At 28.7% G+C, this 72,089-nt stretch overlaps 2 protein-coding genes and 1 long non-coding RNA gene across 3 annotated transcripts; 2 read left to right on the top strand and 1 right to left on the bottom strand.

Moving 5' to 3' along the window:
* The first annotated feature begins 16,718 nt into the window (after positions 1-16,718).
* On the top strand, positions 16,719-33,936 carry LOC135928132 (GTPase Era, mitochondrial-like). The gene is made up of 12 exons (XM_065464494.1): positions 16,719-16,869; positions 16,911-17,038; positions 17,266-17,343; positions 17,404-17,450; positions 17,501-17,562; positions 18,453-18,565; positions 22,167-22,341; positions 23,720-23,947; positions 29,028-29,164; positions 31,545-31,694; positions 31,849-31,929; positions 33,695-33,936. Exons 1-12 carry the CDS (start codon positions 16,719-16,721, stop codon positions 33,818-33,820), a joined length of 1,476 nt encoding a protein of 491 aa, XP_065320566.1. The 3' UTR covers positions 33,821-33,936.
* Positions 33,937-40,158: 6,222 nt separating this feature from the next.
* LOC135929143 (RNA-binding protein 25-like) lies at positions 40,159-55,818 on the top strand. Its single transcript, XM_065465662.1, has 19 exons — positions 40,159-40,317; positions 40,370-40,510; positions 40,582-40,738; positions 42,943-43,034; positions 47,074-47,287; positions 48,247-48,302; positions 48,486-48,557; positions 49,886-50,001; positions 50,328-50,423; positions 50,676-50,856; positions 50,988-51,151; positions 52,154-52,304; positions 52,468-52,696; positions 52,876-52,932; positions 53,181-53,318; positions 53,438-53,515; positions 54,544-54,755; positions 54,917-55,063; positions 55,571-55,818. Exons 1-19 carry the CDS (start codon positions 40,225-40,227, stop codon positions 55,667-55,669), a joined length of 2,493 nt encoding a protein of 830 aa, XP_065321734.1. The 5' UTR covers positions 40,159-40,224; the 3' UTR covers positions 55,670-55,818.
* A 2,054-nt stretch (positions 55,819-57,872) lies between these two features.
* On the bottom strand, positions 57,873-59,450 carry LOC135928484 (uncharacterized). Its single transcript, XR_010572348.1, has 3 exons — positions 59,392-59,450; positions 58,789-58,958; positions 57,873-58,144 (listed from the first exon to the last, which is right to left on the bottom strand). It is a non-coding gene; the product is annotated as an uncharacterized LOC135928484 (long non-coding RNA).
* Between the last annotated feature and the right edge of the window lie 12,639 nt (positions 59,451-72,089).

The raw sequence follows: 72,089 nt of genomic DNA, 5'->3' as shown, positions 1-72,089 counted from the left end.
AGGCATAGCTTCACATGCCATTTGTATTCCAGGCATAGCTTCACATGCCATTTGTATTCCCGAAATCCTCCTCCATAGCTATTATCAAAGTAGACTTAAAAAAAAAGCTTTCAATAGCAAATTTTGTGAACATTTCATAAATTGTTTTTATCCCAAATTTCCTGTTTCTTCAAAATTCCTAGAGTCACATACCTTCAGCCCACATGTCACAGATTCTGACAAAAGGATCCAGCAGGGGGAAAACGTCCTCGTTTATTTTACCCATGGTATTCATCATCACATCCATTATCTTAAATCTAAATTTGATTCGTGTATAATTATTTGGCATCTTGATGATGGAACAATCTGTTGTGACGCTCTTCCTAAAATTTGGTTTTCAATTTCTTGAAGCCAATTTTAAATGACTCATAAGTCCAAATCCGAAATCTGTTTTCCATGATAACAATATACAAAACCAATCCTCTGGCAAAATTTAAATTTTTTTTAATGAGTACATAAATAATAAAAATTAAAAAAAAAGGCATTGCTGGGATTCGAACCCAATGGCATGAGCTTCGTACTCGACGCTCTTGCCGATTCGGCTACATACGCTTTTCAAAGTTGACGATTTTTTAAGTGTATATTATAAATTGTGACACTGTGACTATGCCACGACTTTTATATATGTATTATTATAGATAGATAGATATATGTTTATAATGTATAATTATTTTAATGGATGCTTTGATGAATGAATGATAGGCTATTACGTTGTGAAAAATTTAAAAATATGAGAAATACCTATTTAATAGTTTGAATTTTTAATAAAAACAAACTTTGAAATCGTATGTCAATATGTCACACTTAATTATTTTATCTTCTATTTAATTAATTTTGCCAGATTAAGTAAAAAAAAAAATCTTTACTGGGATTCGAACCTCACGACCTTCATGCCGATTAGATTACAGACGCTTTTAAGAAATCGTGAATTTTTAAATTATATATTATAAATTGTGACACCTTGTCAGTGACATCCTTAATATGGCTTTTATATATATTACTAGCTAATAAACCCGTCAGGAATGACAGGGTTGAGGGGTAATTAGTTAGTTTGCGTATATGGTATACTAAATATACTTATCATTGTTTGTGATACACAAACTCATAAGATATTCTTAATTTCTGCATCATCTATCATCGAATAAGGGAGAAAAGTATGATTGATGACCCGTCATCTTTCTTGATGGGCTTGATGAAATATATAATAACTGAGAGTACCAGAGCTCAAATTTTTCAAAATAATTTATTATCAATTGAAGGGGAAATATCTGATTTTTACAACCCATCATTCATTAACTCCTGGCATTTATATGAAATTCATGAATAGTACATATTAAAGTACCATGCCTTTTAGAAATGAGTTAAAATTGTTCATCCTAAGTTAAATTTAAACAGAGAACCACCCCTCCAAATAATAAATGATTACTTAGGTACAAAATATAATTTATCAAATTACAATAGAAAAAATAAAAAGATATTTTCTAAGTTGACAAATAATGAGAAGTTACAATCACAGTTAAATTATATATAAGTAAAACAAAAAGGTTATATACATTTAATCAAAAATGTTATAAGTTATATGAATTGTATAGAAAATATACACAAAACTATGGAATGCATGTAAAAGGAGGCCAGATCTTCAGAGAAGATAACAGCTGAAAGTTGCAAGCAAAACATGGAATAGCCTATACGATAGCCAATATGGTAATAAAATGAAATTTTAAAAATATCAGCTATGCTAATGGCAATTGAGTTGTATTAAATGACAACCAAAACCTGCTTCCATAATAACAATTCCATTGATTTACAAAGTTGCAAAATTACAGACCTACGATATTTCGTAAAAGTGATAATTCATAAAGCATGGCTTTTAATTCAATTCATCCATCATCAAATTAAGGAAAAAATTCAAATTTTTTTGTCACACTTCTTGATGATCTATCAGATAGTAATCATATAAATGCTGATATTTACTTACGCATAAAAATTACCTAATTTAAAAGATATAAAATTGTATGCCATTCAAATGTATCCAGTCTTCGATAAAATCTTTATTGTAAGAAAATATATTTGCTAATTTAAACATTGATATTGTTGAAAATCTAAATATTTATCGTCTGATGAAATGGCCAGGCTATATTTTTTTGTCTTCTGGTGAGGTATCTTGGGTATTATATATAATCATCATTCGTACAAATCACATGCCATGATAATAATTCCATTCATTCGCCAAATTGCAAAATTATAGACCTATGATTATAGATAGATAGAAGATATTATAATAGAATCATGTGGTCGAGTCCGGCTTCCTATATATCATCCCCCCCCCCCAAGGGTGGAACTACCAAGTTGAATTAAATAAAAGATCTTTACTGGAATTCGTACCTAAAGCCATCAGATTTGTAAGCGACGTTTTTGCCGATTAGGCTATAGATTCTTTCCAAAATTCACGATTTAAAATATATATCATAAATAAACTTGTCTTGTACAAATGAAAAAAAAAAATCACAAATTTGATACTAAGAATTCTAGTATATATGTAATGGTAGCTTAAATAAGTGAATGTTTGATATGGTATGATATTATCATTGGACCGAATAAGCCATGGTTTAAAAGAATACTATTGGCGATTACGTTGTGACGCTGTGACACGTCTTTTATATATATTAGAGATAGATATTATCATATCCCCAAGGATGAAACCACCAAGTTAGATTAAGAAAAAAATGCTGGGATTCGAACCCAAAGCCATCAGATTTGTAAGCGACGTTCTTGCCGATTCGGCCATAGACGCTTTTCAAAATTCACGATTTTTTAAATACTGTGATACGACTTTTATATATAGTATAAATATAGATTATAGATAGCTAAACATTATCATCTCCCCAAGGATGAAATCACCGAGTTAGATTATTGCTGGAATTCGAACCCAAAGCCATCGAAGTTTGAATTTTAAAGTATAGTTACAAACTTTGAATCGTATCTTCTATTTGATTAATTTTGCCAGATTAAGAAGAAAAAAAAAATTCATTTTGCCAGATTAAGAAAAAAAAAATCTTTGCTTGGATTCGAACCCTAGTCTATCAGATTTGTAAGCGATGCTTTTGCCGATTGGGCCACAGGCACTTTTCAAAATTGACGATTTTTTAAATATATATATTATAAATTGTGAAAGTGTGAGGGTCACAGTGTGACAAGGCTTTTACATAAATTATAGATTATAGATATATATTTATGATTAATATAATATTGGGTAAGGTTAACTACCTAACACCCATGGCATCTATTGCAGTGTTGTGGTGATGATTTAATGGTACATATTGACGATTATTTTATATGGATGGGTGTTTTTAATTTAATCGTCAATATGTTTGAGTAAATCGTAACAACACTGTATAATGTGATATCCTGGGGTTTACTATATATTTATATAGCCTGCCATTTATTTATATGTATTATATGGATGAATAAATATCGTGTTTACAATTATTATTCTTAATGTTTAAAAAAAAATACACTGACTTAATATGGTATTTCCAGAATGATGGTTTTGTGAAAACCAATGAAAATTCATCTACTCTTTGCAATTTAATATTTATAATTTGCATGTTCATTTATAATAAATTGTCGTCCTGTGCGAATGTTTACAAAAGTAGTCGATGTTTCAATAGCATTGTCCGTTGTTGAAGGTCTGATTATGTCTGTACAAGAATTAGAAAAATAATTCTTCTTTTTCTATATAATTTTCTGAAGCCATTCTTCTGTCCTGGCTACTTTAAATACCAGTGGCGTCACTAGCCTTTACAATCTAGGGGGGGGGGGCAAAAATTTTTTTTAAAGTTACTTTCAAAATGACCTTCTTTTTAGGAATTAAAAAATTTCAAAACTTACAGCATGACTTTTCAAATTTTTCAGGGATCTCGAGCCACTACACTCCCCTCTCCCAAACCCCATTAGTACCACTTTAAATACCGTGTTTGTGAACAAATTTCACACAATTGGTTTAAAGTTATTTTAATTTACATGCTAAAAATTGTTATATATTTTTGTATTTATGGGTTTTTACTCCGTTCATATATATATGTAGTATTGGGATCATATGGAATCTATGAGAATTCAGAATCTCTATTTCAAGTTCATTTACTCTGATCTTCTTATTTTATTTTTTATTTTGACACCCTTCTAATTACGTTAAGAAAATATTAGTTAAGTTCAAATCGTCGTAGTTACTAGTTAATAAGTATTTTTCCGCCCAAAAAAAATTTAATAATATAACAGGTATATTAAAATTAAGATGATATTTAATTAGAATATTAATTATATTATATTATAACTTACAATTCACGTTTTATTAAGCTATATATCCGAAGATTATGATGAAGACGAGGAGCTAAGATTTCAAATGGATGATGTGCAATGATAGCTCCTTGAATGCAAAATGGACCAAATACGAATCTGTTAAAATTGGATGAGAAACTTTAAACGGAAAAAAAATACTATATGAATGTGAAAATTCTCATTTTTTTCTTTAAAATTTTATATGATTTTTATTAGTAGTTATTAATACATTATTTATATTATTATTAAAACTACTTGTTAAACCTATATTATTTAGAAATAGATAATTTTTTTTTTTTTATAAAATTAAAATATTAAACCAAATAAAATAACATAATTTAATATTCATCGAACCATCTTTTTCCCAATCAAACTAGGAAAAGTTCCACTAGGAAAAGGGAAACGTGTTAGGCCCATTTACGGTAAACGCGTTATGTTCAAGCTATACGTCATTTAAAGGCCCAGGAAAGAAAGAAAGAAAGAAAGAAAGAAAGAAAGAAAGAAAGAAAGAAAGAAAGAAAGAAAGAAAGAAAGAAAGAAAGAAAGAAAGAAAGAAAGAAAGAAAGAAAGAAAGAAAGAAAGAAAGAAAGAAAGAAAGAAAGAAAGAAAGAAAGAAAGAAAGAAAGAAAGAAAGAAAGAAAGAAAGAAAGAAAGAAAGATAGAAAGATAGAAAGAAAGAACTGTGAAATTTAAAAGATTTGGCTTTGAACTCGAAATCACAGCTGATTATTTGTAGAGTTAAATAATTTTTTAAAAATATACGTGACAACAATGTTTAGAAGAATTATATCATCGCGTTATCAACATCGCAACGATCCATTTATGCTGCGTTAAATAACGCGTTTATTTTAATTTTGAGAAATTAAAAAATATTTTTTTTTATTCTCGTCAATTTTCTTAAATTTTTAGTTTGTTTTTTATTTTTTCTTTCTTATTTTTATTTCTAACTTTTTGCCATCTCTCTGTAAATCATTTTTTTTTAAAATTTTTATCCCAAATTTTTTATTTTTCTTCTAAAACAATTTTTAGCTTTTTATCATTTTTTTTTTCTTCCTTATATTCTTTAATTCTTTTCAAGATTTTTAATTCTCTTTTGGCGATTAAAATTTTTTGTTTATTGATATTTTTTGCATGTCCAAATTATTTCGCTAGAATTACTGAATTGCCAAGGGTCCGACCCGTTTCTAGCCATTCAAAGAGCTTCCAAGTTCCCAAGTTTCAATGTGCATTTGTAAAACTTTGTTTGTGCCTCAATCTGATTTACCTTCAACTACTAAGAAATGCAAGAAAAATAGGAAATGTTACTCACGAACGATGAGTTTCAAATTGCCATAGGTTAGGGCTGTCTTATCCCGTCTGTTGACATTTGTGCTGCATACTATACAATAAGCAAGTTGATCTATTTTCTAGCCATTGTTTCTCTTGCCTTAGAGTCAACGGCGGTTTTTTGTGACATGACAAGTTAAATTGGTTGAACGGCAAATCTTTAATTTCGGCCGGTTTACCCGATAGTTTAGAGCCGGTCTTTTAAATGAGGATGCTAAGCGCCCCGATGACATTCTTCAGCATCTTGGCTCGGCGGCAAAAGACTTGTCTGCGCTGTGTCATGTGTTTCCTAATTGGCTAATAGAAACTCTGTGACCTCTTGGAACTTCAAGAAAAATTTAAAAAAATGTAATAAATATACGTCCCTCTTAAATTCTTTTATTTTTCATCCCTCTAAATCTCTAGTATTTAATAAGCATTCTCAAAAAATGGTTAAAAAATAACGCATTAATGGGAAAATATTATTGACAACATCCTCTAACATAATAAATATTTTTATGTTTTTTAATGAGTTTTTACTCCATATACAGATCAATTTCATCTCAGATGTCATTGATGAGTATTGATTGGTCCAAATTTTGAATTACGATCTAAGTCCTCAGATAGAAATATGACCCCCTAAAACATCAAAAAAAATGAAATAGTCATAATGGTATATATATATAGCATACCTAGTTTTAATGAAATTCAAGTGGGTCACAAAGAAAAAAAAAATCAATATACGTCGATTTGAGATGGAATTTATTGATCATATACCTTTAGAGTTACTTCTATCGTAAATTTTTCTTATAAAATTAAAATTTGAAGATTGAAAAAAAATTTCTTTTTTGTGAGCCCTCCTTAACTCAAGTTAGAAAGGTTTAGCGATTTCTAAGATTTTATAATAAGCTAAATATAAGCCAAAATAGTATTTCAACAGGATTTAAATTTTTTTACCTATCCATTAGCTAGAAATGAAAATATTCGATTGCCAGGGTTAGGGTTAGGGTTAGGGATGCAAGAAATTTATAATACAAATATATAAAAATAGTTAAAATGATATGTATACATTCGTTGGCATGCTATTCCATAACTCATGATGCCAATATTCTTGCACATGTAAAATGGATAAAATACAGATCTTTTTGAAATTGGAAAAGAATCTTTGCATTGACTGTTATTTTCTGATTAACTTTAGAATTTGACATCATTTTATTAGGTTTATTATTATTATTATTATCAAACCGCCTTATACGCCTGCTAAATATTATATTAAAAAGCTATAATATCAACCTTAGTAAAATTAGCATATATCATATTTAATGAATTATCTTAAATAATTATAATTTTTTCTGGGATCTTTGAAATACATTCAATTCGAGTCATTTTCAATTATTTACGATGATTGGCATGGAAGGTTATCTTACCCTAACCTTCTTCTCCACGAGAAAAAAATATGTGATCAATTTAAGGACCCTAAAGGTTATATTTTATTTACCAATAAATAATCTAATGTGAAGTGCTCAGATATTTCTATCTATTTGATCACATCTAAACTTCTCTTCTCTTAAGAAAGAAAGAAGGAAAGAAAGAAAAAAAGAAAGAAAGAAAGAATGAAAGAATTCTGAGAACTTTACTATTAAAGATGCAATAGGCATTGTTTGATCCTCCTTTCTATCTGATGATAATTTGATATTTTTTTTCTCTATCTAAAAGTAAAATTTCAAGATCATCCATATTGCTATCACTATTATTATTATCGCTACAACAAATAGGTATTGTCGTAGCCTCCAATATTTGTAAATAAAGGAGTTTTGCTTATGCCATAAATTCTTAAGATGGTCCTTAGCTATTTGTTTTTGCTAAATACTCAATAAAACTTGATATCGAGGATCTAAATATATAGAAACGTATACAACACTGTTTTGAAAATATTGTTTCTATCGAATTTTCATCTTTTCTAATATGTATAAAAAGGATTGCAAATTTTTCTAAATCTAAAATCAAATAAACATAATTGTTCAGATTGTAATCTAAATATTGTTATTTTTAAAGGAAACTAATACACTAGTAAAGGTCCTTTATTTGGCACCAATCATCTTCCGACAAAATGACTTCACATGCTCCTATAATTAAATCATTACAGAAATCTTTAAAACTTAATAAATGGTTCTAGCATCATACAAAATTGAGGACCAACGTGTTGCGCATTATCACTTAAATTAAAATATTATTACTTGTATTATACTACAAAATAATTTACTTTCAAAAATAATCAAACCTATTTCTATAACATAGCGTATCAATAAATTTACATAATAAAATATTATTACACTGGAAAAGAATGATGATATCAATCTCTAAATAAAATGGAGGTCCAGGAAGAAAATCGAAAGAAAAACGCGAATAGAGTTGCCAAAGGATCGAATCAAAAGATCGCCGATCCTGGATTCGACCCCAAATTTGTCATCATATTTTTTAATTTTCGATCCCGAACCTTTTAAAAATTTAATTTTTTTACCTAAAATACAATAAATAAAATAAAAATTTTGAAAAATTAAATTAAAAGGCAGGCATGCAAGGCATGCACCAATTAATTTAGCTATTAGCCGTTCTCTTACCAGGGCCCGAATTACCAAACATCCTGGAGCCTACAAATTTATCGTTAGATGATGGCTTGAGACCAGATGGCTTAACTTCAGTGCCTTGGTCTTTAGGGAAATCCTTAATTTGGGACTTCACATGCGTATCTTCCTTCCCAAAAAATTTAAATTCTAATCCGGTTGATATAGCCGAGAAAAAAAAACAATGAAATATTCCGAATTCACAAATTATATTTTTACACCGATTGTTATCTCTTCCCTTGGACATATGCCAAGTGGAACTTTAAAGTTTTTAAAAAATATAGGGGTTAAGATAAGAGCCCTTACATCAGAACCTAAAGAATTTTATTTTTTAAAACAAAACCTTCAAATCACAATTTTAAAATATAATTAGGCATGTTTTTTGGGAACTTGTAGTCCCACCTCGGTTTTTATATAATATTGTTTTATTTTATTTTATTTTATATTTGATGTGAGAAAACTATATATTGAATAAAAATACTTGATTCGAAAAAAATTAAAATATTAATTTTTTTTAAAAAAATATATATCTACAATCATATTTTATCAACTTCCATTCCACCATATTCTCAACAATTTTCCTAAATTTTGTCTAGAACGTGATTTAGAGACTACAACTACAAGTTTTATTTATTAAATTATATTATATATAATATAAATAAATTCTAGGTTTTATAAATTTCTTCCATTATTGATTATTTAGAAAATAATACATCTACTATTGATGTGATATCAGATATAAGTCAGAATGATAATCTTTTACCATTTTATAATTTAAAGTAAAATGGATGGAAGTATACAATGATCAGTGCAAACTTTACGCAAGAACAAAATATCTTTTTTCAAAGATTAGTCGTTCAAACCTCAAAAAGGCATTATAGAAGTAATTAATTCTTATAAAAGATACATTTTTGTCGAATACGGTGTATTTGAATTAATTATAAATTCAAAGAAATTTGAAATATAAATTTTGTAAAGATAAAAATGTTTAAACTGTAAAGTTAATATAAAGGTCAAATTTAAGAAAAATTAAAGGACAATTACATAAAATATTATTATGAACGAACAACTTATTTAATAATAAATTAATTATTTCTTGCATTGTATGATGATAGTAACGTATTGGCAAAAAAACTCAAAATTTAAGCCAAATTGGCCTTATATTGATCTATCAAAAAATTGGTAAAAGATAGGTTATGTGCCCTTTAGGAAAATATACAGGATTAATCCAGACAGATAAACCACAAGCAGATGCTTCGAATGAATGTATGGACGAAATAGATACCTTTTAAATTCTTCATAAATTCTCGTTCAATTAATTTTTTTTATATTCAAATGATGATTCAATAAATATTTTTAATACATGTTAATTTAAATTATTGAATATAACACACCTTTGTGATAAAGCGACCCTGTGGAGCGTTTGTATAGTAAAGCTAAACTTGTGTTTAATGAAAGACGTGGATGTTTAAATGATAATAACATAGAAAATTTTTTTAAATTAATTTTAATTATAAATTAAAAAGTATATTAAAATATATTACGTATTATCGTGTTATGTATTTACATAATAATTAACTTCGATAATCAGGATAAGATCCAACTTGTTGAGCGACAATACGTATATCAGAGAATATACAATATAATTTAAGAACCATATTGTTGTAGTTAACCCTTTTTTTTTCGAAAGCTCTAGTTACGAAGTGATCAGTTTCCCATACTGTCCTGTACTGATCAGGCACCGGAAATTCTTTATAATCTCCTTCTTCATCTGTTGGCACTAGGATGTTGATTTGAGTGGACTTCGCGGATATCAGTTGGGTGCCCATCGATTTTTTGCCGAAATAAACTTGAGCCCCATCACAGTTTTCCAAACACATAAGGGGACATTTTTGTAATACTTGAATTTCAGAACCCTGACAATTGGTGACTTTTAGTTGCGATATGACACTATCAAACACCACTCCAAGCAAATAGAATTAAGTATTCCTTGAACTTGAATCGAACTATTTACGCATTTATAACGGTAAACGCATTGCTATTCTCTTCCACTACGATTATTAATGTTGGGGATACTCCGATGATACTCTACCACCCATTTATTGCCTTGGAGTTGGGTGTTGGCCTTTTTATTCTTAATTTGACTCTCCAAACTTCTACCCTCAACATTGGCCGGGGCAGCTGCCGGAGTTATATGGGAAGGGACAGTCCCGCGAGCTTTCATACCTTTTGTTTTTGTAATTTTTATCGGTGTCGGTGACCTTTTTTAAATTTGATGTTCCTGGTACTTCATCTTCTCCCTTGAGCATCAGATTTTCCCAGGCTTAAATCTGCTGATCTATTGGAGACATGCAGTCATTACTTTTATTCTCCTGTTCCAACGCTTGAGCGAATTCAGTGGTATTGTTGTTTGGTACCTCATTTCTTCCAGCTTGTCTGTTCATCTCTCTTACTAATTTATCATTTCTATTCATCACGGTTTCTTTTTTCTTTTTGTCTATTAGATATCCCATCTTTATTTTTAAAAAAGTTGATATAGCACACTGGAATGACATTGGCGAATTAAATGATGGACAGAATCGCACTTAACATATCTCTTCTTCCGTACTTGCCAAAGAACTTGACGTCTCAAATTTCATTTTCCATATCCTTAGGAATGATAGTGACTTGCACGAAATGATTCTTGAAATTTATTAAGTTGAGACTGAGTCTCCATTATAACATTTAAATAAGATAAAAATATATTTTTTTTCCAAATATCGTAAACAAATAAAAGTATCAATTTTTATTTTATCATTGGTATAAACATTTTAGTTCAGTCATTTCATAATCTTTATTTTATTTTTAAAAAATTATTATTCACTATAACAACAAAATATGGACCTTTTTGAAATTAGATTTTTTTTAAAAATTCATAATTTCATTAATTTCCATTTTACTTTGAACAAAACTTCAAATTATAGTTAAATATCCCACATGTTACCATTATCGAAAATATGTTTTTACCTATGATCAAATTCACCACCAAATGTTACTCCTAAATTCAAACAAGATTTTTTTTTATAAATTTTCTTTTCGCATTGTGGATGAATAAGAATTTTCTTTCCATGTGCTACCATTATCAAAAATTTATCGACTTTGTGTCCATAAAATGGATGCTCAGCAATAATTATCATTTCTTAAGTGCAATAAGAGTTTTAAGATGACCACTCTATATATATGATCGTTACATTTCACGATCGCTATATCAAATAATATATTATATTTGTTACTTCAATATATTCACCTTTGATTAACAAATCATTAACAATTATATAAAATTCTGAAGAAAACAAGTTATTTTTTGAGTTTTAAATTAATTTTATTTCTACTTTTAAAAAATCAAATAATAATAATAATATGTATAACAATCAACTGGTATATATAATAAAACATTTCAATAGATATTCAAATTAATACTCAATTTACATTAAAATAAATTATTTCAGATCACAAATTTAAATTAACATGACAATAAATTATGTTAATTGAACACAATTAACATTCCCCTCTTCGACATTGTCCATAATTAGCATTAAGTTTATTGTCCATAATAAAAATTTTACTTTAAGAAAATACTATATGTTTTAAGTTATGAATTTCATATCGAACAAAAAAATTATGTTCATCGTCAAACGGAATTAAATAATTATATGTCTTTAAATTTTATATCGTCAAAGCAAATCAAAAAAAATCCTATGCTTTAATTTTGAGTCGTCAAAGGAAATTAGATAATTCAATCTCATTGAATTTAAGTCGTCAAAGGAAATTGGATAATTCTTTAAATTTAAGTTTTTAAAGAAAACTATTTTAATAAAAGAAAATCAGATAATATTATGTCTTTATATTTAAATTATCAAAATAGATCAGAAAATACTGTAACATGAAAAATTGTGTAATTCTAATTCGTAATCAATTTATATACTATAATTTGTAGCATAATAAGCGTATCAAAATATAAATTGGCGTAAAATTGTAATTTTAACATTTTGTGATCACGCAATCTATGAACATAAAGTTCTTATCTTGAATAATATGCGGTCTCCCATTCATTAACATATAATTACGTAGCATCACAGCCACACATATCACGAGCATATGTGCGATGAAGTGTCCGGCAAATTAATCGCCTTACATTCAAACAAAAATTTTTTTTATTAATAATCATATATATAACAACAACTGGTATATATAATAAAACATTTCAATAGATATTCAAATTAATACTCAATTAACATTAAAAAAATTATTTCAACTGATCACAAATTTAAATTAACATGACAATAAATTATGTTAATTGAACAAACAAATTCAATAATTATGAAAAGATAAAACAACTTAAAAATAAAAATATCTCATTATAAATTATTTATTTAATATTGGTCAAAAAAATTAAATAAGAAGAAGACAATGTAAACAATTTATAAATTTAATAAAATAATACCCGCTAGCTGGCGTTATATATAAAATTGAAAAATTTATTGTCGTTAGTTCGCAATATTTTTTTTTTTTAGTTTTATAAGATTAGTAGAAATGTCAATCATTTTTAATAGTTCCATCAGATGAAAATTTTGAAGAACAATATTTTTTTTTATCCTTTTTTGGGGAAAATGATTTTTTATTGTGATTGATTTTTCGTGATTAAATTCAAAAAAAATTATTAATAATTTTATGCTAAAGAAAAATAAATGAAATTTTTACAATTATTTTATCAAGTTTTTTTTTTAATAAAATTTTTCTTGGAAGTTTCGCCAAAAATAGTGTTAAAAATTACTACTGTCCTGATAATTTTTTGTTTAAGAAAGTTAAAGTCTTATATTGCTCGTAGACTAAATTCCCTCATCTTCTGGTTCTTTTTGATTTATTGATTTTCTATAAGTTCTTCTTTTTTTTATATTTTGGATTTTGGTAAGTTTTCTGCTTGATTCGTAAGTTATTTTATTTTATTTTTTTTAACTTTAAAATACTATATAAAATAATATCCGCTAAGTGGTGTTATTAAAAATATATATAAAAAATTGTTTTTTTTTTTTTGAACTTTACGAAAATAGTCAAAAATGATAAATTAAAATGTTTAAAAGATTTCAAATTATCATATTACCATACCCATCAAACTTATATAAGTAATAAAAAATTTTTTAGATGACAATAATTAATAATAGAATATAATTAATTTTTTTTGCATATTTTCTGCGAATAAAAGTATTTTGAGATGTGAGATTTGGGCTATTATTGCTGCCTGACTTGAGAAAAACTGGCCGATTAAGATTATCACCTGTGCATAAGCTTGGCAGAAATGCTTGAATTTTGCCAATTCTCGATGCACGCATAAGATTATTTTAGCTAAAATAGGCTGCTTTGAAATATGGACCCTAATCCGGCTTTTTAACAGTACTATACTTGACACTTTATTTACATTTATAAAATTAAAAGTAAATAAAAAAAATTTAAAATTTTCATATTTTTAAAAAAGTATTAATTGTTATTTTTTTTTCTATTCACCATTAACAAAAATTAATTTATTTTTTTTTAATATTTTTTTTTCCATATATATATATATTTTTTTTTTTAATACCTTATTAAATATTTATAAAATTAAAATCGATCAATAAATTATTAAAATCAAATAAATTGTATAAATTATATAAATTTTTACTTTTTGATAAATATATATTTGAAGCTAAATATTTCTAGAATTTAGGCCCTAAGAAATTTTATAGTAAATATTAGATATTATTCAAGTACGAAATTAGTAATGAAAATAAATTATTCAATATACCGTCCAAAATAAATTTAAGGATCGAATGGTTAAGTCAGCAATAATACATAAAAGACTTTGGGTGAGACCAAAGTTTAAATTTTTATTTATTTGACTTCGCGCGCTGCCAATGTCACGTGGGCAAGATTAGATCTCCCAAATCAAACGGTTTTAAATTTAAGTATTATAAGTATTATTTTTATTAAATAAGTAAATAAATATGGTTTTAAAAAATCTCTTTTACCCATAAATGGAGGACCATTAAATAAAAATGTAACCGTATTTAAAAAATGCATATATAATGTATGAGTAGTGTGGAATGGCTAACTTAACAATTTTTTTTTTGGGGGGGGGCAATAAAAATTGCTTCAGGCATGGATATTTTACTTATCGAGGGTAGATATGTTTGAACATGTATCAATGAAATCTCGAGGCTGCTGGGGGGAAAAAAAATCTTAATTCAAAATGGCTAGATCGAGCAGTTTAACAACGTCACATGATAGAGGTATATCATTATTTTTAAAATGTAGGTATATTTAATATATGTAGATCAAAGAATCTTCCCCAACAAACACATTAGGGTGGCGATGAAAAATTGATAATTCACGAGCTCACAATTATGATGGAAATCTTAATTTAATGCATCAAGAGATGATGAGGAACATAATCATTCTGGTTAGTAATTAAATTAAAAATAAAATTTATTTTATTTATTTTGTATATTATTTAGTTAGTGGATATTAATCAGTTGAATTTTATATTCGTTTAATTAATTATTTAATATCGACGCAAAAAAAGTTAATTTACAATTTAAAATTTAACAAAAATGATACCTTGCTAGATAATGTTAAAATTTAAATATTATTGTATTATTTTGTATTTTTTTAAATTATATTTTTAAACTTTAAAAAAGATTATTTTTACGAAAATAGTTAAAAATGATAAACATTTTTTTGTTTGGGCAAAATAAATAAATGTAAATATACTACAAAAGCAAATTATCATCTAGACCTGATATTTTATACATTCTTATTCTAATGATTGGTCAACATCGATGAAATTGTATAATGTCATCAGGGAAGCGCCTAAATACAATAAATCTGTATTGGGTATGCTAGATCTTGATAGCACCTATCCATACTCTGTTATTCATTTTCAAATAAAGGATTCTAATTAATTTGCAATAATGCCACCCAAATGAGAACATAAAATTTTATTTCAATAGATTATACTTACAAAAATATGAATTAAATCGAATAATCTTATTATTAGGGTTCATATTAATTGTATATGAAAATATATGCTAGACTTAAAACCAAACCAAGCAGGGTGCTCCAAAACCCATTAGCAATAACAAAATCATACATTAATAAAAACATATCTAGAAAACCTTTCTTATTTACCTCATAACGTATTCCTCCCAAATCAACCAATCCTCAGATTGACTGATGTAATAAAACTTTTATATATATATATCCAAAAATATTTTATTTATTTTTTATATTCCACAAATCTTTTAATTTTTCACCATCATAAAGCAATATACTCTAATTACTTTTTATAAATTAATTATCGAAATAAATGGATACAAAATTACAAAATGGATTACATTTAAGAATTCTAAAATATTTTCGAATGTTAAAAATCCTTTTTACAAAACATGATTTAGAATTTCAGATAAAATTTTATCAAAAATCTTACTCGAGCATTCTCAAAGAAGATCAAAATATTTTTTTAATTTTTCATCTCACATTATATATTTACAACATAATTTGTTTTTATTATTTAAACGTGACGATTAATCATAAATAAATTATTGTCCATATTTAATTTCAATATGTATTAAATTAAAATAAAATCTTATTTTGTTTAGCCCCTTTTATTTTTTTAATAATGACACTCGTTTCACTGTAATTATAAAATAAATGCATTTGGGAAAAATTACGTCATTTTTTATGCAAGATATTTTTTTGCATTATATTTCAATTTTTATATATCTTTCTAAATCGCCATTTGATATTAAGTATGTAAAGATTCTATTAAAACAATAAAAATTTTCAAAAAAAAAATTGCTTCAAATTATTAAAACAAAAATTTACCGTTTTTTGCCCATTTTAACATAACCATAACATTTTTTTTAGAGTTAAAACGTGCCCCTGCCGCAAATTTAAGGACTACAACTAGAAATATTTAAATCGAATAAAATATTAAATTTAAATCATTTTCAAAGGTATAATAAAATATGATAATATAGAAAAGGATAAAAAGTTTAAACTTAAAAAAAGGCGATTATAAAAAAATTAATATTTGTCGAAGATTTAATAAATTAATATATTAGGATTGTTTATAAAATTTTCTACATAAAATATCCCTAATTAAGCCAAGGATATAATTATAAAGCTTGAATTAAAAAATTTTTTTTAATTTCAGTGCGGAATTTTTGAAAAAAAATAATGTAGTATATGTATAATATAGTAGTGTAATATTTATGTAAGGCAAAAAAGAAAAACAATTTATTTTAACAACTGGTGAAAATATTACCTTTAAATTTTGAATAAAATGTATTGATATTTTAAACCCCGCCTAACCACTTTTATTGAATTCGGTTTAAACATATGCTTTTAAAAAAACTGCTTAAATGCTCGTTTTCTCGTGTTAACATTTTAGATGGTAAATTAAACACCTTTATACAATGCTTTTCAACAAGCCCGTCACCCGAACCTCTATATGAATCAATTTTACAACGCAATATTGGCAGAACAAAAGGTATAAATATTTTTCACATACGACATGCCATCTCTTTTCAGATGAACAGAATCAACTAAAACTATTATCCCCACAAAATTTAGAGAATGCTAAAACAATAAAAGTCACTATTATAGGCTTGCCTAATTCTGGAAAATCTACTTTAATTAACAGTCTTATGCAATGGAGGGTATTTGATATATAATTATAAACTTTTTTTTTACCACAATTATGGTTAATTAGTATTTTATTATAATAAAATGCACTATGCATTTTTAACCATTTATTATTATGCAAATTTTATTTGATATTAAAGCTTTACATAAGTATTAATATTTTAGTTTAATTTTTATTTTATTCTTGATGTAATGTTAATAATTTGATTTAAAATTTAATGTTACACTTTTTAAATAAAAGATTTCTTCAGTATCATCAAAAGTTCACACAACCAGAAAAAACATAATATCTACATTCACAGAAGAAAACAAACAAATAGTAATGCTTTAGAAAATTTATATTAATTTTGAAAATGTATATTTAATGCACATTATGCAGATTTATTTTGACACACCTGGACTTGTTGATAAGAAACATTGTCAAAAGTAATAAATAGATACACAATTTTTAATTTAAAAAAAATATATTCTTGTAGGCATAACCTGGAAATAGATATGGCATCATTCCCACATTTTGCAGCCAAACAGGGAGATATCAGTAACTTGAACAAATGATTATGACATTTAATTCAAATTTTATTTATAGGAAAAATACATTAGATTTATAAAATAGAAATTATTATATATTTTTGCCAATTTACGATGCAGATAATTTGCTCAGCTATTAAAAATTGCCAGTTATTTTTTTTATCCAGCAATAAATAAATCTAAATATGCGAATGTTTGGGCAGTATTTATAAAATATGGACCAAAATTGAAGGAGAATCTGAACTTACTTTAATAGCATATATAAATGAATATTTGCAACATTTGCAATTTATCGAAGCATTTGTAGCTGCATCGAACCCATATTGGAATTTAAACCATATATAAAATATTACAAAAAATGAGATCACTGTTAGTTCATAATATGACATAGTTTATAAAGTTACCCTCACTCATTTATATACCAAATTTCCTAATTCATATATATTTATCATAATTATTTAAAACTATAATTTAAAATACATTATATTTAAATTTTTAAATGACTTGTTTATATATTTTTTATAATAAAATATATTAGAACTTTAATTAATAGAATATATTTTAGATAATTTTTTTTTGCTAGCAATCTTTGATATCTGCAGTTTTAAATTGCACAACTTAATACAAAATTAAAAAAATACTTATCAAAAGTCATTAAAAAAATACTTAAAAAGTAATCAATAACTTATCAAAAATGTTGAAACACTTACCAAAATAGTTAAATCACTTACCAAATAGTTGAAACACTTACCAAATTATTTATACAACTCCCAATAAGTTGTTTATATTTATTTTTACACAAACATAAATTTAAAGGAATGCATTTTAAATTTAAAAATTTTTACAATTTTGTTGATAATTTTGATTCATATGGGTTCTTATAATATTACAATTTTGTAGTTTGTGTAGTAGTGGATGCCAATAACTTTTGGACGAGACATTCGTTAGATCGCATAACTCTAGATATCCTCCAGGAACATCGATCAAAACCATCGATTTTAGTCCTAAATAAGGTACATCGTTTCAAATGAACACATGTTTTTTAAGAATTATGTATTATATAAATCATTATCGAACCAAATTATCAACAAGTTGAAGCTTGATTAGAAGAGAATTTTCGTAGTATTTTTTTTAGGGATGTATACCTATACCACTTTTTAGAGGGCGATCCGACATTACGGATATTAAATGAATCGGCCGAATACCGAACCGATATTGTATTCTGTAAACATGCTAATTCTTTTAAATTTTTAATGTATACATCTAGCGAGCGTGTTGCGAAATCGCTCCATCTGAGCCGATCGGTATTTTATCCAGAAAAATATTACTCGAGCCTGAAGATTTTTGGCTCATAGATGGCTCAAAGGTTCTGACATTTATCAGCGGATTTTCGTGGCTAAAATACTGAGTTGACCATCTTTAAAAATGTGTTTAAATGAAGCGATTTTTGCGTCACTTACATGCAATCTACGCATCTCTCATATACTTTTTAATAGTATAACATTTACAATTTAATTATTCCATAACCAATGACATATAATAATACCTAGACTGACGTTGCATTCATAATAATGCATTTGAAAGCTTCGTTGATGCAAATCAGCTGGATCCGCCATTTTGGTAAACCCATATGATAATTATTCTCATGGTTAAAAACTACTATTAAATTGATAACTTGCTTCCTTGTCATCTCGATGATCAAGCAATTCTTTAATAAAGTTGGCTTCAGACATGGGAATAAATTGATCCCTCGTTTAATGTTTTTAATAATGATACGGGTAACCAAAAATGGCGTCCCCAGCTGTTTTTCATTGATGTACACTTTTAATGAATGTATCGTCAGTCTAGGTATCATTATAATAGTTTGTGTTCGTGATATCTAAAAGCGTGTAAAATATTTTTTATTGATAAATCACCTATTTATTTAATAATTTGAGCTGAATTTTTTTTTATATTAAGACGCCATTTTTATAGGATCGGATCTTTATATCCGGTAACCGATGTTTAAAAAAGATGAAATATCGGCTCGAACCGATATCCGTTAAAAAATATCGGCGCGTCCTTAGTGTGCTCAAATTATTTTTAAAAAAATTTAGGTCCCGAACCCGTCCTGAATTGGGCAGAAAATCTTCTTCTTTTCGGATTAATGGCGATTTTCAGGTTTACCCAGTATTCCCTCCCATTTTTATTTTTCCATTTTTTGACGGCCCTGAGAATCGATATTTGTAAGATTTTTTTTTCTCATATCCGCCGCTATCACCCTTATCCACGTCATCTTGGACTTTCCTCTAGGTCTTGATCCTCTTACTTCCATCGAGGCGCATCTCTTTACCCAGTCATCTTTTGTCTCCTTACTTTACGCATGCCCAAACCATCTAATAAAAAAAGGGGAGTGTAAGTTGGATAATCGTCCCTCGCCTTGTTCATTTATTGTGCTTATAAACCAATTGGATTGGATTGATTTATCTATCATTATTGGCACACTCATGGATAATCGGTTTTTGATATCCGATTTTTATTCTTATCGGTTTTGAAAACCGGGAAAATATTGGTATTGTTGCCAGTCTCAATTACACACCCAATTTCTCCAACCCCCTCCACCTTCCCTCGAATTTAAACATATTTATCATCCAATATATTGCTACATCTTTAAGTTATTTTCTAAATACTTTTTCGGGCTCGATGCTGAGCTTTTGTATCATCACCATCATTTTGTCACCTCTCCCTCCTCCATATGTCTCCAGATTTTTAAATATAGCCTTGCAATGATGTTGCAATCCTGTCAATTTTTGCGGCAATGCTCTCTCACAGCATTCCTGCTACGGATTTGGAATATGCTGCCCGTTCTCCGTATACTATTTTTCTTCACTTCCTTTTTTGTTTGTTGTTGTTTGTTATAATAGTGCGCACAAATTGAGCGTTTCAAACGCCGCGCTTGCGCGCCAAGAATGCATTACAGCTGGCCTCGCTCAAATTGGTAAAATTACCGTTTGGCGTTAGCAACCGTTAAAGAAAAACGCAAACTTGTTTTCCTTTGTTCAATACCTTTTTTTTATTCCTCGCTTTGTAATATTATATAAAATGTCATATAAATAAACTTACTTTTTAATCCTAAAAATGGAATATTTAGAAATTAAAAGAAATAAGAAGGCAGACGAAAATATATTTTTAGAACTTATTTAAAATGTTATATAAATAAATAAACTTACTTATAATTTTAAATTTAGAAATTAAAAGAAATAATAAGGCAGACGATAATATATTTTTAGAACTTAATTAAAATGTAATATAAATAAACTTACTTTTTAATCCTAAAAATGGAATATTTAGAACATTAAAAGAAATAAGAAGGCAGACGATAATATATTTTTTAGAACTTATTTAAAATGTTATATAAATATAAACTTACTTATAAAAAAAAGGAATATTTAGAAATTAAAAGTAATAAGAAGGCAGACGAAAACATATTTTTATTACTTATTTAAAATGTTATATAAATAAATAAACTTACTTATAATCCTAAAAAAAGGGAATATTTAGAAATTAAAAGAAATAAGAACGCAGACGATAATTATAATTTTCGAAGACATATCATTTTTTTTTAGAACTTATTCAAAATTTCGAATCGACGGATATTAAAGACAACCTCAATTTAAACAAGGGACACGTTACGTTTTTTTTATTAAAAAATTATGGCATAACGTAAACGCTCAATTTGTGTACACTATAAGATCCCATAGTTGATAAAATTTTTATATTTAATTTCCTTCCTCATAGAAGAAATATATATATTTTTTTTGAACTCCCATTGATACGTCGAAGCTAACGCTCAGACAAACTATCAGCGCTAGCGGTAGCGCAACCATCACCTGTTTTAAAAAGAGATTTAGTTTATCCCAGATTTATCATAGGGCTTCCGGTTATTATTCCCGTTCTAAACTGGTGGATAGCTCAACTCAAGAGATGATCGTCTGAAGCTAATTTTTTTAATTGGATGAAGCATTTAAAAAAAATTTTAAATAGGTAACTGAAACCGGAAATAAGGAGTGTGATTAAGGGCTGGGTTAGGGTCGTCGTATATTAAATATGATTAACGCTGTCAAATATGACAGATCAGGTGATTCTAGACCAATAAAAAAATTTAATCAGCTGTTATAGGAAATTTTCCTGGAGTTTGACCAGAATCCTAAACTCCGTTAATAAACAAATAAATAAAAACAGTCTAAAAGGTTAGTTAAAACGTTAAAATAAATCTTTCTAAAATTAATCACACAATTTGTCCTTTTTTAGGAACCGTTTCCTAGGAAATTTTGGAAAGGGAATCTAGAAATTCCGGTAGAGATTTGAAGGGGATTATTTCCGGTTTCAAAATTCTCGTTTAAATTTGCTAAGTGACGACATCCCTAGTGTTTATATGATAGAACAAAATTTTTTATAAAATCTTTTTAAAAATAAAAAAAATTGGTTAGATGGAGATTGTCGAAAACTAAGGGAGGCTTTTAAACTCTCAGACCATGGCGACTGGCTAAAAAGCGTGGCGGATGACTAAAAATTTAAACCATTCTTATTAACCTTATCATAATTCTTAGTTATTGCTATTATTATTCTTTTCAGGTTGATCTGGTAAAACCCAAGTCTCTCGTTCTAGATGTCGTTAAATCGCTGACGGATAACCATTTCAGGGGCCGCAAAATGCCCGGAGTTATGGTGAAAACGGATAACGAATCCCAGCAGAAGCTCGTAGACCCTAACGTTAAAACATCCGCCGAAACCATAAAAAATAAAGATGGTAATTAATTTTTTTTTAAATTAGAGGATGCCGCTAATACCATATTTCTTGATCGATATTAAGATCACCGAAAATTCCTAATTTTAATTGACGTTTCGATCCGGAGTGAATGACGACTTCACCTGTCGTTATTTAGAGGGAAGATGATGACAATCACTGTTTTGATCCTTTTTTTTTAAAAAATGTTTCTGAACGACATTAAAAAAATGTTCATTTGTCCCACTGCTTCCTTGTATATATTTTTTTACCCCCCCCCCCCCTTTTTATCTCTTCTATACGATAATATAGAAATCCATCAATCAATATATATATATTTATTTTTTTTATCTCTGACGCATGTCGATTACTTTTAATTTTGGGTTTATCTTTTGTCAATCAATTTTCTAATAAAAAAAATAAAGTTACCGGAAAATAATATTCTCAGAAATATATATATAAATGACATATAATAATTGCATTCGAAGCGTCGTTGAATGCAAATCAGCTGGATCCGCCATTTTGGTAAACCTATATGGTAAAATTCTTTTAATAAAGTTTGCGTCAGTCTTAGCAATAAATTGGCCTCTCGTTTGAAATTTTTAATAATGATATGGGTAATCGAAATGGCGTCCCCAGCTGTTTTTCATCGATGTAAACTTTTAACGAATGCATTCGTCAGTCTAGGTATTATTATATGCCATTGATATAGCAATCCATTAATCGTAATATAAGAAAAAAAATATATGAAGTAAAAGAAACATTAGAATACTTTGATACTTTAAACATGTCCCCCCTATTTTTTGGTAAGTAACTTATCATTTTAAAGCCTAAAGGACAGGACCGCCATATTTGGTAATCCGATCCTAGTGTTGTTAAAAAAGCCGGATTTAAGCTGGCCGATTAAGATTCTGGCTAAAATAATATCATTTTAGCATCAAGGTTTGGCGAACAGGATGTCCAAGCATTTCTGCCAGCTAATGAGCGAAATCTTTAGGGCTTACATAATGTTATTTAGGGTTATAATCTTAAAAAAATATTTTTTTTAAAGTATTGAATTCTCAGCTGGTTCGGATTATTACTAATTATTTATAAACGTTAGTTATAACCGGTGTTGTTAAACGGTTCGACTCGAGTCGATTTTTTTGAAAACGGCTAACTCGATATTTTTTACCCGGTTATTAGAGATTTTGCTCACGGATGGCACAAGAGTTTGGGGCGGCTTGAGCAAATTATTTTTTTCTGGCTCAAATATTGAGTGAACCTCTTTGGAAAAAAAACCGCCTCAATGCTAGACGTTTAACGACACTGTATTGCGTTCTTTAGAGCTTTTTCTTTCCTTGAACTTATTCGATATTACTCATTTCTCTCGACTTCAAAAAAAAAAATACGAATGATAAAGATAACGAAGACATGAAAATAATGGCTAACCTGAACGAATTGGAACGGGTTCGTTACTCAAACCGAGTCGCTAGCTTAAAAAGAGAGGGGCGAGATGGGCTAGCCAATCACGGCGAAGAAAATGTCCACGTGGATAGCAAAAAATTGCCCCACAAGCCCAGCAATTCGCTGGTGTACACAAACTTCTCCGACGTCAAAATATCCCGAGCATCCCACGCGCAGCAGACTGGTAATATTATATTGTTTGTTTTGTATTTATCAGAGACCTAGAGACGGCCCGGTCCGGATTTTTTTTCCAAAAATTTTTTTACGGCCCGGCCCGGCCCGGCTCGACCCAGATTTAAAAATACAAAAAATTCACCTATTCGGTATTTTATCATGATTCTCAGCGAGCATTATCGTTTAATAAGCAAGCATATTAGTTAATGTTGCTAAACGGCTCGGTTAATATTGACTGAGCCTCGAAATTTCGATACTATATGTCTAGACCCCTTTGTTCCTCCTATGAACAAAATCTTAAAATCTCGCGTGATATTCTTTTGGGGTTAAAATAGTGAGTTAGCCATTTTGAAAAATTGGCTCAAAACGAGTCGATTAACAACACTACATATTACATAATTTTTTTTTTTTAAAATTCTAAACAGATATTTAGTGTATTACACAAATTGATACTATAAAAAAATTTGTGTAAATAATATTTTGAATTAAAAAAAAAATTAAACTGATATTTTAATTAATAAAAAAATATGACATATAATTATATAATGATGTATTTTATTACCTATCACCCTTTGCGTATTTATTCCATGGCAGGAAAACTATAATTATATTATGTAATGGATACTATGAGTGTTAGCTAGTGTTAACTTTCACCCAACATTATATTAATCATAACTCTTATATTATCATTATAACCATATCTAATTGACGAATATAATAATTCATGTTGTATAAATTTTTAACAAAAAATTTGACGGTTGACCCGGGTATTTAAAAAAAAATTTTTTAATACCCGGCCCGGCCCGGGTATTAAAAAATTTATCTACGGCCCGGCCCTGGTACCCGGACCCGGGCTTAGGGCCTGGCATACAGGTCTATGTTATTTATTATTTACAAACTTATAAAAGTTTTAACCGTCATCCAATACGATTTAACTTTGGAATGATTCAATGTATTTTTGCTAATGTTTCCGTTAGTATCCGGATATGCCCCAATGCACACGACTATCCGTCGATACCGGTTTGCTTTCGGTATTCGCTCTAAAAGCGATATTCCTGGATGTCGCAGCCATTTTTGACATACATTATAGATTTTGGCATATAATTTAACAGATTTGCGCGTTACAAATTGATAACTATTACGCACCTTAAAACCAGTGTCGTTTAAACGGCTCGATCTGAGCCGATTTTTTTAAAAGACGGCTAACTCAATATTTTATCCAGGAAGTATGTTACTCAAGCCCGTTAATTTTGCTCGTAGATGGAAGCAAGGTTTGGACATCTGTGAACGGAATCTAGAGACTTTGTCAACATCTCTCTGGCTAGAATAACGAGTTAGTCGTTTCTAAGAATCGGCTAAAATCGAGCCGTTCAACAACACTACTTAGAACCTGTTCCCGAAATAGACTCTCTATTTCAATTGAGACATCTTTTAAAAATTCGCATGATTATTAGATAATTTCGAAACGTTTAATTAATTTTTATACCTTAAAGTTCGTTTTATAATTAGTTTTGGTGTATATATATATATATATCGGAGTTGTTAAAAGATACTTTTTAAATGGATCTAGACACAGATACATCGTCTAAAGCAATATCTAGATACCGATATTTTAATCAAAAATCTATCTAGAAACAGATACCACATTTTTATATCTAGATACCAACTCTGATATATATACCAAATTTAGCGTAAAATTTATGTATTATTTTAGTTATAAGTCATATTCAATCAGAGCAAACATTTATTTATTTATTATCGATGAGAATAGAAATACTTCTAAACCAACAAAAGTTTACTTATTTATTTAAGTTTTATGAAAAATACTTTATATTATTTAGGGAAGGTTGAATCGTAAATTGCGTAGTATTCATATTACCTACACCTCAAAATGCTAAATTAAAATCAAATCTTTTTCCAACTGATTTATCCAATAAAGCTGCTACGATTCGCGCATGCGCTGCCCGTTTTTAGGCAAAAGTCTGAAAAAGGATCTTCCCTAACACTTTTTATTTATAAAATTCCTTTAACAACGACGCATAAAAAGATAAATTATTCCAGCCAAACAAAAGTTTACCTGTCTATCAAGTTTTATAAAATAATTGAATTATTTTAAGGAACGAATTCGTGAGATGCGTAATCAAAATAAAATCCAAAAATATCAAACCTCGATTAGCTTCGTTGCCTACACCTCAGAATGCTAAATTAAATCTAATATTTTCCCAACTGATTTATCGAATAAAGCTGCTATGAATCGCGCATGCGCTGACCGTTCTATGCAAAAGTTTAAACGATTGTTCCCTAAAATTAATAATGATGACATGAATTTAATGACTGAGCTTACTCGCGGTCCTATGAATATAATATGCCCAATTTTGTTTTTTCTTTGAATTTTATAGATGAAAGACCCTCGGATTCTAAATTCAATCATTGTTGTCACAAAGGAAAAGTTAAACTTATAAAAGTACCTTACCCACCTTATTTACAAAATCTTTTATCAAACCCTTAGAATTCCTTGCTTAATGATTTTATGAAAAATATACGTTCTTATAATTTAGCTATAGCATTTGCTTTTACGAGTGTTCAAATATCGGAGCTTTCATGGTGGCCCTTATTGCTTCAAAGTTCATTGGCAAATATATCACTGTACTTCTCACTTATATCCACCCTCTAATACTCAACCTACTTATGCAGAGTTATATGTATTAGATACTATGCAGGCTATAGCTGAGGAGCGTATTAAACATCCAGCAAATACTGAATGTAACATAGATATATGAAACATTTAGATCAATTAATACGTCAAATTAATCCCTCCGCTATTAGCTTTAAGACCTTAGGTGAGGTTCAACAATCTGCATTAGAATTTTCAACCAATTTCAATTCAAAAATAACTGCCATTAGTATGATCTTTAAGCGAGATAGATCTAACGATCGGCGCCGTTATAATTTACCATCTATGGATGACGTAGCTATGATTTTCAACGATGAAGATGGCGAACCTCCTTTTAGATGAGATATTTAAGGGATATCCTATATCTGAAGAGAATGATCTCATTATTCTTAACTTAATGAGTCCAAATTTAGACCCCATGGTATATCCCATATTGTCCCCCCATGGTGAACATGGTTGGTTGCCTAATATGATCGCTGAAGATTTTGAATATTAGTCTAGATCTAAAATTTCTATATAACAGCGCCGATCGTTAGGTCTATCTCCCTTAAAGATCACATTAGTTATTTTTGAATTGGAAGTGGTTGAAAATTCTAATGCAGATTGTTGAACCTCGCCTAAGGTCTTAAAGCTAATAGCGTAGGGATTAATTTGACGTATTAATTGATCTAAATGTTTCATAATATCATGTTACATTTAGTATGTGCTGGATGTTTAATACTCTCAGTCTCAGCTATAGCCTGTGTAGTATCTAATACATATAACTCTGTAATAAGTAGCTTGAGTATTAGAGGATGGATATAAGTGAGAAGTACAGTGATATACTTGACCATGAACTTTGAAGCAATAAGGGCCACTACCTGAAAGCTCCGATGTTTGAGCACTCGTAGAAGCAAATGCTATAGCTGAATTATAAGAACGTATATTTTTCATAAAATCATTATGCAAGGAATTCTGAGGGTTTTATAAAAGATTTTGTAAATATGTTGGGTAAGGTATTTGTAAGACAACAATGATTGAATTTAGAATTTGAGGGTCTTTCATCTATGTTTTTAAATTAAAACAGAATTGGGCATATTTTATTCATAGGACCGCGAGTATGCTCAGTTATTAAATTTATGTCATCATTGGAACATTCGTTTAAAACTTATGACCAAAAAGGGTAGCGCATGCGCGAATCATAGCAGCTTTATTCGATAAATCGGCTGGGAAAAGATTTGATTTAATTTAGCATTCTGAGGTGTAGGTATAATGAAACTAATCATTGACCGAACGTAATTTATGAATACTACGCAATTTTCGATTCAACCTTCCTTAAATAATAAAAAGTATTTTTCATAAAACTTAAATAAATAAGTAAACTTTTGTTGATTTTGGAAGTATTTCTATTTTACGTGTAAATAAATAAATAAATGTTTGCTTGGATTGAATACGACTTATAACTAAAATAATTCACAAATTTTACTCTAAATTTGATAATATTATATATGTTATACCATTGAATAGAATAATATAGAAAATCTTCTATAGATATAAATTAGAAATTCGGAGGATAATTATTCAAGGACTAGGATATCCTTTTTGGGCACATCTTAAGTAAACAATTATAACCGATACTATATATCGTTGATCATTAAGACGATTTTAATTTATAAAGATTTTGTTATAAATGGAGGTACACCGTTCTATTCCTTTAATGCACGTTAAAAAAAAAAGAACGCATAAAATTTCCTTGGTAAGGCCTCTTCCAGATTACCACATCTAATCTTCCCTAAAAATGGTTGATTCATTTGCTCGCGCCATTTTGAATTTCTATGAAACTTTTGACGAAGCCATTCGTTAGAAAAGGATTAACGAAGGGGCTTATATATGAGGTGTCACCAAGGGTTTCTGGCACCTGCACCTGCGCACTGAACGCACAGAATATTGATGTTTTATCTTCTTCGTCATAGGCGAGGTTCTCTGGGAAAGTTATCGATCAGCGCTCAATCGCAAACCGGGACTCAAATAGGTCAGTCGCGGAGCGTGTATTAATAATTTTTCGAAATATTCCCTTTTCTGATTGGTAAATCTATCCTGATGCATATCTGCACCTTTAACCATCAAAGAAAAAAAGGAAAGAAAGAAGGAAGGAAAGAAAAAAAAAGAATCGAATATTATTTATGAAACTCGTATAAACTTAGAGAGGCTTGTATTTAGCAAATAATTTAGAAGATATTTGAAGACCATTACCATTTATCAGAGTTGTTAAAAGATACTTTTTAAATAGATCTAGATACAGATACATCGTCTAAAATAATATCTAGATACAGATATTTTAATCTAAAATCTATCTAGATACAGATACCACATTTTTATATCTAGATACTTGTATCTAGGTCCCTTAACAACACTGCCATTTATATATATATTTTAGGTATCGAAGAAGATGTGTCGGTAATAAATGAAAAGGTGCAGACGAGAATGAAGGATAAACACGCCTCCTCGTGGCCAAATTTCGAAGAGGTTTTCATGATTTCGTCTATCGACAATGACGGAACCGACCAATTAAAAGTATCGCCTCTCTTTTTTTTATGAAACATTTAAACTTACGAATAAGTTATTATTAACACGAGGTAAGTGGGTAACTGTTGAGACATCAACCTCGACCTTGATCCAGGCAGGGCCATGCTGAGACTTTTAGCGGCCGGAGGGAGGGGGCGAAAATGAATTCGGCGGGCTTTTATGCCAAATTTGCCTCAAGAAGAAGAATGGCAAATTTGCACTAAAATGGAAATGTTAACAAAGAAAGGGAGAGAAATGGAACATTGCACAGATTTGGCCATATCTAACATAGTATGTGATGTTGGCGGCCCGGGACCCTGTTACCCCTTGCCCGCTCCAGACTTTTTACGGGTCCACCTTCAGGAGGTTCAGAATTGGTTCCCCTGGGGATTGAACTGAAGAAGATGAAAATATATATTAAGCAATAGCTAATCCACTTGATAAGCGACTTCGTTAGATCAGATATATACAGGATCTCCTAGTGGCAGAAAAATAAAAAAACGACTAGAAATAAACGATTCGTTTAGACACCAATACTCGTTTTAATTTGAAACCAATTTTTTTGTTATATTTTAAATGTCTTTTTTTCCCCTCTTTTGTTTGATTTAATTACATTTTAGGGGGTTTTTTTCCATACTTTTGGATTCCTAAGTGAGGTGTTCAGTAATTATAAATTAGATATTTAGGTACCGGAGATCGTGCTGAATTTTGAGATATAATTTGAGTTCCGAGAAGTATAAGGGAGGGGGTTGGTTTTATCCCCAATTATGGCGCTTTTTGTTTTACCTATTATGGCTCATACACGCTCGCACGGACTGACTGGCCAGGTGTCTCCTACTATGCTACTCGTAAACGAATTCCCATCACTTCAATTAAGCCCTCTGGGGGTACAAGTCACTAAACATCAGAGAATATTCGGCACAGGAACCCTTGTCTAATTATTTACACCGGTTTCGGTTGTAACAACGAATATAACCGATGACGCGGAGAAGGAGATCCTATTCCTCACTTATTGCGGTCCAACTCTATTCGGAAAAATTAAAGAATACAGTTTTTTCCGGATGCCGTAGAAAACGAAGGATTTCTTAAAATCAAGGAATCAATCTCGAGAATGGCGGCGCCACCAAACGAAGCTCGCTACCGTCTAAGAAACCGAATGCAAAATCTGAAAGAAAGTATAGCCCAGTACGCGGCTCTGGTCGAAATCGCTCACAATTGCGGCTCGAAAGAAAGCCGCGATCTATTTATATCGACGCAATCTATGTCGGGCGGGCGGAAATTCACCGATCATAAAAAGGTAGATTACTATCCCTAGCTTCCTACACGTTTTTTTCGAGAATATATTCAAATCGCTAAAGCCGAGCAATCAATAGAATCGTGGACAATAGCACCCAAAGAGTATTATGACAAGGTGCAAGGTCCAAATACTCACAGGTAGCAAGCCTACGACTCCAGGAAAAAAAGACCCTGTTCTGACAATAAAAAAATGTCGCTCAAACCACAATACCAGGGTCCTATCTAGTTTTGTTAAGCAGCCCATTTTGAGCCGATTTTTTATAAAATATTGCCTAAGCTCCGAGATTTCGATAATATATCTCTAGACATCTGTTCCTTCTATGAGCAAATTGCGTAATAATTTTCTGGGTGAAATATTGAGTTAGCCATTTTTTAAAAATCAGCTGTCCTATCACATCTCCATAACTATTAATAACGACATCATTCCAATAACGTTGGAAATTACCGGATCACCCATATCCATCTTAGGAAAGGATATTTATAACCGGCATTTTAGCGACTTCCCGTTAAACACCCCCAGCATACATGTAAAATCGTGATGAATTGTTAGTTGGGTGTTGGTATTGATGGGTTGGTTGTATCCTGGAGTCGTAGACTTGCTCTGCCTGTGAGTATTTGGGCCTTGCACGTTGTCATAATTTTTCTACAATTCTATCAACTCGTCGGCTTTAGAAATTCGAATATTTTCTTGAAAACGTGTCAGAGCTAGAGGTAGTAATCTACTTTTTTATGGTCGTCGAATTTATGCCCGACATGAATTGTAATGATATAAATAGATCGCGGCATTCTTTCAAGCCGCAATTGTACGCGATTTCGACCAGACCTTTCGCGTATTGGGCTATAGTTTCCCTGGGATTTTGCTCTCCTTTTCCTAAACGGTAGCTGGCTTGATCTGGTAGCTCCGCCACTCTCGAGATTGATTCATCATGGATTTTATGAAATCCTTGGGTTTTCTAAGGCATCAGGAGAAAATGTATTCTATAATTTTCCTAATAGAGTTGATTAGAAGACTAAATCGGGTAACCGGCTATGTAAAAAGAAAATATATTTAATACTATTTTTTTTTTACAATGTCACGAACAATACCAAAAAGGAATATTTGCTATCCGCCGCTCCCGCCAAACCTTGGACCTATAATAGTCGATTCGTGACGGATCAAGTGCCGGAAGATATCGTTTACGATGCCATCAAACAAGAGCTTTTACAGGAATTCAAATTTCAGATTCCTTACATTCTGGACATAGTAAAAAAAATAATAAATTGTTGCTGAAAATTTCTATTTTTTTTTATATTTAATTCTTTTTCTTTTTCTTTTCTTTTTTCTTTTCTTTTCTTTTCTTTAAAGTAAAATTTTAATATATAGATATATTATTTTTTCTTTTTTTTTTTAAATGAAGAAATTAGATGAGTATTTTGTGGACGAATTTGGGTTGTTCAGGATCAAAGCTTCTATAAAATGCCCCAAGCAAAACTTAATCGTAAAATAAGATATATGTATTTTTTTTATAGTGCTCAAAAGCACCCCATTCCTGTTTGCCCCTTTATTCGTTTGGTTTAAAATAAAGCTCCTTACCTTTAATCATGGGGCAAAATGTTGTATATCTGTTATAAAAATCTGTTTTATTAAAATATTAAACCGCTTCTTAATTTTATTTTCTAAAATACAAAAAAAAAATATTTGCTGTTCTCTAGGTAGTGCCTGTGGCCTAGTCGATAAGTGAGTGTCTGGGCTCCAATCCAGCAGGAACCATTTTTTTTATGAAGCTAACTAGATGGTTTCGTGCTTGATACAATGGAATAAAGTTTTTTTTGCTAGATCCCTCTGTCCCCTTTAATAATCCTTGAACTACATTTCCCAAAGATCTCTATTCAAGATTATGTTTGATCGGAGTTCACTCATTTTCCTAATTTATCTCCACAGACTTCCATTTTGTCGTTTAGCTTACCATTGCTCATAGCCACTGTACCCCCCCCCCCTTAAAATTTCTCCAGCATTCCTCAACCAATTTAAGTCCTGATGCAGCTAAAAAACATGGTTACTTTCCTAGTGAGCTCTAGGTTAAACTTATTTTAATCTCAGCTAATAGTAGATTATTTAGATTCTTTCCTCCAAGCTGTCCTGCCTTCAAATTGGAACTGTTGATTTTTCTATTTAATTTTTCTATTTGACTTTTCCTCATAAATTCTTAAATGAAATCTTTGCTTTTAACATTTTTTGTCAGTTATCTTTAAGTTAGTCATAACTTTCATCGTAAAACACCCCTGAAAATTAGATACGAATAAGTCAATTTGTGATCTCTGGTTTATTTTTTGTTAGCATGGTTAGAGTATTTACTTCTCTATAGAAGATAAAGGTATTTCCCATTTTAAAGTTCACGACAGAAGCCAAGGATTTTTCTGATTTGGGTTAGTTATATGGTAGCATTTCAATTTAATTTCTCATGGATATATATCTTTTCTTTACCAATTTTGGAATTCATATTTACAAGAATGATTTATATTGTGTCTTTCAAGTACAGAATTGGCGAGATTATTCTAGAAAAGGAAGTCTTTTCCTACCTAATATATTTCGTTAATTTCTTGTTAATTGAGAACATATGGAATCTGTTGATGAGAAAGTGAGAAAGAAAGAGAGGAAAGTTAAGTTTTGATATAAAATAAATTTTGACTTATTAAAAATGGTGTCGATGCCTTTGTACCAAAATATTATTTTTTTTTAAAGCAATTTACTTTGCATAATATAAGGTTATACCAGTCTTTACTAACAATCAGAGTTAGAATAATGACTTATATTGGTTAAAACGATGGTAAATTGAATAATTTAGGAATATTTAAAGTAGGAATTATCTTTACTACTATGTCTTACTTATCTTACTAAGACACAATAGTTGATTTTTTTTATTTCAATTTTTCTCCAGGAAGTTAAAATATTACAATTTTTAAATTCATTAAAAAAATATCCAAATCTGTTAATAACTATTTTCCCTAAAATTTATAACTTAATAAATTTTTTTAAAATTATCGAAAATAAAATATATATAATAATCATATTATTTTCATTATAATAATATTTAATTCCCTACCAATCAGTAATATGCAATATTGTTGATTGACGTTTGCCCTATAATTTACTAAATATATCTTTAAAAATGGCATAAAACTGGGACAAGAATAAAAGAATTTTTTTTTGCCCATATACATCTATATATATGCTTTTAAACATTTATTTAATATCCATATTAGAAAGTGATAATTGGTCCGAAAGGAGAAAGAATCAAAGGAATTAGCCAACGGGTGAGTCAAAATCTGATGAATACCTTTAGAACTGATCTTTACTTAAGCCTGGGCGTTAAATACAGACCTTTATAATAATAATCTATTTCCTATATTAATTAATTATTTTTTAATATATTATATATATATTTACACCTATAATATAAATGATACTGTACTATACTTATTAATAAATCATGTTTAATATTGTATACTGAACTGATGTTAACAATGATATCTAATTATTAATTCGCCGCCATTAAAATATTTTGCACTTCACCTTAACCGGAAGCGGGATTTATTATACAATAAAATTTATTTTAATGTCAAAAATTATAATATTTTTAAAAATTTCAATTTTGATAAAAAAATTACAATTATAAATGTAAAAATTAAAGGTCAGACACGTTAGTTATTTCTTAATATTTAAGTATTCACCTTTTGTTATGTTATGAATTGCTTAAGCTTTATTATCCCGAAATTAGAGAGATCAGAGCTCTACGTTACTATGGGATTCCATTCAAAATTGTGTAAACTCATGATACTGATAAATGTATCTTAGCGAAGGTCATATACTTTTTATACTTTATTATTCAATACATTTTTCGTAAAATACTTTATTTTCCAAAGTTGATAATTTAAATACCTTTTATATCTAAATATAAATATACATCATAATTAAAAATGTGTTAGGTATAGTAGTTATATATAGTTTATATTGAATTACAGAAATAACAAAATATATTTCGAAATCATTATGTAATTGCGAGCAATAATAAAATATAGTTATATAACTATATATATATATATTCAATATGCTTTTTATAGTGTAGCCAATTTTATTTTCAAACAATTCAGTAATATTAGATTTATGTTTTAAGATAAAACTAAAATAAGAAATTTCTGCCACAAATTCTAAAAAAGATTAAATAATTAAAAACCCGATTAAAAAGAAAACCATTCCATTACAGGTGGGGGAGAGGGGGGGGATAGTGTTGAAATTTCTATTTGCGTAGATTCTAAAAACGGTTAACTTCATATTTTTGCCAGAAAAAAATCGCCTATGACTCGAGATTTCATTACTAGATGTCTAAATTTTTGTGCTAATCTCTGAGCAAAATTTTCAAGCTTACATAATATCTTTCTAGATAAAGGTTATTCGTTTTAAAAATCTTCTTAAATCGAACCGTTTAACAACACTAGGCGGGAAGTGGGAATATCCCAATTTTCAAAAGAAAATTTGAATTAAATAAAGTCTTTAATTTTTATAGGAAATTTATACTATTTTATAGTTTCTTTTGTGGTTACTAGTGCTGTTATCCCCTAAGAAATTGACTTTACAAACATCTAAAGCCACAACCTAATGATAGAGACTATTTTTTTTTTAGAATAAATACTTAGCTAAACCGTTTTAGAGCTGGTCAAAGTTAGATGGTTTAACAACACTAATGGTTACCACAAACGAAGTCATGGAAAATATTATAAAATACATCACATTTTTAGGGAATAAATGGGATAGAATATGATTTCAGATGAAAATATTAACATGATATTATATTTTAAATCATCGATATTTCTAACAACACGTATTCATCTCATATTAAATATTAATATATAATTAATTATACATTTCCCCAAAAAGAGAAATTTATAAATATACAGAAGCGTCTACATAAATGGAGTAGGGGGGGGTGGTAGCAGTTTGCTTCTAAATTTTTCAAAACAGGGTGGATTGGCATCTAAAGGAATAGATATAGTTAGGAATTGGGGGAGGTCTCCATTTTTTTGTTAGACGACCGCCTAGCCTATTAAAAATCTTGTCACTAGGCTCAAACAATATTATTTAGGTTATAATATTAATATGACCGTTTTAAAAAATCGACCCTAATCGGACTTTTTAACGATAACTGGAGTCTTGCCAAAATGGGACGATTAAAATTTTACCAAAAGATACGTGACCTGTTAGATCTATCAATCTTCAAAAATTCCTTTATAATACAAAACTAGTGTAAAAAAATACTTTCTGGTATTTAGCGAGGAATATCAGATCGATTGATTTTTATGAATCGATAAAATATTTGAGAAGAAATTATCAAATAAAAAAAAAACACTCACTTCAAAAATTACTGTTAATATAATTAAATTGATTATATATTTCCTTATGTCGATTGATCATATATAAATTTAAAGAATTAATCTTAAATTTGAATAGTTAATCTTATATTATAAATTGATGTGTTTGATATAATTTAACTATTCACAAAAACGTGATATTATATATTTTTCAATTAACTTTTTATATATATATATACTATGTTTTTAGATATAATATAATAATAATAAAATATTAAACAAATTTTGTTTTTAATCTTATTTTCATGGTGCCCCGGTTACGGTGGTACGTTTTTCGTTTTAAATTAAAGTTAAATGATAAAAGTTTAAAAAAAATATTAAAAAATATCCTTACCTTGAATTCTTTAGTAAAAATAAAAAGTATACGAATTATTTATCAAATTCGTCGTTCGATATTGGAGATGATATAAGGACAAATAAAATTTTTTGACTTTTCTTTTTGATAGTCAAAATTTTATCCAAATTTACAAAATTATAAAAGAATCAAATATTATTCACTACCTTACCTATTATGACTATCTTATCTATTATGACTATCTTATCTATTGTGACGATTGCTTAATCCATTGAGATGACTCTATTTATATGACTACCTATTGTGACGATTGCTTAATCCATTGAGATGACTCTATTTATATGATTACCTATTGTGATGACTATCTAACCTATGGAGACTGCTTAACCTATGGAGATGACTACCTATTATGACTACCTTTTCTATTGTGACTACCTAATCTACTGAGATGACTATCTAACCTATGGAGACTGCGTAACCTATGGAGATGACTATCTATTATGACTACCTTATTTATTGTGACTGCCTAATCTATTGATATGACCAATGCCTAATCTATGGAGATGTTAGCACGTTCTTTCATGCAAAAAGCTTCTTTCTTCATGGTGTCCCGGCTCTGGATGTTGGACTGGAATATGATAACCAGCACCTAACCTAATGTGACAACCTAGGAACAACTGATATGGAAGTTGAACGATAGGTTATTAATTCTATTTTGTGAGACCAATGATGATTACTTATTATTCTAATCCACGTAAGAAGAAAAGTTATTAAAAATTAAAATTTTATGCCAGGATAAAGGCATGTTATAAATTTTTAAAATCACTAAAATGTAAAATCATAATGGATATATTTGAACACAAAAAAGCCTTTAAAAAATTATTTACTTAAATTCTTAGTGAAATATTATTTTTTGATTTCTTTAATGATGACCAATTGTTGTAAATTAACAACTAATCCTAAAAATGAATTCTTAGATATAATTAAATATAAACCATTATAAATCCTAAACAAGAAGATAAAACTTTAATTTTAAATATATTAAAGTGTAATTAAAACATATGAATTAAAAGGGATTGATTTAAATAACCCTTATAAGTAATACTTAATATGATAAAAATGTTTTTGAAATAAAGCTTTTGAAGACAAAAGGTTATGTAAAAATTAAACATCATTATTTTAGAAAAATATTGTGAGAAATTTAAATTTTTTTTAAGAGAGGGAAATGTGCATATTATTTGCATATTTTAACCTCGGAGATTGAAAATAAATAAAAATAAATTAAATATTAAAACGCTACTAATTAAATATTGAAACGCTAAAAAATGTAAAACGCTAAAAAATCTAAAACGCAAAAAATGTAAAACGCTAAAAATATAAAACGCATAAAACGCTAAAAGTATAAAACGCTATGATTAATAAAAAATAATATAATAATCATTATGATTTATCATTCCTTATTTTATTCCTTATTCCTTAAATTATCATTCCTTATTACATATTTTATTGTTCCGAAATTCAAAATTTTATTCGTGCATATTATTCATATATTTGATTTGATCAACTATTCCAAATTACATATTCCGATTTATTCTAAATTCCAATACTCGACTGGATTAATTATGAAACATGATAATAACAATTTTGATAAATGTGAACAACATACGATAAGGATATCAAGCCTACAGAAAACGTACAAACTTACGCAACTCTAATAAACGATTTTATCAAACCTACGTGATAGAATCAAGCCTACGAGAACATTTGAGGCCAAGATAAAACCGAGTACAATCGAAACGGGAAAAAACTTCTGGGACAACAAGCTCTCGATGACTGCTGAGAAGAAGCTTCGTTCTTTGTAGAAGAGGGGGAATGTTGATTGATCATATATAAATTTAAAGAATTAATCTTAAATTTGAATAGTTAATCTTATATTATAAATTGATGTGTTTGATATAATTTAACTATTCACAAAAACGTGATATTATATATTTTTCAATTAACTTTTTATATATATATATACTATGTTTTTAGATATAATATAATAATAATAAAATATTTAACAAATTTTGTTTTTAATCTTATTTTCACCTTATTTCTCTATTCTTGCCAATCTATGCTCAATGTTTAAAAACCGTCATACCTCATTAATTAAACCGGCCCTGAGTGTAGGGTAAATTATTGCCATACAGTGTAAGTAAATTTACTATACAGATGAGGCCCTTTATAGGGTAGTGGAGTGTCTGCTTAATTATAGAAGTCTCCCAAATCTATGATAAGATAAGGAAATTAAATTAGTTAAATTAAATCAAGATGCCATTATCATTTAATTTTAATATTATAACAAAACATACTCATCACTGAAGAGATTTTAAGTGTAGACAAAAAAGGAAAACAAAAAAATATATTTTATATATTATGTCTATATAAAATGTTCATCCATTTACTATATATATATATATTTTACAAAAAATAATATTTGACTAACATAAAAGTATAATCTTAAAATAAACTAAAATATCAGTTACGACTAAAATAAAGGTTACCATTTGAAAACTAAAATAAAGGTTACAAATTGTAAAACTAAAATAATATTATTCAAAAATATTACAATTTGTAAAACTAAAATTATATTATTCAACAATCACATTCAAGGAAATACATACTTATCATTCAAGAAAATAGTTTTGGATAATTCTCATATGTATGTATGTAAAATGTAATTATTAACTCAAGATGTATTTATTCAACATAATATCCAATTATAATAACATTATTCAAGAAAATACTGATTTATTCAGGAAATAGTTTTAGAACATTCTTATATTTATAATATATATTTTGATAAAAATTTCTAATTTTGTTTAAATTAAATAAATAAATTTTGTTGAATTAAATATTATTTAGTAATAAATTAATATTTATTATTTTTTTTTATTTGTTCTTTGTGCATAATCTATGAGGAGCAATAACTAAATTTATTATAAAACTATTAATGCTAAAGGTTGATGTGGACTATAGATTGTAAGCAAGACCATTTATTAGATATCAAAAAATATGGTTCAGGTTAAGAACAAATATTAAGTTTAAGTAGTGGTGACACTAGCCTATACAAATTCAGTTGGCTCAAAAACTTCTAAAAAATTTTTCATAATTATTTATTTTTTTAGCTATCATTATACAAAATTACATTTTTTTTTAGCTAACATTATCGAAATTGCATCTTATATAAAAAATTCAAATTTTGAGGGGCTCTTCACATTTTTCAGTATACCCGAGCCCCTATGCCCCTTTAGTGAAGCTATAGGACAATGACCAGTTTGGAGATATGCAACAAAGGTAAGGGTAGTGTTTATATTGGATGAGGAGGAATAAAAATTATTGGTATGAAGTTTAGTAAAATATCTTTTAGTTTTATTTAAAAATAGTTAAAGTAAGCTAGTTATATAAATTATATGAATTCAATTGTGAAAATTTTTGATATCCTCAAATTTCATTAAATTATATTATTAAGGGATAGTTAAAGTAAGCTAGTTATATAAATTATATGAATTCAATTGTGAAAATTTTTGATATCTTCAAATTTCATTAAATTATATTATTAAGGGATAGTTAAAGAGTCTGGAAATAAATATTCAGACAGATGTTCTAGGTAATATTATCGCATAAAGGAATTTGGTGATGAAAGAAATAGCTACAGGAATAATAGGAATAAATAATGTTTATCATTTTATATTAAATATATGTTTACTTTTTATCTTTTACTAAAATTATATGCCAAACTCAGGCTAAGCTCTTAAAAATTGCGAGCTAACTCAAAATATTTATTTTTCAGTGAAATAGGTGCTTTACATTTTGAAAGATATTTTCTTTATTTAAAATCAAAGGCTAAAGTCTATATTTAGAAAAATTCAATGAATATATGGGTTCTAAATGCTATTAAAATGCTATTTCCGATTGAGGTAACATATAGTAAAGTAATAGGCATATGTTAACATAAAGCTAAATAATCGATCCATTTTTGAATTAGCGTACGCCATCTTTTATTAAAAATTTTAAAATATTGTAATTTATGTCCTTTCCAAATCAAGCACATATGATCCCTCAAATGAGTTATATGATGCCACCCGGTATGTCAATGATGCCTATGAATATTATGCAAGGAGTAAGCTAATTTGCATATTTTTGTGACTAAATAAATTATATGTATAAATTAGGTATATGTACCCCCACCTTCTATGGGATTTCCAGGTCAAATGCCTAACATGAATCAACCCATGCAATCATATGTATATCCAACTGCTAGACCAACTCTTACACCTTTACCTGTTGTCAGTCTTCCTATACTTGAAAAATTGGTAATGGCTCAATTTACTTTAATTTAGAAAAATCTTTAACATTGTTTTAAATAATATTCTTATCATTTCAGCCTGCTCCATCATTAATTAAATCTAATCCCACTACAACAGTATTTGTCGGTAATATAAATGAAAAAGCCCCTGATATGCTAGTCAGAAATATTTTGAGCAAAATTGGAAACATTATTAGTTGGAAACGAGTTCAAGGAGTAGGAGGAAAGTTACAAGGTAATAGCTTCTTATTTTTTTATATCAAAATTTTTAATATATTAGAAAATATCACCTAATTTAGCAAAATTATATATTATTTTTTATTATGGATTCATTTTACTATATAAAATTATATACATAATTTTACTGTAGAACCTGTTTTGTAACTGAATATCCTATTAAATATTAGTTGTAGCATAAGATTTTTTTTATTAAATGTTTTAACTACTGGGGGGGGGAGAGATCAGCCCTCATGTTAAAAATAAAAATGATGCTAATTACTGCAAAAAAATTATGCCTAATTATCATTTTTATATATTTAAAATAAACCAACAGCATAAATGATCAAAGGTATTTATTTTTTTTATTCTCTAAAATATTTTTAATGTCTGCATATGAATCTACTGTTAACAATCTATATTTGACCAAATTTTACATAATCATGATTATACCTCAATAATATCACATAAGTCTAGAAAATTTGGCACTAGAAGTCCTGTCACTTGTGGGCAAAATCAATAAGCGTGAAGTAATTTACTTATGGCCTAAACCTTGAGTTAACCATTTTTAAAGATTAATTAAATTGAGCCGTTGGTAAATGTGACAGATTCCTTTTCTTGTTGGAGATAATATAATATAAAATAATGTACAAATCAGTGACGTGAGGGGGTCCATACATATATAAGACTGGGGGCTTCACCTCCCAGACCCCTTTAATGGGCCTTCGGCTGGGTTTATCTTAAAAATCATAACAATATCTTGGATATTATATAATAAATATAGTTAATGCATCAATAATATATTACTATAATTTCGTAGATTATCTCAAATTATCATTCCACGAACATCAAAAATATAAATATTCATGGTATTTATTTGATATAAAGTAACTTTTAAGTCTTTTGAACGTATAATCTAAAAAAAATATTTGCTCTGGGAGGGGTCCAAACTCGAAAACCACCCTCGTAGCTACGCCACTGGTACAAATGTTAACTACCTTTTTTTTGCACATTTTATAGAACAGCTGATTTGAATATTTTTTATTTCTTTCAAATAATTTATTACAAAATTATTTATTAAGTAAAACAAACGAATAAAAATATTGGGTTGGACTTGGGTTCCTAAAATATTGGTTTGAGCCAATGTTTTTTGAAGAGGGGCTAAATATCAGTGCCAATTAGATCCGATATCTAATTTTGGCATATCCTTAACCCTTTAAAGATCGACTTTTTAAAATAAAACTAAAAAATTTATTTCCTCACACATAGTCCTTAAATATGCGATAACACATAATTTACATCTTTTTCGAGTCTTAGAAACTTCTGGCCAATGCCTGCCCTAAATTATCATATCTATCGTCAGTTATTATCTGAGGTAACTTGGATCCTTTTTGTATTTTAGGATTTTCATTTGATGGTCTCCCTATTTTTCTTTTACTAATCTTCAATTAACAAGGCAGGAACTATTTGAGATTTAAATGTTATAAGTTTTATAAAAGATTTTTTATTTTTTTGAAGTAACTATCAAACAAAATATTATTTGAAGTGATATGGTGTTGGAATATTATTTTGGTGATTAGAAATTTTTTTTAGAATATGTTGTATCAAATGATTCAATATTTTTTAATACTCAATTACTACTTAGATTAGGATTAAAATTATCCTCATTATCAATATCCGTTTCCGAAATATCACCTTCAATTATAATTATTTTATTTGACATCTATGAAAAATAAAATTTATTCAATGCTAATAAGATACTTTATTAAATTCCCAATGAGTTAATTTGGCATCATAATTTTAAAATTATATTTACAAAAATAATTAAAATTTAAAAAAAATATAAATTAATGATGACATATTTGAATATTTTGTCTTTGTAAAATAAACAGTTTTCAAAATTTTTCAATTAAAATATTCAGAAAAAATCGAAACGGAAATATAGTCAAAATTCACATGATAATAAAATAAAAACAAAAGCATATATTTTTTATTATAATTGATAAAATACGATGGAATACATTTGTATATTTATTTGAAAATGTTAAAATTAAATCATTGAGTGGTTTCAAACGTTAAAAAATAACATTCAATAAGATGATGTCAAATAGGCTCACAGGACTTTAAAGGGTTAACTACATTATATGAAGGTTGTTTAATTAGATCTGTTATTACTAATAAATAAATTTTTTTTTTAATAATTATACAAATGCAATCTTATAGCCTTTGGTTTCTGCGAGTTTGATGATCCAGAAGCAACCCTCAGATCCATTAGACTGTTGCACACTTTTGATTTGGGTGGGAAAAAACTTATGGTACGTAAATGGTTATTATTTTACCTAACATAATATTATCATAGAATAGAGCTAAAATGATTTGTTTTCTATTTCTGAATTATTTTATCTTACATAAATCTTATTTAGGAGTAGAGAGTGCATTATCTATGGTTTAATTTATGCATTTAAAGCTTCTAAAGTAGCCTTGTTAAATGGCCTGATTTTGGTCGGTTTTTTAAAAACGGCCCGATTAAGATCTGATTTGCCCCCGGTTGGGCCATTTGACAACACTACTCAGAGCTTTTAAGATTGGGGTAATTTGGGATTTTTATGCGAATCTTGAACTCCAAAACTGTATAAAAGACAAACATTTTGACTATATTGTGAATAGTCTCCTTATCAACTCCACATTTTAGTGTTATAATTTCCTGTTTTATTATTGTAATAATGAGCTTTGGTTAAAGTTACACTGGTCATAGTATCATTCACGGGAACAGTTACTGAAGGATCCTCTAATCCTTGAGATCTGGTATTGTCACGATTAACTTAATATTTGCTTTATTGAACTGTAAAAATAATCTAAAATATTTTCTTATTAGAAGACTGGGCTAGAAATAGGTTTTCCAGACTGGGCCAGACAAATTGTAGAAAAATATCCTAAAACAGGTTGCTAAAATTTTGCAAATATTAGAGCTGATAATTTCCCTTTATAAAATTATTAAGCCGGTTTGGGGCAGGAGAGGACAACTCGTATAAAATAATTTTAGGGGACAGGGAGGGTATAATTAATTATCGGCCATCCCAAAAATACAAATAATTTCCGCGGGTTGGGCTAGGCATTGCCTGCCTCTACAATGTTAACTATCAAAATATGTCCAATGCGAAATGGTTTAAGTGATGAATTCTTCATCAGTAATATCAAGAGAGTTGCAGTTATATATGGGGTTGGGGGTAGAGCCAAGTAGTGAGATCGTACGGTTGATGGATCTGGTTGACTTCCCTTAATTTTTGTCATATATATTTTCTAGATTCCTATTAATATATTTATTGGTTTCAGTTTTTATTTAAAAAAAACAATTTTTAAAATTATCTAAAATATTTAGTGCTGTAAACATTTTTAAAAAAAGGTGAACGCGTTCATACGTTCAAAATTTTATGATAAATTTTTTTTCAAAATTTAATTTGATATAAATAAATGCCTTATATTTTTCAACACAATATATTAGCCATGATAAAAAATAATAGTTTTATTTTTGATAATATAATTATAAATACAATATAATAGAGCGATAAAAAAAATAAATTTATAAAAAAATTTTTCTTATTAATTTTTAATAATAATTGCTTTTCAAAATTTTCATCTGATAGGCATGAACGCTTGGCAGTTAATACAGCGTTAGCTATACTAAAAACTCGCTCAACAGGGGCAGATGAAGGGATTGCGGTGTTATACTTGATAAACAATTCTTTTAAAAGGGGGAATTTATTAAAAACATTTAATGTTTCTCCAATCTGCCCTCTTCTTCCTCGTCAAAAAAAAGGATATCTCGGAATTGATTTTAAAACAGTGAAATATTTTTGATATTTGGGCCATGGTAATTCATATTCATCTAATATTGAATTTTGATTTTCAGAATCTGATGATGAAATATTTATATCCATGCAAATGCTAATCTATTAAATTAAAATATAAAATATTCAAATAGATAAACTTTAATCTTATTAAGACTTTTTTGTTAAAAAATGCGGATTATTATTAATTTTTCAAATAAATAAAAATAAAAAGTGTTTTTAAAATTGAACGAACGTAAAATTGAACGCGTTCATCAAAGAAAAGGAACGCGTTCACGTTCAAAGTTCGTCAAAAAAAGGAACGCCGTTCATCACCTTTTTTCAAAAAAACGAACTTCGTTCACGAATGCGTTCATTTTGAACGCGTTCGTTTACAACACTAAAAATATTATATAATATCAATTACACAAATATTCGTTTTTTAAAATTTAAACCTAGCTTGCTCAATATTTAATTTACTATTTATTATGATAAAATTATAAATTTTTGTATTTTAAAAATCATGTTTTTTGAAAATATTTGAACTTGTTTTTATTTAAAAACAAATTTAAAGTTTTAAAATTTCAATGGATAAATATTGTTGTTGACGTTTTAGAAATACTTTTTTTGACATTCAAATTTTTATTGATAGCACCAACGCACAAATAGAAATATTTTTTTTTGTACAAAATGTCTTAATTAATCGATACTATATAGCTTAAAAATTGGTATTATAACAGAAACCTGCAGGCCCGACCGTAAGCCTAGCCTGGGTACTAAGGCCAGGCCGTATTTTAATTAAATATACCATGGCCGGGTCTAAATTTATTTTAAATATTCGATAGCCATTATTAGCTATAAAAATTTAAAAATAAATATAATATATTATTTTTAAAAAAAAATCCAAATAGCCCTTAAAATTTCATTTTAAAAAAAAATCCGGGGTTGGGCAGGGTGTAGAAATAAAATTGGATATATTTAGCAGAGTTGTTAAAAGATACTTTTTAAATGGATCTAGATACAGATACATCGTCTAAAATAATATCTAGATACAGATATTTTAATCAAAAATCTATCTAGATACAGATACCATATTTTTATATCTAGATACTTGTATCTAGATCCTTTAACAACTCTGATATTTAGCAACGCCTTCCGTAGTTTAAACATGGAACAAAATCATATTTTTTTTTTGGCTAAGAATGGAATGGGAACAAAGGAGCCCTTTGTTCAGTATTCTTGATGCTAATTGTCTATTATTTACATGTGGGCGAACATTTAACGATGAAATACATCCTATATTTCATTAACCTAGATATCGATTATAGCTCTATGTCCAAATTTTTACCAGATTTTTTTTTAAAAATTACTTTTGGTTTAAGATGGCATATCTACGTACATGTCAATCGACTCTAAAAATTTAAAATAATATTTATTTTTTTTTTAAAAAAAGAGTTTATATTATGTTTAAATATGAAAATTAAACTTTGGGCAAAATTATTTTGAATCTTTAAATGCCTAAATAAAATTTTAATATTAAAAAGCATATGAAATGCGTGCCGCAGACTTCTCAACTAACCAATGGCTGGCTGAATAGCAAAACGCTTTAATATTGTAAAAAAAATTGTTATTAAATTTTGTCAAATACACCCATCTCAGGGGAAAGAATTTATATTAAAAAAAAATTTGTAAATGAGATATATATAATTTATAATTAGACATTCTCGATATCAGCTAGTGGCTCCTTTAACGATGTAAATGTAGCAGTTGCAGGGCATATCTGGTTAAAAATATTCTAGGGAATTTTATGTGAATAACCTACCTGCCTTCACTTATGTCATAACCTGTTTCTGATTTAAAAATGAGTTCTGGTTCTTAAATTTGTTTCGGTTCTAGTTTTCTGGCCCATAATCATCTGATATGGGGTTGACAATTGGTAAGATCATTTGTGTCCACCAAGTCAACGATGGTTTTCCTAGTTATTATGCACCCCCTCTGGAATTATGCGTAATCACTGGTAGATAATTTTTAAAGGGTTAGCAATAGAATTCATTGAGTCATATCTGGAAATATTTTAAAATTAACAAATCCCAACTTACCCCTATCCCCGAGGGAATCAATTTATTGTTGTATTCTAGATAAAATAGCAAAAAATTACACTGGGATCGGGCCAGAATAATTAATTTTTAGAAATTAACCCTAAATCAAGAGAGATAAACTATGCTTCATCATCGTTTATTATAAACGCGACAATATGAAAATTGTTAGCCAGGTAATATAAATGAGCATCTGGCCGTCATTATTTTTTTATTATTATTAAAATGGTGGCCACAGATGGTAATATTATAAATGCCTCAAACATGTGATTAGTTGTGTATGTGAAAAAAAAAATATATACGGGATCAATATTTTAACAAATGACTTGTTAAAGATTATCGTTCGCCATTTAATTCACTCACCAACTTTAAAAATATTATGGCACATACACATTTTTTTTAAATCCATAATACTGTTTATAATGTGATAGGTAAAAGTTGATGCCAAGAGCAAGGAAAAGCTCAGAGAGTACCGACTCAACAAACGCAAAGATGGCGGTTCGCTCAATAACAGCGGCGATAGCAAGGCGGAAACGGACGAGGAGATTTTCAAACCGGACGTTAACGCCGTCAAAAGAGACAACAACATATTGCACGAGATCAAAAAGCTCATCAAAGAAAACGCCCACGAATTTGTTAAGACCGGTAAAGATGTTTGCGTGGATCACGAAATATATATATCATTCCGTAGCTCTCAGAATTGTCCTTAAGAAGATGCCAAAATTCTTTTAAAAATCTTCAGTGCCATTCTATTTCCGGCTAAACAATAAAAAAAAAATATTTTGAGAAGGGCACAATTAGAAAGGACTAGACCCATCAAATATGTTCTTTCTTTTTTTCTTTATTTCTTTAAATATTTAAGTAAAAAAAATATTAATGGAGAGAATAAGAATTTAAATTTTATTTAGCCTTTATAATTTTAGGAATAAAAAAAAATTAGTTATAGAGGGCGCTAATTTTAAAATGTATTAGTTATAGAGGGCGCTAATTTTAAAAATAATTATAACGTATTTTATGGTACAAAGAAATTTCTAGTATGTATAATTGAAAATATCACATAGGTCATCTATAATATTAAATGCATATATTTTTATTTGAAAAAAAAAATTTATTCGCAAAATTTATAAAATGTAAATACTTTATATATATATATTAGTGAGGTTGTTTATCATTAGATAAATTTTTTTGTTTCACCGGAAATAGATTAAAACTGATAATACTGGTATTTAGGAGAAATTACAAAGGGTTATAAAATGATATATTTGTAACTTGGACCAAATGTTTATCTGGTAAGTTAATCTAGTAATTTTAGGGTCCTTTTATTGGACTTTGAGCGTTCATAACTCCGGTTCTATTATGACAATCTATTTAACTTCCGTTACCGAGTTTCACCCATTTTAAAATTGGTCGTCTCGAACACTGGGTGATTTACCATGAAAAATTACCCAAAGGCCTTTTTGGTCAATGTAACCGAATAATCTTTTCTCACCAGTTTCACACCTTTTCAGCTAAGCAATTGATTAGTTATAAGATTAGGTGACCTTATAAAATTGAAAACCGTATTTATTTATTGATACATTTTTCTAATAAATAAATTCCTATAGCCGAGGATGAGCTACAAGCTACCAAAGAAAAATTGAATAAAACTCAAAAAATTGGGGTAATAATTTTTAAATTTTTCATTACTTTTTTCTTTTCAAAATTATTCATGTCCTATAGAATTCTTTGGTTTTGGTATTTTCCGTATCAATAGATAGGTTTTTATGCTAAACTCTAAAAATATTTCAAGAATTTTTCATTTTACGATTACAAGAAATCAAATTTTATTATTTTTTTATCTTAGAATATTGCTTTAGACGAAGAAAAGACTGACGTTATTTCCAAAGAAATTTTGCGCTTCAAGGAAAATAACATGGTAAATTCCTTTATCCTTATATTTGCTTTTTGATTGGGTATTTGTTTTTTTTGTACATGTATATTAACTTAAATTAACAAGTATTAAAGTTTTATTTACAAAATAGTTTAGTTTAGTTACCCTTACAATTTGTTAAGTATCATGTACAGCTTAATGACACATGACTCAATTAGAGCTAAACGATACTTTTCTAAATTGTAAGGGTGGTTTCTGGCTTTGTTTCTTTTTAATATACCTCTACTTATATAAATCATATATATATATCTAATTTCATGTAACATTTTTTAAAAAATTTTTTTTAAATATAAATATTATATTTTATTATCGCAAAAAAGGTTGTAAAAATTATATTGAGGTTATAAAAAAATTCTTAAATAAAAAAATATTCTTCTATTCACTCAATTGAAAAAAAATTCCACGTAAGAAATTATTTACTGCATTATATAATATATTTATATATTTATATTTATGCCTTTTTGAAAAAAAAATTAATTTGTCATTTTTATTACGAAATAATAATAAATTTTTTTTATATTATAAATGAAAAATAATATCCTGTTGTTAAAATGTCAACGCCAAAGAAGTCTTAGAAGAAAAATCAGTAAATTTTAAACAATTTTACTTCATAAAAAAAAATTTATAACCAAAATAATTGTCGTCTACAATGCTTGTCCCGTATGCCGAAATAGTTTATAAAAAAATTGATTTTGGGACTAAGAGTTTTTTAAAAAAAAAATAAATTGAAAGAAAGGGATGGATGCCTTTGATTCTGTCTGCAAACCCTTCTTGTAAGTGAAAAAAATTATTATTATTTCTTTTTTTTTTACAGATTACATAAATAAATGACAGTTTTTAAATTGCTTTTTTTTTGTATTATCGTAAATGGTAAATTCACAATATACATCAAATCGAATTCACCTCTAGGAAAGAAAAAAAGTAAATAAATAAAAAAAAAATTTATACATAATTTAGCGATTAATACATGTCAACGTCACTCACAGCTGTTAAATCCGATTTGGGACAAAAGGGTGTTCCGACCAAAAAAAATCATTTGGGAAGTTACTGAATTTAATTTTTTTTTTGTGGAGCAAAAAAAATATATAGTCCGTTTAATTATTGATCACATTTCTTCTCCCAAGAAGTTTCTCAATTTATATATACATATATTCACTTCACTTTTGATATTTTATTTTATCTCGCTTTCTAGCCTGCTAAATCTGTGATTGTTTTTAAATATTTCTGAAAAATTTTACCGCTCTTGTATATTTTTGATAAAATAATTTTTTATTATTAATCATATATATATTTATATTATATGTATTACGCAGAAGGATGAAAAATTCCGCGAAAAAATGAGGGAAAAAGGGCGCGAAAAGAGGGAACGAGAAAGGCAGCTCAAAGGTAGCCCTTCCGAATCCAAGGAGGAAGGGGTGGACAAAGAAAAGTAAAAAAAAAGAAAGAGTTTGAACCAAAATTTGGGTTCAGAAATTCAAGATTATTGAACATTTTGCACACGGACCAAACCTAAACCGATTCATGGACAACCAACCGAACTGGGGCATCTTCAGACCTCTTTCAAAAAATTGGCTTATGATTAAGCTTGTATTGTCACGATCTTCGCTGAAGGAGGTTAAAGATTATTGAACTACAAATTCGGGATCGAACCCTTAAAAAAAGAGTCGCCATTCCTCCATTCATTTTTTTTTATAACTTTCTATAATTAATTTCTTCTTAATCACGATTAATATTTTTTTTCTCGAAAATAAATAGGAAACCATCTGTCATGAGGAGATACAGGCCCTCGAGATCTCGTTCGGGCTCCCGTAAAAGGCACAGGGCCAGGGAGGCAAGCGCCGAGAAAGAAAAGTTTTTTTAAAATTTCGTTTTTTCTTCTCTTAATAAAGATGGATGAATAGGTTTTGGGAAATTAATTCATTAATAAAGCATCAATATTCATTAGCCAACTGTCATAAAGGGCATTTGAAACTTGGCAACTCAATATTTTAGCCATTGCCTTAAGCCTCTAGGTTTCGCTAATAGATGTCCAAACCTTTGGGTCATCTATGAGAAAAATCTTCAGGCTTTGCGTGACACCAATTATCTTTATTTTTATAAAAGGAGGGAGCGAAAGTCTGCCAGCGTTAATAAGGAGGAAAAGGAAGCGGCGGAAAAAGCTCGGGAACTGAGAGAGCAGAAGGAGCGAGAACGGATTCGATTGGCCGAGGAGGAAAGGGAGAAGACGTACGAACGGCGTAAGCTCGAGCGCAAATTGCGCGAAAAGGAGGCGTCTTACCAAGAGGTAAATTTATCACTTACATTCTATATGATAGGTGGGGAAAGGAGAGTGAGACTAAAGAAAAAAAATGATTGAGGAGTGGGGGAGGTTTGGATAAAATATTTACAATTTTAAACGTTTACCTTTAAAAAAAGCAATTACGAGGCTGGGAAACTCGTGAATCCAAGAAATTGAGGGAACACAGGAAGCAGAAACAGTACGAAGAATATCTCAAGGAAGAGGAACTCACCGAAGCTAAAAGGCTCAAGGAGTTCCTAGAAGATTATTTGGATGATAGGGACGACGCCAAATATTACAAGTTTAAATTTCTTTCTTATTTTTTTTCATTAGGCTGTGTCCAAAACTATTTTTAAAATAATTCGTAAAAGTTTCGAAAATTTTAATGAAATCTTATATGTCATAAAATAAATCAACTTTCTAAAATTATCTTTTGCACATGTTTTTATATTTAAAATAGCTTATTTATTTATTTTGGATTTTTATAAATCAAAACTAAAAATTTTTTTTGTAAAATTATGGACCAGTTGAAGATATCTTTTTATATTTTAACAAGGGCAGAGATTATCTTTAAAACATTGAATAAATAATATATTTTGATACAATACACTCAATGATGTCGAATTGTATCTGTATCAGTTCTTTTATACCTATAATAATACTATTGAAATAAAATGTGTGTTTTTTTTATTGCACGATTCTAAAACCTGACCTTAAAGGGTTAAATTAGATGCGTACGTCTTATTGGAATACGGGATCCATGTGGATTCGTGGATCCCTCTAATTAAATTCATTTGCTGATGGCAATTTTTTAAATTAAATAAAAAATCTCATTTGACCAAAAATGTATCTTACCATGCGCATACTACCTACCCTAAATTTCGCATGATTTTCGCCATAAATAAATTTCGCGAAACTGTTGGAATATAACAGTGCGGGTATTCTATACATGCGGAAATAGATTTCCAATCCAATCAGATGTTTCACATTTAAAAATCTTTTCTCAATAAATGATTTAAAATTGAGAGATTCCCTTGAATTTCTTGTCTCAATACAACACATATATATAAGATTAGGGAACGAGAGATCAAATGGCGGGAAAAGTTTAAAAAATATATAAAACATTTTGGTCCGACTATTGATAAAATACGATTGAATTTATTATGGCAAATTGAATCATTGAGCATTTTTTAATGGTTATAAAATAACATTCAATTAATTTGATGATGTCAAATTGGCTTATGAGACATTTTTGAAGGGGCTTAAAATTAAGAAATATATTTTTTTTAAACATTTTTCTTAGGGGTTCATTTCTCGCTCGCAGGCTTAAAGAACGGGAGAAAGAGATGGAGATGGACCTGAAAGATAGGCAGAAGGAGAAGGAAGAGATCGAGGAGATTAAAGCTAGGCTCAGGACAGAATGTCATCCCAATCTGGAACTAGAAATGGCCAAGGTATTTTTTTTGTTTATTGAATTGAATTTCGTTATATATCAGAGGATGAAAGGTTACTTTTCACAATACATGGCACAAATACCTCTCTAGATATCTAAGCAATTTTGGCATATATGCGTATCTGATAAGAAATTTCAAATCATGTGTTTATTCACGTCGTAAGCTCGAAAAAAGCCGATCCCAGCACCTCAAACCCCAGCTCAGAATCGATAACGAAAACCGCGGTAAAAATTCAGTCCAATCTTCCCCGGTTATTCTTCCACCCTTATCTAAAAGATCATCCAAGAAATCCAGTCGGGAAGAGAAGAAAAAGAGGCACAAGAGGAAGCGTAACACCGAGACCAGAGGCGATAGCATGGAAGTAGTCGTGAAAATTGAGGAGAATCACAAAGGTTTTTTTTAGAAATAAAAATACTCCTTTTTATTATAAATCTTGGTATGTACAAGTCACATTACTGAATTAAAATCACTTAAATCTATTTTTTATGCTATCGTTAACTATGTCTCTTTTCTTACTAAAGGAAGGTCTCCTGAGAGTAAAATGATTAATCTTATATAAAATATATTAAAGCCGTGGCAAATCATAACGACATCTCTACACCCTCATCCCCAGAAACTAAAGAACAAAGTAAAAATGCTTTTTTTATAGAAACTTTTTGCTTTATAATATATTACTTAAATGAACTCTCTTTATAAATAATTTCCTTTTTTTCTACAATGTTTTGAAATTTAATTACTACAAAATAATTGGAATAAATGTGAATCAAGTCTATTACTTGTTCAAAAATTGCTTGTGCATTAGTTTAATTTCATTAAACCAATAATATCCTTACTCTACGCATACTATTTTAATAAAAAAATTTTTTGTCATTTCAGATCATACCAATTTTGTGGCAATAAAATCCGAAATCATTATCGAAGCAGATACCGTCAAATCAACCGGAGATTCAAATACCGCCGTAGTAGAAACCACTACCTGTTATAAGCCAATAGGGTTTAAGTCTTTACAGCTAGGTAATTATTACTTATTATTCATTATAATATCGATAATCCTAAAATTATTTAATAGCTTATTAGTTGTATTGTATTTGAATCTTCCTTCAACATAATGACACATTAAAATAAATTTACAGGAAAAAATAAAGCTAATGTGGACAACGTGTTTGGCGAAGAAGAAACGGATTCCAAAAAGAAACTGATCCCCCTTGACGGTTAGAATAAATTTTTATATTTTCAATTATTTTTCCTCGCCATCTAGTATTGTCGTATTTATAGTTGGGTAGTAATCACTAAGTTTCAGATAATTCCTGGCTTAATCAATAGGAGCTTGCAGTAGAAAATCGGTTAACTGAGGCGCTTTAATTTATATTAGTTTCTTTTAAATTTGAGCTGCTATATTTTCATTAGAAAATCTCCTGGGTTTTAGCGATAAGCGGTTAAAAATATACTAATTTCTCAACTATGATTTGAGTATAGGATTAGTGATGAGGTCAGAAATCGGATTGATAATATAGCAATAAATAATATGGTTCCCTGAATTTAAACATTTTTTTAAGATTATTAAGATCGGGTACTTGATGGTTATCACTTATAAGTAAAATATCAGGCATTCAATAAAGAGTAGACTAGTGTTTCATTCATTAAGATGCACATTGAAGCTTCATTGAATATACAACTGACATGACAACGCCATTTAATTTCATTTATATATATATTTTTTTAAATTATAAATGACACTCAAATTGTAAATTGTTTATATAGGAGACAAAAAATGGCGGGCCATCTGTCTATGTCGATAATAGCATAACCTTTTAATCGCTTTTTTTTCTTATCTTGTAAGGTTAATTTTTTTGTCTTTATTATGTCATGACTTAAATTGGCCAATTTTTTAAAAAAAATTAAGTTTACGAAGGGTAAATTAATATTTTTTTTTATTTGTTAAAATGGAAATTATCGGCTGATACAATAAAATATTGAAATTTCGGCTAATTAGACAGATTTGATTTTTAAATATATTATCTATATGCCCACTTTAAAATATGGGAATTATCCGGAATTTACTATTAATAAACTGGTATGAATTTTTTGTTAATATTTAAAATGCACCAATTTTTGAAGCCAGTGTTATAATGTTTTTATAGAGTTTTATTTCTCCCTGTCTTATATTTTGATTTAGGGTTACCTGATTATGTGTATTTTTTTGCAATTTATTTATAGCTTTTTTTATTATATACTATAGACGATACCCAATCTATCACCCTTGACCAATCAAATGTTTTACCCAATCCAAACGCCTCTCCCGATTCGGCCAATCAAAATTCTACTACAGGAGCCGTATCTGCCTTGACGCTGGAAGAGAAGAGGCAATCGATCAAACGCCTCATCGAAAAAATTCCTACAAATAAAACTAAGCTTTTCGCTTACAACATACAATGGGACCTGGTGGATAATGTAACTAATAAAACTTAACACGTTTTTTACTATTTAATTTATGACTTATAAGTTTTTTGGCCTAAAAATAGTTTCCATTTAAGTTCTCCATTGTAATAGATATTTTGCTAAGATTTGCATTTCCTGGTAAAATATTATTTTTCATTTGATTTTCCTCGCAGATTTTGATGGAGAAACGTATTAAACCTTGGATAAACAAAAAGATTGTCGAATACATTGGCGAGGAAGAACTGACTTTAGTGGATTTCATCTGCTCAAAACTCCTGAACAACAATTCCCCTCAATCCATACTAGACGATATTCTCATGGTTAGTAGACAATACTTGTCCCCCTCAGTCTATATCCTTTTATTATATACAATCATTATCTTAAAAATTATGAAAGGTTAATCATTCTATAAAAACGATAGGCCCTTAATGTGTAAACAGTAAATTTTTAGATAGGAATTTTTTTAAGATTCATTTCGAAAATTTAAAGAACATGTATATATAAAATATTTTATTTTTTAATTTACCTTAACAAATACAAAAAATTTTATTATTTTATTTATTTAGGAATGCATATTTTAAATCAATTTTTTTGAAAGATGCTCAAAATATATATAAGAAATAAATTCTAATTTAATTTTACACGGATAAACGATCAAATAAATCTGAAATTCCTTTCCTTGGATTAAAGGAATAACATGGAAGATTTTTTTTGTCAATCTTTTGATTGAATATTTAGTTAGGATGGTACGGGAGGTATCTTTTATTTTCGTATGAATTCCTCCAAAAATTTCTCAATTTTCATCCATTTTAAATTTTATTTTATAGGTTTTGGACGAAGAGGCGGAAGTCTTTGTCGTCAAATTATGGAGGTTGCTCATTTACGAAATTGAAGCTAAAAAGGCGGGACTATTGAAAATGGAATAATTGCAGAAAACTATTTTTATTTTAAAATATTTTGCTAATGTATCGGGCTAGAGTAACTCGTGATTTATATATAATATTTTGATATGGAATTTGTATTTATTTAAAGTATCTGATAATTTTCGAACGAGCACAATGTTTTGTTATATAATAATATCTCGAATAATTTATAAATAAAATTTTATGTATTACTGATGTGACTGGATTTCTTAAATAAAGACAAGCGGGAAAAAGTCTTGCTTAAAATAGAATATTAGACGTCGGTCTTGAGAAGAATTAGCATGGATTTAGCCCAATTTAAATATAAGGATTTAATTTATCAAGCGAAAAACAGTTTTATTATTTATATAAAATTAACTGAATTGAATATAATGTAAAATTAACTGATACAAATGTAATTTTCTCATCAGCTTTATATATATAAAAAAATATATCTTTTTTTTGAATAAAATGTAAATCACTTGATTATAAAACACAGCTGCAAACTCGTATTAACAATTTAAAAGTGGTATAATTGAGTAATAATGAAAATAAAAGTTAATATTTACAAAATATGTAACATTTAAAAAAATATTTTAAAGTAATCAATTTATTATCGGAGACTTGTATAGGACTGGATTTACGTCATTTTAGCGATCGGGATGGGCTGGTTGGCCAGGACCTTAAAACCAGGGTGATGTTGGAAAAAAAAATATAAACCTAAACTTGCACAATGAGAAGAGGTGGTGGAATGAGAAATTTTAAAATAATCAAATTTTTATTAAATAGGCTCATACCTGACCTGAAAATGATTTTTTTTAACCCGAAGGTGGTATGCAGACCTCTTATTTGTATTTCTATCATTATCTGAATGGTTAGACAATTTTAAATATTATAAAAAAAAAGAAATTTTCTAGGTTAACTACAAACATAGACATTCATCCTCAGTTTATTAATATTTATATTTTTTTAAAAAAATGTCTCAAAATATTAGAGAAACTTGGCTTAATAAAGTTTATTCCGTAAAAAAAAAGAAATAACCTTTTCTCAATCAATTCAATGTGGGCAAATCTTTTTCCCAATTTATAAGGATTAATTATAATAGTTAATGGAGTTAATGTGTGGACCTATGTCCAGGTCATATGGTTAAAATATCAGCCGATTTCGAGTTCATGTTAAAGTATTTTCCGGTATCGGGTTAAAGTATCTTTCGATATCGAATTTATCGAGTTAAAGTATTGGTCAATACCCAGTTTATCGGGTTAAAGTATCTTCCAATGCCGTGGTTATCTGTGTACACCTCTCAATGGTGGTAATTATAACAATTTCAAAGATATATAAAGGTCCATGATTGACGGGGTTTAACCAACACAGTCCACCCAGTTTAAAAAATTTTTAATTCACCCTCCGACTGTTTTTGGAGAAAAAAATTACCCGTCCGCTCATTGTTTCAATTTAACACAACCGTCCATCTCTCATTGTTTTCCGTTTTTTCTAGCCTGTTCCGACAATGGTCTTTGGAAAAAAATTGTCAGTCAGCTCGCCATGGTTGAGAACCCGCTTGTTTAACACCATTTTATTCAGTATATTTATTATAAGTTTCATAATTTTTGATAAATTATTTAAAAAAATAAATAAGTAATATAAATTTTTGGTACAAAGAACGATATAATTGAATTAGCGATAAAATATATGTGACAAATTATGTAAGACAAAATTCGGTTTCTGATATTGTTTATACCCACGTTGTCTGGATTAACACAAGTGTTCCGTGAATCTCTCACTAATGCTAAGGCCTGATTCGGAAAAAGCGCCGGTTGGAATAGAAAAAAATATATATAAAATTAGTGCTGCAAACATTTCCAAAAATAATATCGAACGCGTTTATGTTCACCTTCAAAAAAAAAATGGAACGCGTTTGCGTTCGTTCATAACTTTATGAATGAATTTTTGTAAAAAAAATTTTAATTAATATTTAATCGTAAATACAATATAACTTTTAATCAATATATTTATTGGCTATGTTTACAATTAATAGTTATAATAATTGTAATAAAAAAAAATATCTTAATTTTTTAATATATAGAATTTTTATACGTCAAATAAAATTTAATTATTTATAAAATATACAAATCTAATAATACTAAAAAAAACCTTAAAACTTAAAAATAATAATTTTAAATTTCGAATAATCACAACTTAAAATAAATAAATTCTAAATCTATAATTAACTATTTTATATTATAATACATATTATTTCAAATATTTAAAATCGCCATTATTATAGCTATAAAAATCAAAAATAAATAAAATATATTTTTAAAAAATATCCGGGCCGGGTCCGAAAATTTTTTTTAAAAGCCGGGCCTTGCCTAAAAATATGAAACCCGGGTCGAACCGAAAATTTTTATATTTGATGGTAATGTTAAGTCATCTAATTCCGAATTCGTAGAATCAAAGATGATTGGATTTGGAATAATCCATGGTTTAACGCTATATCTATAAAATATAAATGATGAATCAATAATCTCTACTGTAAGACGGAAATAGTGGTTGGTTAAAAAAAAAAAATCAAATGTGATAAAAGAAAACATCTGATTAAAAACTAACATTTTTTTCTTAAAAGATTTTCTAAAATTGAACGAACGTAACAAAACGAACGCGTTCAAAGTTCGCCAAAAATAAAAGAAACGTCGTTCGTCATTTTTTTTTCACAAAGAAACTAACTTCGTTTACGAAAGGCGTTCAATTTGAACGCGTTCGTTTTTCAAAATAGAGGTGAACAGACATTCAAATTAAGTCAGAGCTTTCAAATTTAAATATTTTGTGACATCGTTGGGCACAGCACTTCTTTGTGACAACTACACCTGTCTGATTTCTATTCAAATGTGTATTTAATGAGGAAAAAAACCTCAATGCCATTGGGTATCACCAGAGGATCGCTAGGAAAAATTATTTTTTATAAAGGTTTAGGGTTCGGTTCTGGTTAAGGAATTAAATTGTTCAAAAACCCTAAAAATTAGGTTTAGTAACAATTATATTTTGCATGGGATATCTACCCATTATGTAGCTTTAAATTTTTTTAATCTTATTTTAATGATAAATATGAGAGTAATAAACTACCAAAAAGATAAGATTAAAACCTGTACATCGGACATATTTTTCCGGGTCAAAACCGGTCCGGGGTTTGTTCGACCGATCCGATCACGTACAATTTTGGGCTATTTAAGAAAAGTAGGACATATTAACGAAACCGGAAAAAATCGTAAGTGCTGATTGGGTTCCCGGTTTGTATTGTTTCTAAACAGAATTTCTAAATATCAAAAAAGGAAGAAACTTTTTATAAATTTAAGTACATAGCTCATTAAATTTTCTATTCCACTTTGAGATCATAGGTGTAGCCAAGATTTTGCTAGAGGAAAGGAGGGTTATTTTTCTTTTTTTTCTAAAATATTTTGAGTTTTTAGTCGGTATTTTAAAAAATTATCAACTTTTGCTAATTTTTCTTTCAAATTCTAGTATAATGATATATTGTATACATATTTAAAGGGTGGGGGGGGGTGGCAGTGGGTGAGGTGGATTAGCTTAAAATAATTTTACAAGAACGGGCAAATTCGGAAAAGAGGGGGATTTCTCCTTTGTCCTCTCTCTTGGCCACACCACGCATATGCTTCAGCGGTTTATATATATAATGAATATTACAAATGGTATAGGTTAAAATACAACATTATATTTACATATTTTACCTTTTAAATTATGTAAATTATTCGGAAATTATTACAAACTAGTAAGCAGACGATAAAAAAATTTATGATATCAATTTTTTTAAAAAAAATGTTTATTTAGGCCAAAAAGCTACATTTTTTGGCTTTGCTATCTTATAACTAAACGCTTTCCTCGTTATAGTGCCAACAAATTGGATGTTTCAAACGCTATGTTGCAAGCGTCAATAATGTCTTTCAAATGGCCTCCTGCAAATTGGTAAAATTACCGCTTGGAGTTAGCAAACATTTAAAAAAAACGCAAACAGGTTTACCTTCTTCAATACATCTTTTATTCTCAGTTTTGTTATAATATATAAAATGTATAATATATATTAAAAAAAACTTACTTATATCCTAAAAATGGAATATTTAGAATTTAAAGAAATCGGAACGCAGACGATAACATAATTTTCAAAGACAAATCCTTTTTTTTTTGGAGAACTTATTTGAAATTTCGAATCGGATATTGATTAAAAGACAACCTCAAATTTAAACAAGGAACGCAAAACGCCAACGCTCAATTCGTGGGCACCATCTACGACACTTTAATTAGCGCAACATATTCACAAAATAGAGCCAAAAGATAGCCACAGTTTATAAATACTAAACGTTATGATGATAGCGCCATGATTAAATTTGAATAACATATGTTGCGATGCGATGATAAAAAAAATAGCGAATTCGATATTTAATTTAAACATAAAAGGCATATGATATTTTCTAAAATGTTGTGTAAAATAATTATTTCCATATTATCTTATCTTTTAAAGTAAAGGCTTACGATTGAATAACGCAACGCTTTAAACATAACGCGTTTACTATAAATAATGGCCCTGTGTCAATGTTATGCTTGAGATCTTAACATTTTCTATTTATTTAATAAGACGATTTTTCTATTCTCTTTTGCAAAAGTGCAATAAAAATAATTCTGAAGGAATAAAAAAATCGTTTGTTTTTTTTTGCCAATTCCTATTTGAACGCAAGACCTTCGTATTTACTAGCCCTGCATCAATAGTACTAGATTCAATGACGTATAATAATACCTAGGCTAACTGTGCATTCATTAAATAATTCGTTTGAATTCAAATCAGCTAGATCCGCCATTTTGGTAACTGATACAGTAATTATTCTCATGTTAAAAACTACTATTTAAATAGATAAACTTGCTTCCGCATTATCTCGATGATCGGGTGTCAATTCTTTAATAAAATTGACCTTGTCGTTTAAAATAAATTTTTAAATAAAGATATGGTAAATCAAAATGGCGTCCCCAGCTGTTTTTCATTGATGCTCGCTTTTGATGAAGTCAGTCCAGATATTATTACATGTCATTGAAGGACACAAACGCAATTATAAATGATTTTATATCATAAGACCTGAACACTTATTTCTGATCTCTAAACAAAATAAAATGGCAGAATATTCTGGGAGTCTTTTATTCAAAAATAATGGCAGCTAGTACACACTTGTAACAAATCCAAAGGTAAACAGAAATAAGTTTAGAAATACAGACGAACCCTAACAGAGCCCAGAAGGATAATAAGCAAGTTTTCTTGGTAATTATTCTTAAAAAAATAATATTCATATAAAAAAACGTAGTCTGAACCAGGTCCCAAAAGTGTGCGTCACTTACCAGGTTCGGTCAGTTGGACTCAGATCGGATTCGGTATTTATTCGCCCTGAAAAGAAACAAAATTTATAACAGTCTATACAATAATTTATTAAACACATGTTTGCTTTTATTGTGCTCTAGGAAAACCATTAAAAAAAAAACTTTAGTCAGGGACTATTCGTAGCCCCAAAGGTTATTACTATTATTTATTGTTGTTAATTTTATTTTGATATTTTAAAATGCCAATAAATCTTGAACACAGTTGCGGTTCGCTCCCTAGACAACTCACTAAATAAACAAAATACGTAAACCTCTAACAAGAATTGTAGAAGGGGTCCCACGCAATTGCACTATTGAAATTTTAGTGAGATATACTCTAGGGGTATGCTCAAAGTAGTTCACTAAATTAAATTCGACCTCAGTTTCTAGGCGGGATAGAAGTTTAGGGTAAACTTTATCCAGTCGCAGCCTAGACTAGAGTTCTGTAAAAGGCTGATTTCGCTAGCCCACGCCCATACTTCGGGCCTGAGTGGTCGGGCTAAAAAAAATTTTTTAAAGTAACTGTAGTTTTTTTTTAAAAAATATAAAAAAAATTTTTAAAGTAACTGTAGTTTTTTTTTTTAAAAAAATAATTTTTTGGGTTAAACGAGGAGAAAAAGACTTCAATTTATTAAAAAATATTCATAATATTGCATGTTGTTTCTGTTTATTTAAAATAAATTGATAAAGAATCAAACTAGCCATCGAAATAATTCTCAAACAATTAGACGGGTGGGCTTTTTGGCCGAAAACTTGCCCTAAAAAAACCGACCTATCCTAGGCATTTGCATAATCCTATGGTATATACAAACTTCGGTTTATTTTGGAAAAATATTTCTATATAGAACCTTTAGAGGGGGATCAATGACATTATGATATAATACCTAGATTTACGATGCGCTCACATTAAAAGTGTACATCAATGAAAACAGCTGGGAACGCCATTATCCCGCTTATCGTTTAACCCCCGGTGTTCCCCTAATTGGTTAAATGATAACCGATTTTGCGACAATTTATAACAAGAGGAATTGGTTATCTAAATCAATCATTTAATAATTTTATTTAGTAAATATATATATATAATAAATTTTAGTGACATTTGTCATTCATAATCTGACATTCAAAAGGAGTACAACATATGTTAAGAGCAAAGTCAGCATGCAGAGCTCAACCCTCATATACTATAAGTTACTATATTACACATGAATGAATGTATTTTATAGGCCCATCCCATATATGAAGAGCATTTTTACTGCGTTTTGAGGATATGTTTATTTCACATAAAAACGAAAATAATAAAATTATAAGTTATAAAAGTTAATTTTAGGTTTAAATATTTAAGAATTATAGAACTTATTATTCTATTCATTCTATAAGCTAACATTATACAATTAATTTACTAACTAATTAGTCTTACATAATAATTAACGTCTTGTTACCTTAAATTCGTCGCGATATAAAAATATGAAATTTTAATTTAATTTTCCCTTTTTTAAATTAATTACAAAAAAAATATCTTTTGCGGAAATTAAACATGATATTATACAACATTATCACATTTTGCCTTCTTATTTTAACCGCTTACAATTACGATTTGGATTATCAGACCTATTACAACTGTTACTACCATCAAAATAATGGGACCTTCAAGTATTTCCACGTGACTAACTGCAAGAAGAACAATTTTCTCGCCACTTTAAATGATTCTCAACAGCAGCCTAAAAATACGACACATTTGTTTCGCAAACATTGTACCGATAGCTACACCTGCACGATCAACGATACGGCGTACAAATGTCTAACAAGAGCCTGCTACTCGAAAAATAAGCCGCGCAATCACCGTCAAAAAATACTAAACGGTTCCCACACTGTCGGGCATCATAACGTATCCGGTGCCGGCAAAAGAATCTTCCTGGTGATCAGTTCATGGACGAGCATCTTCCGGGGCAAAACGCACAGGGGTAAGGCTCCAGTAAAAGAAGCGCCAACTCGCCGTAAATCTTCCCCTAACCTTTACAACGATAGCGAAGAGTTTGATAACGACAAGGATCGCCTTTCAAATCCCGACAAGCCTGACAACCATAGTCACGCCACTTTTATCGATATCATATCCAGCCTTTTTAATCCCAGGCCTAGGAGCCCCCTGAAATCTGGCCTGATCCTCCAAGGACACAACTACAGTGATCAGCTGTCATTCAAGGACGCATCTGTTACAACGAAAAAATCGCGCAAGAGCTATTCATCGTTCGACAACTATTTCCCTGTGGGTAAATTGATATGGCTCGTCGGGCTAATGTTCCCGGCCGGTATAGTGATGATCTTTCTAGTATCCACCTGCATTACCAAGAAGAAATCGTCAGAGCTTTCGGTTAAGTGCTGAATACAACTCCAGACCACTTGTATTTCTTTTCGAATCTTTATTATTAGCCAACTTAATTTTGTTAAATGTATATTATTATTTACATATCATAAAATAATAAATTTATCTATCTTTAAAAAAAAAAATGATTTTATTTTTTTTTGCTTTATAATATTAATTATTAAAACTTTATTTTTGTAATCTTATAAGTATAGTAATATATATATATAAGTTTTTGTTTATGTGTGTTGTATACTTAATTATTCGGTGAAATAAAACTCAATTCACTAACGTTATATTCCTATATTACTATTTGCAATCCTCTATGCGTGTTTAGACAATTTCGAAAGTCCCTCTGGAGTCTATACTAGAAAGGAGAAGGGCTACCGAAGGTTATCGCACTTTCTAGCAATTTCGAAAACGATTCAATGAATGCCCTTTGTTGATTGGTTGAATCCGTAAAATAAATAGTGAAAGACTGACCCTTCTACCATGAAGAGTAATATGGACGAAGGAGGGTAGGTGGGAGGGTGGGGGAGATAGGAGGTGTGGGGTTTGCTCATTTTATTTAGGGGGGTTATGGGGTAATATCGCTATCAGAATATAAAACGAAACAAATTATGATATATAAATCCCAAATAAGTTTTTTTAAAAAAATGGCCCCCAAAGTAGTGTTAAACGGCTAACTCAATATCCAAAGTAATGATTTACTCAAAGCTCGGGAAAATTTGCTAACATTTTGCAGCAGAAAAGTTTTGGACATCTATTGAGGTGGCTTGCATTGCCTAAAAGATTTTACCAATTAAAATGGCTTAATAAAAAAAAATCTTATCTATAATCCTAACATCCTTGTCCGCCCATTCTGTCCAATCGTGTAATGGGAATAAAACCTACGTCCTGACCAATCACAAATCAGAGGAAACCTTGTTTTTTTTTTCAACACTAACCTACAAATACTATATCGAATGTAAATGAGATATATCTTGGATTTATAGAGTTTCTTTTGAATTATTATGTGGAATAGGTTGCAAAAAAAAACAGATGATTTATTGGTTCCATTCAAATTTTTAATTTTTTTTCTCCTTTAAATCATTCCACTGGCAATATTTATGAAAGTTTTGACGTCTATTCTGTCGTGTAACCACTTCTATATTCCTTTATGGATGACATTTTGCCTGATCATTTGCATCCCATTCTATAGGTAAAGACCATTGTCATAACCATAATCCAGAACGACAAATTCATTTTGTTAAAAAGTGGCGCGTACTTCAAAATACCGCGAAAGTCGGTAAAGAAACCGTTTTGGGCGAATTTCCAGCTGTTCAAAAAATAATTAAACCTTAGGGGGGGGGGTTTAGGCGAGAACGATTATCCCAGTTTCGAATTCCAAAAACGAATTTATCTCAACTTACTTTTCAACAAAGGGAAAAAAATCAAACCTGCCCCTCATTTGCTAACTGAATCTTTTTTTCTGCATGCACTTCTGATAGGTGAACTTGAATTAGTCGATTTATGTACCTATATATGTATCGTTAGACCATGTATTCACGTATTTGTATCGAAATGTATATGTTTTTTAACGAAATATATGTATCTGGATACTTTTGGAAAGTATCTTTTTACGACTCTTCTGCTTATCAAGATATGTTATAAGCCAAAACTTATTATATATTACCTTTGGTTGTTTGATTTAGACCAGCCATTTAAAAAAAAATAAAATTTTTTTAAAAATTAATAATAAAAAAAACGCGAAAAAATTAAAAAAATATAATTTTACCCACTTGAATGGTGGAAAACATTTAAGATCTTTTTTATACACAAGGAAAAATTATTTTATCATTAAGAAGATTTTAAAAAAGTGATTAATATTATCAATAAGTGGTTTTTTAAAAAAAAATATATTCATAAAACTATAATAATGGTATTTATGAGATAGGGGATACATGCATATATATATATAATTCTAGCTAGAAATCTTTAAGAAAATAATTCGTATTTAACAAACTTATTTCTTTATTTAAAAATTATTTATATATAATACGTGGAAGATAGGAGTTAATTTGACAATAATAGATCTGTTATAATATATAATATATATGTTAAACAAGAAAGAAAGAATGGAAAAAGGTCAAAAAATTATATTTTTTATATTATTCTATTCATTAATAATGAAGTTTTTTTTTTAAAAATATTTTCTCTCTTTCTTAACATTGAAACGTGAAAAAAACTGAGAATAGAAAACTTAACTTATTTTTAAAAAAAAACTCAACACAATTAAAATAATATAATATTTATTACAATTTAGAGTTTTTTATGAAAGATATTATATTTTACATATAAAACAAAAAATTGTTTTTTTTTAATGTTTTTTTAAAAATAAATGTTAATGCCCAATAATAAAATTATCGTCCAATGACTTCTGGCCGTCAGAATGGTACATTTTAAAAAAAAATTTCTATATTGTTACAGCAAGTTTAAAGCAATTTCTTTTATAATAAAGTTGATATGGAAAATCAATTATTCTGCCAGTTTAAAAAAAATCACTTTAGTTGGGCTTAAGAATGGGGGAAAAAAAAGGGATTTAAATCTAAATGGGGGTGGGGGGGGGGAGGAGCCAGATACAAATTTGATCTCTGCAAAGTTCCTTTGAAAGAGGATCCTAAGATCAAAAAAAAAATCTCGATTTTCCATCCTTAGAATATAGGAAATGAGAGGAATATAAACGTTATACGAGTGTGTAAAAAGAATTAGCCAGAAAAATATTACCCAAGCCTCTAGATTTCTCTAACAGCTGTCCAAACCTCTGTTCCTTCTACAAACCAAAGTCTTCTTCATGATTGGGTAATATTATTCTGGATGAAATACTGAGTTCCCCTAAATTAGTAAGTATATATATATATAATATAAATTATCTTGTAAAAAAAATAAATAAAATAATATTCTCTTAATCGTTCACGCCTAGTTGTTAAAAACGCGGTTTAATGATTTAAGATACCCTTAACATATATGACAAATATCAAAATGACCTAAAAATTAGTAACAAATATAAAGTCAGACCAAGTTATATTATAATTAATATAATATTATTTTTAATATAATTTTTTTATTTTAACGGGATATCGCGAAGTTATCATAGATATGTATATTATAGAGAATGACCAGTGGCCGATAAAAATATTTTACGACTTTTATAGAGGATAGTGAAGCTAGTACGATAATAACCTTTATTATTATATAAAACGAATCTTCGAATTACCTTTAAGCGTGTGTGTGTTAAAAGTGTTCCTACGATAGTAAGTACATATTATGAGTTTATACAATATAACATGACATGACCATCGTTTTTATCATTGTTTGGTGAAAAAAATCTTAAAATGTTAAATTTAAAAAAAAAATTAAAGTTTGATAGTGGCATTATCCTGGATTTTTTTGCTAAAGGGGAGAGGGAGGAAAGCATTACTAGATAAATCTGTTTTCCCCTCTAAATCTTGTTGGAAATCTTATATTCCACTTATTGTTAGGTCTTTGACTATATTAGATTTTTTGTAAAAAAAAAATAATTTTGGGGGTTTCGTCAATTTTTACATTTTGTATTTATGTATAGTCGCCATTTTAAAAAGTTATTAATTTGTTTTTTATACTAATTTTCCTTTCAAATTCTTTATCAACGATATAATTGCCTACTGGCGATCTGCATAGGGCATGATTTTTCAAACCCGGCCCGGCCCTGCCCGAAATTTATTTTAAAAGTTTAACCCGGCCCGAACCCGAAACTTTTTTCGAAAATACCGGTCCGGCCGGAATTTATTTAAATATAGAAATTTAATTTTTTTATAATTACTCCTCAAAATAAACGATAATTTTTTATTTTACATAAAAAATTCGAACATTTAAAATTTGATAAATTTAGATATATTTTTAAAAAAAATTTGAAAGCCCGATCCGACCCGGCCCGATCAGCCCGACCCGGCCCGAACTTTTTTTTAAAAATATTAGGCCCGACCCGACCCGGCCCGAATTTTCTTAAAAAATATTAGGCCCGACTCGGTCCAAACCCGATTTTACGGGGCGGGCCTACTTTTGCAGATCTCTATTGTATACTGGGAGGAGATATTTTATTAGCTTTAAAATGATATTTACGAAAAATAGGCAAAATTACGATGGGGAGGGTGGGGTGGGATTCCCCCCTTTCTCCCACCCTCCGATACGCGCCTGGGGGGAGATGTGGTCATAAATGGGCATGTTTGAAGTCTGGGCCTTGGACGAATTCCTCTCTTAAAATCGGTCAAAATGTGGCATATTCATGATTTTTACACCTTCCTGTTCATTGATTGAACGGAAAATTCATGTTACAAAAAAAAAATTAAAGATGGTCCCAATCTTAAAAGGTAATAATATTGTGTCTAAAACTCAAACCAATCAAAAAAATCACATGATCTATCATTTAACGTTCATTGGCTTCTTTTTTGAAAGCGTTTAATAAAGAAAGCCGATAAAATCGTGTTTAGATTGAAAATGGGTGAATTTTTATTGGCCGGAAATATTTCGACCTATGAAAAACTATATTAAATTCCTTAAAAATGTCCGCCGTTTTATAAAATTTTAATTTAATTTAGTTCTCTATTTTAAATTTTTTTTTTTTACTATCTTAGCTTTTAAAAATAATTAATCAAATATTGACTTTGTTTTTAATAATATATTGCAAAACATATATTCTTTCTATCCTTAAAATAATTTTCCTATCCCCTTTGAATTATTTCAGTTCTTTTATTTTATTACACCCCACCTTACATTTTTACGTTTTATATAATTTTAATATAATATAAGAAATTGTTAAAAAAGAAAGAAAAGAAAAAAAACATATTTAAAACAAAATAAAAAAACTGTGTTATTAAAAAAAAAATACAAAAACAAAATAAAATTTAAAAAAAACATAATAAAAAAAACAACACTTCAAAAAATTTTTGGAATTTAATAAAACAAACGCGGCTTATCGAACATAAATTTTTGAAGTAGGGTTCTAGCCCCACTTTCCCGTTTGAACTGGACTGATGTAGACCTATATTCACACCGAATAAGAAACATGATAGAGTGTAAGTGACTGGCGTGTCACTCAGTCATTTATGAAATAACTTAAGCTTCGTACATTTTATTAAGATATAGCGACTCGCGTTGTTAAACGGTTCAATTCGGTTTCCGCTTCCCGCCAATGATTTTGCTCATAGATTGGGGTAAAATGGCAAAAAGATCGATTCGATCAACAAAAAAATCACTCATTTGAGGATCTTCAAAAAAAATGAAGATTTCTTGAGATCAAAATTTGTGTTAGAGTAGCCATTTCAAAACTCTTAAAGATAAAATATTTAAAAAAATGAATAGAAATTTCTAACAGGAACACTCTTAATTTATCTGGATATTCTGAGTCATTTCCTCCCAATTATTCTCTTTTTCTAATTATAAATTGATTTGTCAATATAAAAAGCAAAAAAAAATTAAATCAAAGCAAACAAAAGCCTAAATTTAGGACGATTAATAAGACATTATATACATAAAATGATATTAATATTATAAAATGTAAATATATATACTATTAAAAAAAAATTTATTCTCGCTAATATAATTATTATGGAACCAAGATGACCCCAGCCCGAATTGACCCATAGATTCGGCAGAACGGCCCAAAAAAATATTCTGGAGGTATCATCCAACCCCGAATTTGGCAGTTAACAGTGTCTATTTAAAACTATGGATTTTGATATTGATAACAAAATTATTGTTTGCTGCTATCATTAAATTTTTTTTTATTTTTTTGTGAAGGAAGAATGCAAAATTTGCATTGTTCTTAGGCAAGATCTCTTGCAAATTAATTTTTTTTACCCCGGTCCAAACCAGCCCCAAAATATTTAAATATACTGCCATGTTTGAAATTTTTTTTTAAAATAAATTTAAACGCATTTTTTTTTCATGAAATTATAAAATTAGTTTAGAAAATCACTAATCGCCTTTTATTTTGTCCCTACTACACCTCCCCTGGTTACTCCTGTGTAAAGCTGCTTAGAACTTCAAGTTAGGTGATTGTGTTAATTTGCTGATTATATCTTCAGAAGCAAGATGATGAGAAGTGAAGGCTCTTGCCGATGGTGATAAGGAAATTGGGGATCAAATTCCAATATCCGGGATTTGGAAGAAAGCGTTATTTAGAAACCATGATAAAAGCAAGAGAATCCATATTTAATATGTTTTTGATCATAGATTCTGATCTAATAGGTGGATCGATATCTCTATCGCAAAGGATTAAAAGGCGTGTTAGATTTTGGGGATATGTAAAAGATATTCAGCATGAAAGAAAAGAAATAATGGTGAAGTTGTAGAAGTGAGAGCTTTCTTCTAAAGCTTCTGTAACTTTATAGAAACGCGATATTGCATTAATGGCAATCCGGTGGGTGATTCCCGGTTATTAAGGTTCGATCTATTAGTCAGGATACATAGAATAGGCTGAGCCAAGTTTCAAAGTTAAAAAAAAAACGCGCGATCAATGATTTTATCATAATTCGCGAAGCCTCTACGACCAAACAGGTGATGGCAAACCGTAGTGTTAAGTCGGACCGGTTTTTATAATTCGGACTGCCATTCAGTATAAAACTGAAAATATAAAGATCGCAAACCCGACCCGATATGACCCGAACCAAATTTATTATTCGCAAAATATGGATACAAAACTATCCGGTATAACTAAGTGTCAAAATCCAGGTCCTATCGTATAATATAATTATTTTTTATAGATATTAACACCCGGATCAATCCTAAAAACCGGGTGAGTCGGATAGTTTTTTTTAAAAACCGTTCCGGAATATGATTTCCTGCAAAATTGACTTGTTACAAATTTTAACTTCGAAATAAGGAAACACGCGATATTTATATAGTGGACATATAAATTTGGGGGAGAAGCGTCATTAGGCGCGATGGGCGCGTTTAGTTGTGGGGTTAAAGAAGGTTGCGCAGCCTCAGTTCAAAAATTCGCGTTTTCTCTTATAAAGTGTCGTCCAATCCAAAGATTAGAAATCTTTTGGGAAACGCCATTTATAAATGTTATTTTTTTATATTTTTTTTTTAAAATAGGAAAACTGACAAATCACCTATTGACAGAATATAAAAACATTTTATAAACTTTAGCGTAATAGTTGCGATATAAGTATTTAGCTATTATGAGTGGGAACAGACTAGATCGAACTGGTATATGGCACCTCAGATGCCAAATAATTATATTATATTTTAATATATATATAAATTCTCCTCTTCTTATCTTGCATTAGCTGTCCTATTCATCGGTGTCAATATTGACAGACTCCAAATACACACGCGTTTAGAACAAAAAAAAAAGAGGAAGAAAAAAAAAATTTAAATAAAAATGACATCTTAAACTAATATTTAAAAAAATAAAAAATAAAATTAAGAAAATAATGATTACAAATAAATAAATAAATAAAAATAAAAAATAATAATATAATTTTTAAAAATTTAATTTAATCTAACTTAGATAATATACTAAAATCCTTAAAATGAAAGAATTTCAAAGCAAATAAACCGTTCGTTTTCTTGTACGTCAAACAGGGGGGGGGGGGTGGATAAAGGGGGGGGGGATAATAAATGACATTTTAAAATTAATTATCCTATTTTCATTAAATACTTTTCTTTTCTATTTTAATTAATTAATAAAATATATATATTTTTTTTTTAAATACAAATTTAATTTTTTTTTATATATATATGGAAAATACAAATCATTTTAAAAAATATAAATACAATTACAATTACAATTCCATAATTATGATACTTTGGTGGACAAATTGTATAGTTATATGCATGCACTCAATATTTGCCAGGTAAAAATATTTGCATTTTTTTTTAAATTATTATTTTTACAAAAAAAAATTAAAAGGATAAATATAAATATTTAAATATTAATATAAATCGCTTGGAAGGAATTTGATTCCACCCTTTTGAGAAAAATCTTTTTTTGGCTCATTCATATTCCATTTTTTTTCCTAACGATCTCTAAACTCTCGGGAATCAAGGGTGATTCTTATTTTTAATTTTTAAATTTTTAAATTTTAAATTTAATTTTTTATATTTTTTTAAAAAATTGAAAAATTATTACAATAATTTTAAAAAAAATCCGAACCCTTGGTTTAAGGGAAATTTAAAATTGTTTTGGTTGGGACATTTTGAAAATCACGGAACAAACACGGAGACCGGTTTTAGGGACAACTCATTAAACACGGGGTAAAATGGACCGGGGGCAGGTTTGATTGAGTTTCCTATTATCAAAATTTTTCCATTAAATGAAATTTTAAAAATTCTTGAAACCTAGTTAGGATTGACATCTCTAAATTTTAATATATTAATAGATTCATTGGCAAATTTTTGGGGAAATTATTATCCTTTTTTTAAAAAAAAAATTAAAAATTAATTTTTAAAATCGAAAAATAAAATAAATAAAACAAACTGACTCATAATTTGTAATAGTAAAAAAAAAAAAAAATGTATACAAAAAGTGAATGAAAAGAAAATAGGGAAAATATGATTTATTATTCTTAATCGAGGTTAGTTAAACCGGCTTCGAGCCGGTTTTTTAAAACCCGGTTTACAATCCATCTACGAGCAAAAATT

This window comes from Gordionus sp. m RMFG-2023, chromosome 4 (assembly GCF_954871325.1).
Source record: "Gordionus sp. m RMFG-2023 chromosome 4, tfGorSpeb1-WG-v2, whole genome shotgun sequence".
Lineage (NCBI taxonomy): Eukaryota > Metazoa > Nematomorpha > Gordioida > Chordodea > Parachordodidae > Gordionus > Gordionus sp. m RMFG-2023.
The sequence above is the reverse complement of the archived record's forward strand: the minus strand, read 5'-3'. Positions and strand labels throughout refer to the sequence as shown.

What these genes read in the sequence shown, in the direction of transcription:
- LOC135928132 (XM_065464494.1), top strand. Translation starts at nt 16,719, where the DNA reads ATGCTTTTAAAAAAACTGCTTAAATGCTCGTTTTCTCGTGTTAACATT. An exon ending in AGCCAAACAGGGAGATATCA is followed by an intron (nt 17,563 to 18,452) that starts GTAACTTGAACA and finishes ACAATTTTGTAG; the next exon opens with TTTGTGTAGTAGTGGATGCC. An exon ending in ATCCCACGCGCAGCAGACTG is followed by an intron (nt 23,948 to 29,027) that starts GTAATATTATAT and finishes TATATATTTTAG; the next exon opens with GTATCGAAGAAGATGTGTCG.
- LOC135929143 (XM_065465662.1), top strand. Translation starts at nt 40,225, where the DNA reads ATGTCCTTTCCAAATCAAGCACATATGATCCCTCAAATGAGTTATATG. An exon ending in ATAAAACTCAAAAAATTGGG is followed by an intron (nt 48,303 to 48,485) that starts GTAATAATTTTT and finishes TTTTTATCTTAG; the next exon opens with AATATTGCTTTAGACGAAGA. An exon ending in GCTTCAAGGAAAATAACATG is followed by an intron (nt 48,558 to 49,885) that starts GTAAATTCCTTT and finishes TGTATTACGCAG; the next exon opens with AAGGATGAAAAATTCCGCGA.